Source organism: Balaenoptera acutorostrata, chromosome 2, assembly GCF_949987535.1.
Source record: "Balaenoptera acutorostrata chromosome 2, mBalAcu1.1, whole genome shotgun sequence".
Classification (NCBI taxonomy): Eukaryota; Metazoa; Chordata; class Mammalia; order Artiodactyla; family Balaenopteridae; genus Balaenoptera; species Balaenoptera acutorostrata.
Genome location: NC_080065.1, coordinates 87,760,417 through 87,832,505, shown reverse-complemented (window position 1 = coordinate 87,832,505; position 72,089 = coordinate 87,760,417). Strand labels below are relative to the sequence as shown.

General features: G+C 36.4%; 1 protein-coding gene and 2 pseudogenes across 3 annotated transcripts; 2 read left to right on the top strand and 1 right to left on the bottom strand.

The window, feature by feature from the left end:
* Positions 1-9,370: 9,370 nt before the first annotated feature.
* Positions 9,371-10,588, top strand: LOC103010550 (pygopus homolog 2-like; annotated as a pseudogene).
* Positions 10,589-30,491: 19,903 nt separating this feature from the next.
* On the top strand, positions 30,492-42,804 carry NUDT12 (nudix hydrolase 12). 3 transcript variants are annotated; one of them, XM_007191845.3, is made up of 7 exons: positions 30,492-30,578; positions 33,028-33,239; positions 34,134-34,720; positions 37,922-38,089; positions 39,161-39,274; positions 41,508-41,707; positions 42,674-42,804. In XM_007191845.3, the coding sequence occupies exons 2-7, from the start codon at positions 33,034-33,036 to the stop codon at positions 42,782-42,784; spliced, it is 1,386 nt and encodes a 461-aa protein (XP_007191907.1). In that variant the 5' UTR covers positions 30,492-30,578; positions 33,028-33,033; the 3' UTR covers positions 42,785-42,804. The 3 variants fall into 3 exon arrangements, with proteins under 3 accessions (XP_007191907.1, XP_007191908.1, XP_007191906.1); XM_007191846.3 differs by having other exon boundaries at positions 30,492-30,629; XM_007191844.3 differs by lacking the exon at positions 30,492-30,578 and adding an exon at positions 30,641-30,772.
* A 1,393-nt stretch (positions 42,805-44,197) lies between these two features.
* Positions 44,198-45,714, bottom strand: LOC103013959 (acyl-protein thioesterase 1-like; annotated as a pseudogene).
* Between the last annotated feature and the right edge of the window lie 26,375 nt (positions 45,715-72,089).

Genomic DNA, 72,089 nt, shown 5'->3' with positions numbered 1-72,089 from the left:
ACTAATGGTGGATACATGTCTTTGTACATTGGTAAAAACCAATGAAAGTACAAAACAAAGAGTGAACCCTAATATGAACTATGGATTTTAGTTAACAATAATGTATCAATTATGGCTCATCAATTAAAACAAGTATAGCACAAGAAAGCAGGATGTCAATAATAGGGGAAACTGTTGGGGCCAGCAAACTGTATGGGAACTCTCTGTAATTTCCACTCAATTTTTTTATAAACCTAAAAGTGCTTTAAAAAATAAACCCATCAATTAAAAAAAAAAAAAAGATGCTGCTGACCACTGTGAATAAAATGGAGTAGAGCTAGAGTGGAAGTAGGGATCCAGTTAGGAGAATTCTGCAATCATCAAGTCAAGAGACGGTGGCAGATTGGACTACGGTAGATATGAATTAAAAGGTCAGAATCAATATATATTTAAAAATTGGTATGAGAATTGGTGATGATTTGAATATGTGTAAAAAGGGAGGGGGATTTGCCAATAAATGACTTATAAATTTTGGGCTGTGTAATGGAAAATAGGCAAAATTCCAAAGTACAAATTTTGAGGGATGGATACTTTTTGAAGCTAACAGGATGGGTCCAAAGCAGGGAGAGATTTATTAAACATAGCTAGAAGGTTCAACAGTACATTGCATAAAGAAGGTAATGGACTAATATTTTACATCTTAGAATCATTTTGATATTCCCATCCTGTCTTAGTCAACTCAGGTTGCTATAACAAAATACCATAAATTGGGTGGCTTAAATAACAGACATTTATTTCTTAAAGTTCTGGAGGCTGAGAAGTCAAAAATCAAGTTTCTGACAAATTTGATTCCTGGTGAGAGCTCTCTTTCTGGCTTGTAGAAGGCTGCCTTCTCACTGAGTTCTCACATGGCAAAGACAGAGAAAGAGCTCTGGTCTCTCTTCCTCTTATAGGACACTAATGCCATCATGAGGACCCCACCCTCATGACCTCATCTAAACATAATTACTTCCCAAAGGCCCCACCTCCAAATACAATCATATTCAGAGCTAGGGCATCAACACATGAATTTTGAGGGGACACAACATTTAATCTATAACACACCTCTAGCGTTAAGCCAGAATTGCATTATTTTATAACATAAGATTAACTTAAGTGTACATGTAAGATTTGCACATTTGTACGTTTATAAGATTATACATGCAAAACAATATTTGGGATTTAAAAGCAATCGGTTATTTTAAATAATTTAAATATTTAAGATTTTGAAATAAAACTTCCTTTCTCAAGGGAAGTCCAATATCAATAGATGTTGTTTACAGTATTTTTAAGTTCACCCTGTCCCTTCCTCCACCAAAAAAGATAATTTCCAAAGCAAGGATTCATGCATCTAAAACAAGTTTTATTCTCCAATTCTCATCAATGTAGTCTGAAAACCTTCAGCAAGAATGCCCAGAAGTCTAAATTATTATGTATCACATTAGGGGAGAATAAAGTTACCAAGATCCAAGTAATTTTGGACTTTATAGTCTGTAGTCAACATCTTAAATTTCATCTGGAATTGGACCAGATCACAGAACACTGATGCAATATCCAATGGAAACATTATCACAGCTTGATTATGTAGTAATATGATGCATTTCTCATGCTAGTTTCATTAAAATAGCATCACATCCACAAAACTTTTGAATAGACCATCTCTGGAGAGAACAGTCCAAAATTATCATCTTATTAAAATATAACTTCTGCTTTGGTTACTTCTTCTTGTTTTCTTTAAAGTTCTAAACTATGGTGTGTGGCCAGGGGAACACAGACTATCCCTGAGATCAAACAGAACTGGCCCTTAATGTTACACACAGGGCTAGGAGTATATTTTCTATGCTTCTTCTTCAAAATAGAAACTCTTCACCCACTACCTGTCCATCCTGACACCAGGGCATCAGCTTCCAAGTTAGGGTTGAGATAAACACTTCAGATTTTAGGCCTACCCAGCCTCATTCACTTTGTCAGCTTTTTTTTTTTTTTAATCTTCTCCTGTCTGTCACAGAGTCTCAGAGAGTTCTGCACCCGAATGTCATGACTTGTCATGACCTAAGCTTGTGTTCATTGACAGGAGCTTGTGAGAAAATGAGCTGGGAGAAACAGATGTAACCAGAGGAAAGTCAAAATGAAAGCTATGAATTAAAAAAAAAAAAAGTGGAAGAAGTAGAGAATATTCAGGAGTTTCCCTCAACCTCTCATTTTCCCAAAATTACACACACTGCCTGACAGCTATTCTTGATCTCCTTTCATTCAACATTCACAGGATCAAGATGATTTCAGAACACAGAGCAAAGTTAAGGCTGTGAGAGGTCACTCATCTTCTCCATAAGAAAAGAAATGTGCACTCCCCTCATTCTCAGAGTAACCCACTGTAAATGACGAATTTTATGTCAAACTGGAATTTTCTTCATCCTTTCTTGTACAAATGTACGAATGTTTCTACAAACTAAGATGCATCATCAAGGTAGCATATAGATTTTCCTTCCCTTGAGACCTTTAAAGAAGATAAATATTAAACTGTCTTTGAAGGATGGCATGGAGTCCTTACCTAATGTTGAGGAATGAATTAAAAAACCTTTGCTGTCCCTAGTGCACTATGAGTGAGGAATAAAAACAAAACAAAAAACATTAGCTATACTAATAATATATTGATAAAACAATTCCTTTTAAACACTCTTTATTTCCAATGTGGTAATTTCTCTTTTTTAAACATACCTCTCTGCCACCCTGACATTAAATGTCAAAGTAGCACCAATTCTGTCCAGTTGAGCTACAAAATTAATTGACTACTATGAAGAATAGCAATTTAGCGTAATGAAGCACAGAAGACCCAATATCAACAATAAATTAGAAGACATAACTGCCTTTCATAACTGAGTTATACCCAAGCCTGTAGTGTCCAGAAATTACTGCAAGGTGATTAGAATGTTTATTAAAAGTACTAGGATATCTGATGTCTTCTGAGTAAACAAAGAATCTAAGGGGAAGATATGTTCTCTTTAGAATTCCAGGTACTAAGAACCGATAGGTCTTAAAATAGCAACAAGATAACCAACGCCTGGTACATAGTAACTGGATGTTGAATAAATGCACTACAGCTAAAATCTTGTTTCCTTTATACTTTTGGTCTTTTTGAAATGACTAGTTACTGCCCCTCACAGTATGCTCAGACCTCTCTCTCCTTCAGGTATGAAATCTGGATTAACATATCTTTGTTTTCTTTTTTATTCAAAGTATAATTGCCTGTGTCTATAATCCTCCTGGCTTATTTTATTTATACAGTTGAGGTTTATTTATCTTTTGTTAATTCTTGAGATTGGTATAAATCTTAATAGATCTTCCCAATCACTGTTGAAATGCAGTTTTTAGAGTTCAGCAAGAGTATTAATTTTCTTCTTTTAAATTACCACCTTCCCCATCTCAACTAGAAACTAGAAGGCTGGAGTATGAGCTGGATTATGCCCAGAATCTCAATGATAATTTCTAAACATTCATACATAAATCTATGATATTCAGTGATTGTTACTTTATCACCCCAAGAATTCTTTATAACAGTTTGCCTGTAATAAAAATTTTCAGAGGTATAAACAGAAATATTGCTGCTATTAGATATGTAGGGCTATAATCTAGATACCTACCTAGATGAGCAAATTCCAAGAACCTGATTCCTAAATACACAGCAATGTAAAGAACCATATTACTAGACTTTCCCTTAATTCAGCTCTTGTGGAAGATGGTCACTGAAAAGACAGGAAAAGGGCAAATTTTAGGGGCTTCCTGTGGCTCTAAGGTTCTTATGGTGAAAAAATGAGGAATTCTGCGAGCTTTGGGGCATCTGTTTAGTAAATGACATCCTACATCAAAAAATATTTCCACTGACTCAACATCTCCTCTGAGATTTCATTTCAAAAGTTGATTTTATTTTGAAAAGCTAACATGAAATCACCAAAGAGATTACTTCTAAAGCAGTTCTTTCAGATATAGCCTTAAAACTAAATGTCCAAATCATTTATTTTTATTTCTTCTCACTTACAATTAATAGGGAATACAGTTCTCAATTTCTTCTAAGGCTGTCACAAAATAAAAGATTATTTTGAAAAAATTTTGATCTCATCTAAATGTCCAACTAAGACCATGCAAGGAAACTTTATGAAAACAACTGCTCTGTTAAGAGGCACCTTCCTTGTTCCTCTGTCAATTAATCTATTAATATTTAAAGTTACTTTTAGGTAAGTTGTTTTGTTTCATTGAGTTTATTTCTTAAAATGTGCAAAGGACCAGGGACTTCCCTGGTGGTCCAGTGGTAAAGAATCCACCTTCGAATGTAGGGGACGCAGGTTCGATCCCTGGTCGGGGAACTAAGATCCCACATGCTGCAGGGCAACTAAACCCACATGCCACAACTACTGAGCTCATGCACCTCAACTAAAGGGCCCACGTGCTGCAAACCACAGAGCCCACGTGCTCTGGGGTCTGCACACCACAACCAGAGAAGAGAAAACTCACACGCCACAACTAGAGAGAAGCCCCAATACCGCAACAAAAAGATCCCGCATGGCTCAACAAAGATCCTGCATGCCACAACTAAGACCCGACGCAGTCATAAAAATAAATAAATAAGTAAATAAATAAATACATAATATTAAAAGAAAAAAGTATGCAAAAGACCAAATGATTCATTAGAGTCTGCCTACAGATGTTTCATGAAATTACATCATCTAAAACAAAATAATTCTAAGACCCAAATTAATAAACAGAAACTTTGTGTTTTGTATTTAGAAGACATTTAATGGCATTTTTGTCTTTCTTTCTCAAATTTTTCCAAAGCCTCTTATTCTACCAATTAATTTCCTCTCTCCAATCAGAAGTCCATCTTTACAGATACCTCTCTCCAATCAGAAGTCCATCTTTACAGATAAAGTATAAAACTTAGGATCTAGATTTGTCTAAAATGGTAATTTATGACTTAAAAAACCCTAGATTCAGTTTAAACAGCAGCAACTGTAATTACATCCCACTTTTAACACTGCTTTACTGATTTGATCCTATTTAAGTTTTTCAAGAACCAATATAGTGACAACTTGTTCATTCAGAAGAAATCAAGAAAAGATTATATTCAAATGAACATAAACTCATGTCATGTTCATTGAAATGCTCTCGAAGCTTTGGATGTTTTCTGAAACGTTACATATTTTGTGGTCACAAAGATACACTTCTCTCAGTGGCTTCTCATTCTAGGAACTGGGTTTGTTCATTTCTACAATGCCTTTGCACCCTCTTATGGTCATTTTGGGATTTGCTTTATTGGGAGCAATTTATTCAAGGCTATTCAATGGTTTCTTTATCTTGTAAATTTGAATTTTTATTAGAATAATGACATTTACACACTTTCCACCTTTAAATCTGTAATTTCGTAATCCCAAATATTAATTGAAGCTCACATTTCTTCACACTGTTGAGAAAACAGAAGTATATAGAGTTGAGGTTGCTAGGATAATAATTAGAAACACTCCATACTTTCCAATTATGTCTGACATAGTAGCAAGCTAATAAGAATTTAAGATTCTGCCTCCTAGGCACAAAACAATTCAATAGTAATGCCATCATTAGGTATCACAGTTCTTATTTTCTGATACTGACATGATGAACTCAACTTAGAATCTGTTTGGGCCTGTTTATATAAAGCATGGATTTGACTTCTAACTTAGTACAATATCCTAAAAATAACAGCATAAATGTGGCTGTCCTTCATTAAGGAGTTGCAATAGCAAGATAAACACACGTAACACACACATACACACACACATAAACACACAACACACACACACACGCACGCACATACACTTTATAACTCAATTGGCTCGTGTTGTCTTGGAAACATTAAATTCCTTTAACCTAGAGATCTTTAAAAAATACCTAAGGATCAAATGTTACCATTCTATTATATTTAATTTAATAACCATAATAAAAACAAAGACTTCTTGTTCCTTTCCTGACTTAAAATCTCCTTCTTTCTGTTAGTTATAGTTTCATGTTTAGAAAACATTTAGGAAAAATGTGTAAAGCTTTAATGGCAAGCTTTATTTCTGAATTCATGCTGCTGCCAATGATAAAGATACCTGCTTTATGGTTAAAAAAAAGAAACAACTGTTCAAACTGTACATATGGCAGAGGAACTACTCTTTAAAGTGTTTATGAGAAGAACTGTTGCATTACCATATATTTTTTTCTTTCCAGGGTGACAGCTACACATTTTAAGATACTTTCAACTTGAAGTATAACTTGAGTACTATAGGTTTTAAATTCCTAACTTATAATATATTCATATTTTTGTCAGAAAAATACATCAGAACCTATACATGTATCTATAAATCAATAATTTTGGTTTCAAAATACAACTACTGTCATTAAGGGCACAGAAGAGTACTAACCCAAAGTGCAAGAAATCCCATAACTGAATAACAGTTGAGGGGACAGAAAATACAATTTCACCAAGCTAAAGTCAGATATCATATAGAATGATGCTCCAAATATTTAAAGCTTCTATCAATTCCCAAATTACAAATGAAGTTTAAAAATAAAATTTTGGGTGGTCCATCTGAAAAATGCACTTATCTCTCACAGTAAATAATAGCACTTACAAAGATCACCAGTGCCTGCAAGATATCAATCTGTAGGTTTCCTATGTAATTCAATCACTGTATCAGATGTGCTGACAGCAAATATATACTTCAGAACATTAAAGTTATTGCCAGCTGTAAAAATATTCTTTATCTACAAATATACTTTCAACGAATCTAAAAACCCACATCATCTCTCTGACAATGAAACCATGTATGTTGTCTAAAATATACTGTCCATATTTCATAAACATTGCAAAATATGAAATTGCCAAGTGAACACTACCAACACCTCCTCTTGTATGCACTCTTTCATAATGACAGTCATTGACAATTGGAATCTACTTTACAGGTACGTCTATCTTTTTAAAAAAACAGTATGCTTTGTTGGACTTCCCTGGTGGCACAGTGGTTAAGAATCCGCCTGCCAATGCAGGGGACAGGGGTTTGACCCCTGCTCCGGGAAGATCCCACATACCGCGGAGCAACTAAGCCCGTGTGCCACAACTACTGAGCCTGCGCTCTAGACCCCGAGAGCCACAACTACTGAGCCTGAGTGCCACAACTACTGAAGCCCGCACACCTAGAGCCCGTGCTCCGCAACAAGAGAAGCCACTGCAATGAGAAGCCCACACACCGCAACGAAGAGTAGCCCCTGCTCACCGCAACAAGAGAAAGCCCGTGCGCAGCAATGAAGACCCAATGCAGCCAAATATAAATAAATAGATATTTTTTTAATTTTAAAAAATAAAAAAATTAAAAAACAATATGCTTTGTTAATGGGTATTGCAAATACTTGTGTTCAAATGTATCCTGTCCTACAAAAGTCTGATAATTTAATTGTATATTCAAAGATATAAAACAATTAAATCCACTAGCATCAACAACCATTTAGGAAACCAATAATAAGGGCTGTTTGAAAGCAGAGTAACCCAGATGTCCTAAACTACTTAACATAAAATTCCAGACCCTTCAAAATCAGCCACAGGACACTACTCTTCTTCAGCCTTATACCTTTTCACATTTCAGTGATTACACATTTAGCTCCCTTTATCAGAAATAATTCCCTCTCTTAAAATTCTAATTCGAAAAGATACACACACCCTAATGTTCATAGCAGCAATATTTACAACAGCCAAGACATGAAAGCAACCTAAATGTGCATCACCAGATGAATGAATAAAGAAGATGTGGTACATATATACAATGGAATATATCAGCCTCAAAAAAAGAATGAAACAATGCCACTTACAGCAAAATGGATGGGCCTAGAGATTAGCACACCAAGTGAAGTTAAGTCAGAGAGAGAATGACAAATATCATATGGTATCGCTTATATGTGGAATCTAAAATATGATACTAATGAACTTATTTACAAAACAGAAATAGATGCACAGACATAGAAAACAAACTTATGGTTATCAAACGGCAAAAGGAGGGGAGGGATAAATTAGGAGTTTGGAATTTGCAGATAAAAACTACTATATACAAAATAGATAAACAACAAGGTCCTACTGTATAGCACAGGGAACTATATTCAATATCTTGTAATAGCCTATAATGGAAAAGAATATGAAAAAGAATATACATATGTAACTGAATCACTTTGCTGTACACCTGAAACTAATAACATTGTAAGTCAACTATACTTCAATAAAATAAATAAATAAGAAATAATTCCCTCTCTTACTGTAGAACATCATTATACATTGGGATTTATCATATGGTAATATAAAATATTCGTTTGAATGGCTCTCTCTCTCAACTGACCACCATATGAATTCCTTGAAGGCAGGAACTGACTTGATTCATTTTTTTTCTTTTTTTTTTGGCCACACCTTGCAGCCTGTGGGATCCTAGTTCCCCGACCAGGGACTGGACCCAGGCCCTTGGCAGGGAAAGCACAGAGTCCCAAGTGGACCACCAGGCAATTCCCTTCATTCATTTTTACATCCCCAGTACCTGAAAAATAGTAGGTGCTGAAGCAACATGATGCTTTTGGAGTCCAAAACATCATTATGGAAAACTGTGTTTTAATCCTAGGCTCAATCACTTAACTTTGCAGTTTCCTTTTATGTAAATGAGGGATAAACACCTTGCAGGATTGTTGGGAAACTGAAAGATACCCATAAAGTGACTAACCCAGTGCCTGGCACATAGAAGGCACTATATAATATGTGCTCAGTAAATGTTAGCTGAATTGATCTTTCCCTACAGCTCTTTCCACTTATATATTTACTCAAAATATTTCCAGACTTCTCAAAATTTAAACCACTACCTTGTTCCTTTTTACTCTTTCCTATATACCAGAATTTAAATATAACCATAGCTATAAAAATAAAGGATTTTACTGTGTATTCAGGCAATGAATGCATTTGAGGGCAGTAAGTTCAATTTTTTTTCCAGAAATAAAATATCCTAAGGAATGGAACTGAAGTACAGGGCATTCAGCTTTATTGTTTCTTCTATTTCTCACCAAAAGAGAAAAATAAAAAAGCTTCAATATTTATAAGACTAAGAGGGGATGTGCATAATTTTGCCTTAAAATACATTTCTGCGGGCCGCGAGGCTGGCCGGGCGGCGAGGCTGGGCGAGCGCGCAGTTGGCACCCGGGCTCGCCGCCCCCGCCTCGCCGCACCTCCGGCTTGCTGCCGCGCGGGGGCCTGCGCCGCCCCTGTCTCCCGTTCCGGGCCAGGGTGCAACCCCAGGGCGCGTCCGTCCCCCACTCCATGGCCGCCTCGGCGCCGCCCCCACCGGACAAGCTGGAGGGAGGTGGCGGCCCCGCACTGCCCCCTGAGCCATCCAGCGCCGGGAGGAAGCAGGGCAAGGCCAGCTCGCAAATAAAGAGCCCAGAAAAGAAGCGAAGGAAGGCAAATACTCAGGGCCCTGCATACTCACATCTGACGGTTTTCGGTTTTCGCCACCCCCGACTCCCATGGTGGATCACCTGGTTGCATCCGACCCTTTTGAGGATGACTCCGGAGCTCCTAAGGTGGGGGGCGCAGCCCCTCCATTTCTGGGCAGGCCTGTCCCCTTTGGGGGCTTCCGTGTACCGGGGTGCATGGCAGGCCAGGTACCCCTAGGCTGTGGCGCTGGGGGTGGAGGAGGCCCCCAGCTTCTTCGTCAACAGTGCCCCCTTTCCCTCCCAACCCCATGGGCCCTGCTTTCAACATGCCCCCCCCAGGCAACCCTCCCCCAGGCAACATGAACCTTCCCAGCCAACCCTTCAACCAGCCTCTGGGTCAAAACTTCAGCCCAGCTGGTGGGCAGATGATGCCAGGCCCCGTGGGGGGATTTGGCCCCATGATCTCACCCACCATGGGACAGCTCCCAGAGGGGAGCTGGGCCCCCCTTCTCTCCCCCAACGCTTTGCCCAGCCAGGGGCACCTTTTGGCCCTTCTCCTCTCCAGAGACCTGGTCAGGGGCTCCCCAGCTTGCCCCCCAACACAGGTCCCTTCCCTGGTCCGGACCCTGGCTTTCCTGGCCCTGGTGGTGAGGATGCGGGGAAGCCCTTAAATGCACCTGCTCCCACTGCTTTTCCCCAGGAGCCCCACTCAGGCTCCCCAGCTGCTGCTGTTAATGGAAATCAGCCCAGTTTTCCCCCAAACAGCAGTGGGCGGGGTGGGGGCACCCCGGATGCCAATAGCCTGGCACCCCCTGGCAAGACAAGTGCGGGCTCAGGGCCCCAGCCTCCCCCAGGCCTGGTGTATCCATGTGGTGCCTGTCGGAGTGAGGTGAACGACGACCAAGATGCCGTTCTGTGTGAGGCTTCCTGCCAGAAGTGGTTCCACCGCGAGTGCACGGGCATGACTGAGAGCGCCTATGGGCTGCTGGCCACTGAGGCCTCTGCTGTCTGGGCCTGCGATCTCTGCCTCAAGACCAAGGAGATCCAGCCTCTCTACATGCGCGAGGGCATGGGGCAGCTGGTGGCTGCTAACGATGGGTGATGCTGGCGAGGTGCCCAGGAAGTGCCTACGTTCCTCCCTGCTCTTCCAGGGTGTTTTCCTGTCTGGCTCTTGGTCCTTGTTTCCACTGGCTTCCCATCCCCATGGGGCAGAAACACAATGGCTCCTGGGGGCAGAAAAGGAACTGAGACGGGCGGGCAGAAGAGCCTGGATTGCTCACTTTTCTGGAAACTTACATGCTGAGATCTACAGAGGTCCGGGAAACCAAAGCCCTGCCAAGCAGAGCCATTTTTGGTGGCTGTCTCTGGAGGCCTAGGGGTGTGGCTGCAAGAGAAAAGAGGCTGGAGGAAGATCTGAAGGGCAGGGGTGCCCCTCTACAGATGATGGATGCCCCCAACACCTGTGCCTAACACTCCTATCTAGCCCCCCAGCCCCAGCCTTAGTTTTTGGAGTCCAGTATTAAAGGTTTCTGGCCAGAGGAGTTGGGGGTCTCTTCCCATCTCTGCAGTAGCCCTTTCATGGGTGCTGGGAAACAGCTTTAGGGAATAAATGGAGATTTTCCCCTTTTCTTACCTTCCCCTTGCCTCCTCCAAGACCTACCCAACTCCTCGCCCCTCAGAGAACCAAATAGCTTGAAGAAGCAGGAGAGTGTGTGGCTATGGCCACGTGGCTTGGTGATTTGGGGCTTCAAGACAGTAGGTAAGAGATGCTGTCAGGATATATCTCCCTCATACCAAAGTCACTGGTCCTTTCTCAGACTCTCTTGTGCTTTTTCCCTAATGACAATACTTTTGCTAAAAATTGGGATATGTGGTCTGACAGAGCAGAATATTTGATGTTTGGACTGTCCTGGAAGCCTGGACTCTGGCTGTACACGCCCCCCCATCTGTTGCACATTAGTCGCAGCGCTGGTCTTCAACTTTTGGCGCCCTTACTCCCCTGCTTCCCTGGCTTTATTGAAGGAAAGCTTGAAGAGGCACAGAGCCCTTATACCTCATTTTTTCTCCTGATGAAAGGATCCCTGTCTCAGCCTGTGGGTGGGGAGGCGGCAGGACCCTTATTGCCATGGTACTAAAATGCAATCCAGAGCCTGGATGTTTTTTGTTTCTCTCTTTCCCTGCTATTCTTTATATCTTCTCCGGTCTGGTGATCTAGCTGTTCTCATTCCTCTCAGCCAGGGTCCTGCACTGGGCTTTGTTTCTATTTTATTTTGTAAGCACTGCCTGCCAGATATGGGCCAGCGGCCTGATCAGGAGCCCCTCACAGCTGCTGTCTCTTCCTTACAGCTCGTGCACACATTCCTCAGTGGGGTGGAGAAGGCAGGCTTGGGTTGTGGCCCTGAGAGGAGCTGGTGGTCCCCTACCCCCACTTCTCCTGGGACCCTAGCGTGTGAAGAGAAGACAAAGTATACTGCAGAACTCTTTCGCCTGCCCAGGTGCAGCATGCAGCCTTTGAGGCTGTGAGAAAGAAGGGAGCGGCCTCTGGGCCCCTCTCCTCCAGTGTTCCCTGCCGTGGAACAGCAGAGATGGCAGCCTCCCCCCCGCACCCCGCCTGCTGAGCTTTGTGTTGTGTTTGTGGTTCTGTGTGCCCCTCTCTTATCTGTTGCTATTTCTGTGGTCTCCCCCATCTCTGCATTTGGTAAGATGGCTCTTGCAGGGGGGGCGTGTCTGCTCAGTCCCTCTCTCCCTCTCGCTCCACTGCTTTTTGGAAGGAAGTGGGGGTGGCAGAGATGTGGTGGGGAAAGTTTTGTACGGTTGGATTAATAAAATTACTTGGAAAATCAAAAAAAAAAAAAAACATACATTTCTGCCTTTTAAGCCCAGTTTAAACTTGATGAAAGGCCTAGAACACAGACTATTCATTAAAAAAAAAAAAAAAGATGCTTTAACTGCAGTGCACATTCAGTAGGTAAAATCCAAAGAAAGCAGTCCTGCCTGAAACATTTACAAATCAATTCATTATACTGATTTGGAATGAGATGTGCTGTAATTTAAAACATAGATTACCACAGGCCAAACTTGATAAAGTTCCATTTTTAAGGCACTTTCCCTTGGCTATGTACTTGACCGCAGATTTTACAAGAAACAACAATTTGCCTAACCTTAAAAAAAAGCCATTGCACTATTTACAACAGCCAGGACATGGAAGCAACCTAAGTGTCCATCGACAGATGAATGGATAAAGAAGATGTGGCACATATATACAATGGAATATTACTCAGCCATAAAAAGAAACGAAGTTGAGTTATTTGTAGTGAGGTGGATGGACCTAGAGTCTGTCATACAGAGTGAAGGACGTCAGAAAGAGAAAAGCAAATACCGTATGCTAACACATATATATAGAATCTTAAAAAAAAAAAAAAGGTTCTGATGAACCTAGGGGCAAAACAGGAATATAGACACACACATAGAGAATGGACTTGAGGACACGGGGAGGGGGAAGCGTAAGCTGGGACGAAGTGAGAGAGTGGCATGGACATATATACACTACCAAATGTAAAATAGATAGCTAGTGGGAAGCAGCCGCATAGCACAGGGAGATCAGCTCGGTGCTTTGTGACCACCTAGAGGGGTGGGATAGGGAGGGCGGGAGGGAGACGCAAGAGGGAGGGGATATGGGGATATATGTATACATATAGCTGATTCACTTTGTTATACAGCAGGAATTAACACAAGATTGTAAAGCAATTATACTCCAATAAAGATGTTAAAAAAAGAAAAGCTACTGTATGTAAATACTAGTTTTTAAAGGGGTAATGCTTAAGAATTTAATCATAATGAAATTTCAAAAGTACAAAAAATTATGTTTGAATTAACTAATAACTTCAATAAATCATTAATATTTTATTGAGAACAGGCAATGTGTTTCCATTTCAAAATGATTTATCCCATATATAATGTCTTGAATGTTTCCATCTCATCTCCTAGTTCTAATGTAATGCTGGAAGAAAAATTTTAAGTTTGGTTCTTTTTTTTTTTTTCATAGAAAAAGCTGCTCCTTGGGAAACCAGTGATTATGCTTAAGAGTCTTTTTGTCCTACTCAAATCTCCTGAAGACTTACTCTTTATCTTAATGCAACTTAAATATTTTGGTTTTTTTTTTCTCCTTACCTGTCTTAAAATGCAGTGATAATAACAGTTGTCACTATACAGGGTGTAACTCAAAAAGCACTGAAACTAAGTTTCAGAAAGACTCATCTAATTACACTCGTCTAATTATACATTACACTCATCTAATTACACATCAAGCAAATGGGGGCATGAAGTCGACTATTCAGTTAATTAAGTGGCTAAAATAAGTGCTTCTTGGAGGGAATAGAATATTTGTTAAAATCATTTTCTTCACAATAAAATATAGGACCTAGTGAATCTCTCTCTCTCATACACACACACACACACACACACACACACGCCCCTGCAAAAAAAAAAAAAAAACTACAGGAATCTGGAGGACATATTCCGGAGTCTACCTAAGAAGCAAAAACCAATGTAACAAAGTCTTTGCATACCCTTAAGCCTCCTTCAATGAATCTCTCTTGGGCCTCAGTTTCTTCATCTGAGCAATGATTCCATTCAACCACATGATTTCTCAATTCTATTCTAATTTTAAGTGTTCTAAGTTCTTACTAAGTTAAATTAGATTAACAGAAATCAACGAAATTGCTGTTAGCTAATGTCTAGATGACACACGTACATATAAAGACATGAACGTTTAAATAAGCAACATGTAAGTTATTCAAACACATGTTACAGATCTTTTAAAATCCAAGAAACAGTAAACAGTTTTTGATATATCATCCTCAAAAGTCTTCTTTGTTTCTAGTATTATAACACAAAAACTGTGAAAAACCAAACAGGATACTTCAGTGAAAACAAATTATTTTCTTTTCCAGGTTCCTTTTCTTTAAAATGAAAGAAGAGAAATGAAACAAAATTATGGTCTATGAAAAAAACCACAACTAAAGAGGATATTTTAAATTATTTCCACAGGACTTCCCTGGTGGCGCAGTGGTTAAGAATCTGCCTGCCAAAGGAGGGGACACGGGTTCGAGCTCTGGTCCGGGAAGACCCCACATTCTGCAGAGCAACTAAGCCCGTGCGCCACAACTACTGAGCCTGCGCTCTAGAACCAACAAGCCACAACTACTGAGCCCACATGCCTCAAATACTGAAGCCCGGGCGCCTAGAGCCCATGCTCTGCACCAAGAGAAGCCACTGCAATGAGAAGACTGCACACCACAATGAAGAGTAGCCCACACTCGCCGCAACTAGAGAAAGCCTGAGCACAGCAATGAAGACCCAATGCAGCCAAAAATTAATTAATTAAATAATTAAAAAATAAATAAATTATTTCCACAAATGCCCAAAGCAATTTGGGCCTTCTAAAATTTGTTACCCTGTTGAACCAGAGTACTTTAGCTTTATAAAAAGCTTTCTTGAAGTTTGCCACAAAATTTCAAAATAACTACCTTTTCTTCAACAGAAATAAGTGATGTTGCTGTGACATTTTTCCTGAAAACTTTAACAGGATTCAGACTACCTAATCTTTCTATTGTAAGTATTTTGTTTTGTTTTTTTTTTTCTTGTTTCTATAAGCAAAAAATCAAGGAAAAAATAAGCTAGATTTTCTGACTTATTTGGTCCCACGATTAAAACAAAATGTAGTTTCTAAACCATTCTTTTTAAACATATTCATCTTACAATTTTTAACTGATGCCTAAAATAATTCTTGAAATAAAATTAATTGGCAATAAATTTAAGTCTCTATTTAAAGTTTCCTTACTAACTGTATTACTCATGTAGATTTGAAAGATACATTCCTTTCCAAGCTGATCATATACCAAAAAGTCACAACCTTTGCTAGTACTGCCACCTGCTGTTGACTCTAAATCATTTGCCAACATATATAAATTGAAATAAAAATAAATGGAATAGCATGGACAAATTGGTCTGGAAAACAAGCATCGAAACAGATATTAAGGACAATTTGTGTGCAATCCACCGATAAAGTTTTTTCTGACAATAAAGTTATATCTACACTGTAATAAGCCTCTTACTATGAAAAAGGAACATAGTATATGACTGAAAAGACCCTTGAGCCTTTTTAGTCACATTTGATTGAGGTATATTTTTAAATCTTTTTATTGAAGTATACTTGTCATACAATATAATGTTAGTTTCAGGTGTACAACATAGTAATTCGACATTTATATACACTACAAACTGATCACCATGGTAAGTCTAGTAATCATCTGTCAGACAGAAGTATATTTTTTACAAAAGCATTAATTATGTGACAAAAAAGAGGGGATGCAGTACCAAAAAATGTGAAAGTATTAAAGTTTTTCCAGGAAGAATTAAGTGATTTTTTAATTGAGTAGATATGTCTAATAAATGAAGAAATAAGCATACATGTACAAAGATATAAGCAAAAATTGGTGAATCCAGTTGAAGGATATACGGGATATCATTTTTCTATCCTTTCTACCTTTCTTAGGTTTACAAACTTTCTAAATAAAAAGTTGGAGAAAAAAATATAATGCGTTGATATTCTTAATCTGCCTTACCAGTGCAGCTAAATTTCATGGAATTTAAGAGAACACTGAACTTATATTAGACAAATTTAATACATATTTTAAAGTCTGAGAAAGGCAGATACTTTTTTTTAAAGAATATTGAGGCTTTCTTTTTTTCCCCTCATTCTAGAGAAACATGATTTAGAGCAACCTTGGTCTTGTGGGAGATGGCTAGTCATACAGCTGGAGCAGTGACCTAACACAGCCTCTTGGGTAAAACAGGAACAAAGTGTGTAAAACATAAGTATACCCAATACTTTTTTCTTTCACAATTTAACAGCTTCAAAACTGTTACTTTAAAGCTTTATCAGTGTGCTTCCATTTTCCCTATTAAACATTAAAAAAACCAAAACTGAGAACTTCTTTAAAACATATGCATGAGGATTTTATTATTAAAACTAAAGAAAATTCATTTAAAGCTGCTTATTTTTTACCAAGAAATCTAACATTTGCATAATAGACAGCTTTTGGGTTGTCTGTTGAACTCTCTTTCTCTGAATTTCCCCACTCAATTCCCTCATCCATAGAATTTTTAAATCCATGATCCTAGACGGTCATAGCCTATAGGAGAGTGCTTTTCTCTTCTTGAAGTTCAGAAGTGGGATTCAGAAAGGATAGTTCAGTCTCTGATGTTTTGTAACGTGGCAACATGTAAATTTAACAGCTATGAGGCTGCCATTGAGTACAAAATGCATGGAAAAGCAGAGAGAAATGCCCATGTGCAAAGAGAAAATAAGAAAAGGCAAGTGCAGATTTTTAAAAGGGGGGGGGGGAAGAAAACACAGAAAGAGAGAAAGGGAGTAATGCCTGACAGCTTTCTAGTCCCACATGAGCCCAGCAGTGCTTCCTGCCTATAGGTTCCGTGACCTCTCCTGTACCCATATAACCCCCTTCCCCCACTGAACTCACACTAGTTTGCTATGGGATTCTGTTTCTTGAAGCCAAAAGCCTTGACTCCAACAAGTCGTTAATACAGAAGATTCTTGGATATTTTTGATACAACAACAACAAAAATTAGAACCCAGCCAAAAATTTTAAAAACTGAAAGATGTAGATGCTGCCCATGAAATACAATTTTAGAGGTAAGCACTCTCTATAGCAAACTGTAATATTGATATTTACCTTGAGCAGAGTCCACACATAGGAATTACAATGGTTCCTGTGGTCAATTGTATTATTTATTCAAAATATTCACTCCTCCTTATAAGTTCCCTCTCTTATGACTCTACTTAGGTAAGAAATATAATTCCTGCCACCACAATCTCAGGCTTGGCCATGGAACTTGCTTTGGCCAATCCAAAGTAAGCCCAAGGAACTTATGCCATTGCCAAGCAGAAACTTGAATGCCATCTTGCAGTTTCAAGCTTTCCTTTCTCTCTGACCAAACAGGAAAAAACAACAATGTGAGGCTGTATTACAATAATGTGAGGATGTGCTACATGTCAACCTGCAATAGACATATAACACAAACAAGAAATAAACCTATACTGTTGCTAGTCACTGAAATTTAGGAGTTGATTGGTACCACAGTATAACCTGGCAAAAGCTGCTGGTGCACGTCTCAAACAGATTCTCATTATAAATAAAGCCAATGGGTAAGAAGGTAAATATTTAATTCTGAAGTTCATTTAAATATTGCTAAAAGCTCGTATTTAAAATAAGTCCTTTTAGTTTTCAAGCTATCAAAGTGTTGATGATTTTAAGGCTCTTTATACATAATACTTACCAAAGAATAGATTTATTACTTTATCCATGTTTCTAAGAATTGCCAACAGCTTTATCAAAAAGATATATTTCTTCTTAAAATATATTTCAGAGATATTCTAATTTTAGCATATATACTTTACTAAAAACTGTGAATATCCTAAGACTTTTCAAAACAATGTATCATTTGAGAAAAAGTTTTAACAAAATTTTATATTCTCCTTCTATAATTATGAAACCTTGATTCCCAGGATTCTGATTCTTCCAAAGAGTACAAACCAAAAGCATTGTTAACACCACTCTTATTTTATTGGTCATTTTATAATACCTTAAGTCTTATATGATCCAGGTATTAATTCTGCTTTAAGTATCTTTTTCTGAAAAAAAGTATACCTTATTCAATATAGTTTTGATAACTGGAAATAGTTATCAAATAAATATAAAATTAAATATGAAGCTAATTCTATACATTCTGCCACTAAGATTAGCTGTGTGACCTTAGGGAAATCATTCAACCCCTCTAAGCCAGTAGAAAGGCTTAGAAAAACAAGAATAATCTATGCAAACTGCATAGAGTAGGAACCAAATGATGCTGTAACTCTTTGCTTAAACTAAAAGAAAGGCCACATGGTCACAATAAAAGAAGCAGAATAGTTACATGTAGTTTCCATAAACCTTAGTATGAAGATTAAATTGTTGAAGAATCAAGTAGTGTTGGAGACTCCTTCTACTTCTCCACTAACCCCACCATTTAACCACAATAAGCTGTATTAATGAGAGAGCTTTCTCATACAATTCACTTTTTTATTCTAGGTGATCATTTGATAAACACTCTCCATTCCAAGTACAAAAATACTGTAATGTCTTAACAAAAAAGAGATTAAGGAATAACTCCAATGTGTTTTAAGTTACATATGCCAATATTTCTTAAGCTTTTTCACATTTACTCATTTAATCCTTATAACAATTTTATGAGGAAGTTACTATTAATCAATCCATTATTCAGATCAGGTAACTGAGGCACAGATTAAGCAACTGGCCCAAAGTCACAGCTCAAAGTAAAAGAGTCAGGTTTTGAACCTAGGCAGGTAGTATTAAATTAACCTCCACTTCAACCAAGTATTATCATACTTTTACAAGTGAAGTAAAAAGAATTTGGAAAAGAAATGAACTGTAGTAGTGCCAAGAAAATAATAAACTATTATTTCATTAGTACACATTAGGAATGTCTTTTAAATAATCCCATTCACTTGAATTATTGAAGCTTTGTACTGGCAGAAATCATGTGATTCATCAACTAATATAAATGTGTTCATCTAAATCCATTACTTCCATTGCTACAATTTATTTCTTCCATCGTTACTGATGAATCAACTTGGAAAAATCCACTTTTGTTTCATTAATGGGGCTGAGAAATTTTAACCTGTGAACTAGATTGTGTCCTTGGTAATGGAAAGGTAAACTGGAAAAGTTAAGATCAAGAACAAATAAATGTATGGTAGCTGTAACACTAAAAATAATAGCTATTGCATCTAGAACAGATCTTTGATACAGCACAGTAGTCCACAAGAATACACCCCAAATTGTATATATAGCATACATTTATTGTATCTTTTTGAGAATGAATCTGTAAAGATGACAATGTAAAAGAAAAAGTCCCATGGAATGACCTGTGTAAATGTATAACAACTCTGTAAATACCAGTGAAAGAAACACACCATAGATTGAGATTCGAATGCTAATGACAATTTCTTGCAAGCTATTACTTGTATAAAGGAGATATGCCATTTAAACAGAGAAATTTGAACTTGTGATTTGAGAAATCATTCACTAGCTGCAAGAAACTGTTTTTCCAAATTTTAAATTATATTCGAAACCTTCAAGTAAGAATCATAAGATTCAGTTTAATTTAAATAACTCAGATTTGACATATTCAAATAACTCAGAGCCTTTAAATTTATAGAATTTAAAAACATAACCCTGTCCCCAATATCAGAGAAAGGTGACAAAAATCCATTACTTTCAGGAGAAAAGAGTCAACCATTTCCAAGGAGACTATTTGACTCTTTAGAAGAACTAATTTGCCTAAAATGAGACAGAATTTTTATGATTGGTCCATTATGAAAAAGATCTTATGCATTTTATTCCAATTTTTCAAATGAGAAAATTCAGACAGATTAAATATAAAAGAAGAACCCCTATATTTTTACATCTAAATTTGCTCAAAGACAAGTTATCAACAGAATAGAAATTTGGTTTTATCAATGTGTCACAGAAAAATGATTACTCAAAACAACTTTCCTTGGTACTGTAAACTTCATAAAACATACACCAACTGGGAAATTACTACATTTTAGCTTTCAAGAAGGCTGCTCAGGATCATATACCTTCTTTTTCCAGAATATATCTGTTGCTTTTCTAACAATATCAATAAGCCCAAGAGGGCATCTACACACATTTCCAAGTTTCAATAATAGTCAAAGTATTAAATAACTAATCCAGTATAACGCACTATCCCAAATAGTCTTTGGCCAATATACCTCTTCAAAGAGATATCGTAATTGCTTCACTCTGCTTTCAATGAACGATCTATAATGAAAGTTGCTTTTTAGGCTTAACCTAGAGCTGTGCCCTGTAGGAAATGATGGGTCTTTGTAAAATGTGTTACAGTTTACTAATAAGGATGCTGAAGAAGCACAACTGATGAACCAGCAAATCTGCTCTGACTTATTTGGTCTTTGCTGAATGAATTTGAATATCATCAAAATACATTATCCTTATCCATAACCTGTTTCCTATGATCCGCTCTATCCCCACACTCATTTCAAAAGGAGCTTTAAGCACTTCAATATTTTACATACCTGTGCTAGTCCTATGGCATTATATAAAACAGGACTTTTTTTTAAAGGATAAAAACGAACCTTTCAGTAGAAAAAAGTTACCAGGTGACTATTTCGGACCTAGAGAAAAGTGAGAGCATTTACATAGCAATATTTAAATATAATAAACAGAATTTCTCACCTTAAGTAATGCAAAATTACCTTCCCTAAATATTTACCAATGACCATCAGGAAACAATGAAGAAATCGGTTAAAATTCTCCTCTTACCAGTAACAGATTGCTTTATCTTGAACACACCTGTTAATTCTTCCCTCCCTCCCTCCTGCCCTCTCTCTCTCTCTCTCTCTCTCTGTCTCTTCGTTCCTTTCTTCTTTCCTTCCTTCCTAGTTCATTCATGAATTCATTTAACTTCGTGCCAGGCATTACGGGTATAACACGTGCCAGACATTACGGTTGCCTCTAAGGATGAAAAGATGGACAAGACAGTTGTTCCCCAAAGGAGCCCCTAATCTTTTGAATGTTAGAAAAAAAGAAATGCCTATACTATAAAATATTATGAAAAAGGTTTATTCAGAGTGCTCTGGAACCAGACAAGGGGATATAATTTGGTTGCCATGAGATAGTGACACATGAACTTAGTTCTGAAAATCAAGTAGTAACTGCTCAAGAACAGGCTGTATGAGTGAGGAGGTAGAGTGAGGCAGGTGTTTCTAACAGAAGAAATAGAAGGAGGTGACATGCCACAGCTCCTGTAATTATTTACTTATGGATCTAGGGTAGGTAGAAAGTAAGGGAGTAGTGGAGTTCTCCAAAGTTGGGTACACAAGACAAATACAAGAGTACAAGAAGAAAAAATGAGAACTTCTTTTACAATTATTCTTATCACCTCCTTTTTCCAAAATTCTGTTTCTGTACATATTATATACTGTATACAATATTTTAGAATGTTAAACCTTGTACATGTGTATAATTTATAAACATATTCTAGATATATGTCCTCCAAAAAATATAATTGATGGTATTGCAATTAAATAAAAAGAAAGAACCTCATAATCTATATTGTCCTGAAGGTGATGCATAGTAATAAAGTACTTTAAGCAAATGAACAACTGCATTTAAAAGATCACTCTTTTCGCTGTATTCTAGGAGATAAATTAGAAGAAGAGATATGAGACAAGAAAAGCAGTTGTGAAGCCTCTGTAGTAATCCCAGTGAGAAGATCTTAAACAACGATGGTGGCACAGTGGGAATGCCAAGGAGGAGGCAGAGGCTGCTTACAAGAAAAAAGATTGTAAAGTATAAATCAGATTGACTTACATCATTCATTACATTTTGGTGCTACACAATTCCATAAAGACAATTTATACATTCTTCTAAAAGTAGGCTTACAAATCAAGGTATAATGTACTATTATCCTATTCGAGGTCATTAAAACTCAAAGATGAAATTATATTCTGATTTCAGGACTAGGACCAATATTTGAAAAGCAATATAATCACTGTCCTAGTTATTTCACTACAGTTTTTTCTCATGTATGCTAAATTAAAATCTTGATCACAGAAGATGGGAGAGAGGGGAGGAAGGAGGGGGTGGCAAAGGTGAGGGTGAAAGATACTGCCCTATATTAAACTAAGATGTTAAGATCAGTATCTGATTATCCCATGCCATCCTATAGTGATGGAACAAAGATAGTATTGTGTTTCTGTTTTCCCTTTCAGCTTTACCAGATTCCATAGGCCAGGGACTTTTAAATAAATCTGCATCCAAATATATCACAGATTTCGTTTGCTAAGAAAACCAGAAACCATGCAAAAGAGAATGAATGATGAGATATAACTTAAATAAGTTAAGCTTTATCCATTGGGGGTTTAAAGTTGGATTTAACAAAATTAGCTACATTTTGCATAATTGATCTTCATTAAGTACTATTCTCCATCAACATTTTAAGAACTCCTTATTTTTGAACGAATGAATTTATGTTCAAATTTTATTTCAGATCAAAGTGCCTGGTCTTACCTAAGATGTATCTCATTGATGGTCCTGTCACCAGTAAAGTTCCCTGTGATTAAATTGGAGATATTTTCACCCATAGCAGATAACTTTTTAACTAGGACAAAAATGGGATATTATAAGAGCTATCCCTAGTGGCATTTTGTAATAGTTTCTTATCCTGCTTTCTAAGTATTTCACATGGACTTCAGTGGCATAGCTTCTCTCTTAAATTACTGTAGCTTTCCCACAATTCTGTTGGTCATATTTATATTGGAACTGGCTAGACTGTATAGTGGCAATAAGTGGATTCTCAAGGATTTTTCACAAGAACTTAAAATACAGAGTGTATTTTTTTTTTTTTTTTTTTTTTTTTTTTGGCTGTGTTGGGTCCTCGCCTCTGTGCGAAGGCTTCCTCCAGCTGCGGCAAGCGGGGGCCACTCTTCATCGCGGTGCGCGGGCCTCTCACTATCGTGGCCTCTCTTGTTGCGGAGCACAGGCTCCAGACGCACAGGCTCAGTAGTTGTGGCTCACGGGCCTAGTTGCTCTGCGGCATGTGGGATCTTCCCAGATCAGGGATCGAACCCGCGTCCCCTGCATTAGCAGGCAGACTCTCAACCACTGCGCCACCAGGGAAGTCCCAGAATGTATTTTTAACATTAATGTGTTAAGCATTAATGTTAAAATTACCAATATTGAAAATCAGTTTTCTATCCTAAAAATGTATAAACTCTGGAAATTTACTGGATTAAGGCTGACAGTTCAGTTCAGAGAATAAAAACAAAATGCCATCCCACAGATTCAAAAAGTATTTATTAATCATTTTAAATTTCATTCCTCTTTTTAACGTATTCTGAGAATATTGAAGCAATCAGCATTGTATTATTGTTGTAATGATAGCTTAGGAGGCAACAGAAATCCTCTTTGAGAGACTGAAATCAGACACGGAGACAGCGGACAGAGCACTGCTGGGGCACTTTGTTTAGAAATAACGGGATAGGTGCCCTCTAATCATAGTAAAATTATCCCAGTTTTTCATTCCAAAACTCCAGATTTACTTCTGAACTAACCCTATATGGGGCTCAAAAAAAACGAATATATTCACCTCCAGCAATAAATTAACTGACATGTGAGCACATAACATGTGGCTTTAAATATAGCACTAAATTACCTATCTTCCATAAAGATAGAATGGACTCTGATTCATAGAGCAGGTAACAAGCCTAAGGCTCTCAATCATGGCTGAAGGAATTTACGTGCACTGCAGACATTCACTCTCTGTAGAAGGTCATCATTTCACAGCCTGGGAAATAATCCCTGCCAGCCGATTTGCAAAGTGCCTGAGGCATCGCTCCTGAGAGGCATAACTCCTCTTCTTTCAAGGCTAGAGGTCAGAGCCATGATCACAACTCAGTCAAATTTAAAGGAAAAAGTATCTGGGGTCAAAAATATCCTAAGGAAAAATAGAAGACTAAAACGAAAAAAATATATTGTGTTCCTCTGGGCTTTAGTATGATGATGGAAAAAATCTGTTGCAGAATATTAAATTTAGATTTATTTTCATCTGATAGCTTCAAAATAGCTAAACTAAAACTGAATACAGAATCTGATGAATGTCATGCTGCAATCAGTTTTGAGGACATTTTTAAATGCTACAAATCCATTTAAATCCTCATCAGCCTAGACATTCTAAAAAAATAAAATAAAATCAAGTGTAAGTAACTTAAACATGAAATGTGAGCAGCGGCTCAATGATTAAATTACTGTATCAATTAACGTGAGTACACAGAAAGAAGGCTGCTCTTTCAAGTAATGTTAATTCTGCCTCTGATCAGACAAGACTCTTTCTCACATCATGGTTGTTGCTTCATAAAACACAACTCATACAGCAAAAAGGGAGAGACCATTTGTAAATAAGAACAAACTGCTGTTTGAGAATTCTTTATAAAATACATAAACTAAATTGATGTTTGTGTAAAAAATAGTCATTTCCATATACTTCTAACAGTGAAAAACTCTGAAAATTGTTTTTGAAAATCATAAGACAGATGAAATTACCATTAAACTCAACAAGAGTGACTTGGTACCCATAAAAATCATAAATGAGCACATTTAAAGATTAAAAGCATTTCTTTGCTATGTACACATTACAAAGGGTAAAGTGTTTTATTTTGGTCATCTCTGTCAACTGCTATTACATGCTGTCATTCTCAGTAAGAAGAAATGCATTTGCAAAAGCAGAGTGAACACAACAGGCCTTAAATCGGACAACTTGGGGACTGCTGACAGGGCGCGGTCCACAATCTGCCTACCAAGGCCTTAGAATATCAGGATTTTATGGTGTGTTTTTCTGACATATCTGACACTTAGTGGACTCTAATACTTCCTTAAAATCTGGACTACTAACATACTTTTATCTCTAAGTTTGCTCCTACTCTTTTAAGAGTTCAGCTTCTACCCAGGCAAGGAGGAAAGGAAGAATCCCTGACAAACAGATTCTGTTCTTTCATTTCCTGGCCCTTCAAAACTCAGTTCAGAGGTTACCTCCTCACTGTTTTCTGTATTACTCAGAATAGACTTGTTATGGCCAGGTAGCAACTTAACCCTGAAATTTCAGAGGCTCACACCACAAAAATTTATTTCTTACTTATGCAAAGTTCACTGCAAGTCTGGTAGCTCTCCAAAGTAGCTCCCTCCCTAGGGTAAATGCCAGTCCTATCTCCTTGTGACTTGGTCATCTTAACATGCCACACCCAGATTACCATAATAGGGTAAAAAAGATCTGGAGCACAATGTACCGTTTTGTAACTACTTTGGCCCAGAAGAGCACCACTTCTATCCACGGTGCATTGGCTATAACTAATCACAAGGCCATGACTAGCTTTAAGGAACATGGGCCATGTCCTCTTCCCAGAAGATCTGGAAGAAGAGAAGAATAAGACATGAGTAAGAACTTTAGGTCTCCAGTGTACCTTTTCTAACCCTGCCATGTAAGTGTAGATTGGGTACCCATAATGTGCTCTCTACTTTGTCTTCACTCTATCATAGAATATGTAATAGTTTATCATCTGTTTTACTTCATTAGGCAATGAGCTCCTTGAAAGGAACAACCAGATATTATTTTCCTGACTAAATTCCATAAACACACAAACATAACCACAGAAAGTCAGATGCATGCCATTTGAGCAGTTCTAATTTCCAAGGTATGGTAGCAACATCAAAAATACATTTGACTTAATAAGAGAGCAACCATTTACTTAACATCAACAAATATTAACTGAATGTTTCCTATATGCCAATCAAAATTACAGGTCCTGGGAAAACAGAAGTAAATGAGATAAATGAGGACCTTCTCATGTAGTAGTTTACATTCTTAGAGAGACAAACAATAAATAAAGAACAGAAACAAGAAATATCAAAAACAAGAATACCAGAAACAAGAAAATATCACTGGGAGAGCTACTGTAAACTAGGTCATCAGGGAAGCCCTCTACAAAGGTGACATTTGAACAACCCATGAATAGCAAAAAGGAGCCTACAATTAGAAAATCTAAGAGAGGAGTATTTTTAAAAGAGGGACCAGCTATCCCAAAGTCCAGAGCAAACTTGGTGTATTCAAGAATGTAGAATATGTGTATGATGTATGTAAATTAGATCCCTATCTGTAATTACATGTGACATTATTTTATATCAAAGACCTTATGTAGAGTTCAAGGTACCTTCACTTTTTTTGAATTCACCTCTAAATTGTGTAGAGTTAAAAGCACAGTTCCCAGCATATCTCATTATCAACCACCAACTTTTATTAAGTGGCCTTATACGTGAAAGAAAAGCAGCTATCACTGTAGAAAATATTTTAAAAATCAGACTCTTTTCACTTAAAAAATAAAATCTATTAGAGAAAAAGGCAAAAATATATGAAGTATTAATACAAAAATTTAAAAGCAATATGTGGCAAGAATGAGACATATCTCCAGGTAATGTAAGATTAATCACCAAGTAAAATTACCTACATAAACATTTATTTATATGTTGTCCATAATATAGAGTTTCTATCTAGTTGAAGGAAAATTGACTAGACAGATTTTCACTAAATTTGCAGGAAACGGCTGGCATATTTCTGTCTTAAGAAATAGTCTATGTATTACACACAACATTCACTAGCAGGGTACCAAAACTAAACTAAAAAGTTTAAGCAGCTAAAAGCAGCTAAAACTAAAAAGTGCAACAAAGGGTCCATGAGGTCTTAGAGGTCTGGTAATAGGGAGGGATAAACCATTTTGGAAATTGATGCAATGGATGAGCAGAGAGAAAACAGTGATTTCAAATTTGAACTCCAAACTATTTGACTCAAAGGCAATCAATCCAAATTCCATGCATTGATTTGCAATAACACTGACTCTAATATACAAAACAAAAAAGAATGTGTTCCAGGATGAGTGGTAATAGCGATTTGTTTATTTAATGATGGTTAATCATTCTCTCAAGTTATGCAGAGGAAGCTAACTACTATATAATAGAGGTTATGAATTCAAAGAAGGAAAAATCCTTGTCTTAGTTTAGTTTTGCCCAGAATCAAATCCTGAGACAAGGATTCACATGCAATTGGTTAACTAGGAGGAAACGATAGTAAGGGAGGGAGGAAGTGAGACAGGGAAGGGAAAGCGAGCAATAAAGGGTTGGTTATTAATCAAGTGTCCACTGTAGATAAAAAGAACCTAATCCCACTGGGGGAATCTGGTAGCCAGTCTAGAACCAATAAAGGGTTGGTTATTAATCAAGTGTCCACTGTAGATAAAAAGAACCTAATCCCACTGGGGGAATCTGGTAGCCAGTCTAGAACAGCGTAGCCAGTGCAGTGAAAGAGTGAGAAAGGCTGAGGAATTTATATACTCACTCACGTCAGTCATCAGCTTAGGGCTGCTCCCAGGCAGTATTACTTATCTGGCATTGCTGATCTACTGAGCAGGAAGACAAAGTGGGCTTTGGTGACAAGAAAAGGCCCTCAGGCCAAAAAATAATAATAATACCGTTGCTGGCAGCTGGAAGAAAGGCTAGCATACACTGAAGTGGCAAGAGAAAGGGAATGCTGGTAGTAAACTGATAATCATATGGCCAGGAATGATCTAGAAGAACAAAGAGGGACTTGAGATGGGCTTTGAGAAATGGGTTGGATTTAGTTAAGGGAAAACATTTAAGTTAGGAAAAGTGGCCTGAGCAAAAGTATTGAGGAAAGGAAGAATAAGATGTATCCTAGGTCAGTTATAAGCCAGTTTGGCAGTATCAGAGAGACAATTTATACAGAATATTCTCGGGAAAATATAGCTAAAAATATATACTGGGTCCATATTAAGGAAGGTACCTAGTGCTAAGCTAAAGAATTTCAACTTTTTATCCTAGGTACTGAGGAACCTTTAAGTTTCTAAATGGGAAAGTAATAAAATGAAAACATTATGGCATTAATATCTATGTTGGTAGCATTACTGCCCCTGGAATATAAACTCCTACTGGATAGGATCTGTATCTATTCAACTTCCCTAAAAGAGGATTACACGCAGAGAAGTATTTAGTACCCCATTAGCAATGAGCACCCCAAGTACAAAGGCTGTGGTATCTAAATACCATTTCTTACTAAAAGGAATCAATGCTCCTTGAAGAAAGGGCTGAATCCAGGGATGTGCAGAGTATTTACAAAATCAGTCTAAAGCATTTTGTTATGCCAGAAAGGAAGTAAACTATCAAACACTACAGTGGCCTGGTCAAAAGAATTCAGGAGCCCACTTGAGGGAGTTCCCACTGGCCAAAGAAGAAACAATTTGAGCATTAAAGTAATAAATATTATAGAAATATATTAAAATTTTTAACATCCATGAGTTCATAAATATACTTAAAAACCTGAAGATGACAAGGGAACTAACTCATGCTGAAAACTAGGAAATAAAGGAGAAAAATCACACATTTATCTTACTCTTCCTATAAAAACTGTACAAATACTTAAAAATGTAAAGTTCTTTATTATAAAAGAATTTCTGTTAGTAAAGGTAGAATTAATGATCAAATAAGAATATTGCCATTTTGCACCTCCTAATGAAATCATGGACATAGCAATCATCAATGGCTGCTAAAACTATTAGCTAAAAAGGCGAAGGAGAATTTATGCTGTTTGTCATAAAACTTTATCAGGTTGACAACATCTGAACCCAATAACCAACCATAACATGACAGAAAGATAACCAGATAGCATATGTCTCTTAAAGTAATGCAATAAGAAGTAAACAGTAACACCTATGCAGTCTTTTCAGGGGAAAAACAAAAAACCCTCAATCTGAATAATCCTGTAGATTTAACTACCAGTTTAAAAAAAGACAGGAAAAAGGACATCATAGGTATCCATACAATTTGCAAAATTCAGAATGGGCAAAATTCTACAGGATCATTATTTTTTAACAAATAGATTGCAATAAAAAAATTAAACGGGAACCTATAGATTGAAATACATCAAAAGTAATGTGGAGACTTTGTTAGGTCTTGATTTCAGTAAATCAGTCGTAAAATATGGAATAAAATTGAAGACAATTAAATTTGACATTGAATGTCTCTTTTATGATATTACAGTACTGTTAAAATTTTAAGTGTACTAATCATATTGCAGTTATGTTCTTTTTAAAAGCCCTTTTATATTTTAGATATATATTCATAATCCAGAAAGCTTAATCTTATATACTTATCAATAAAATAATATGATGTCTGGAATTTACTTCAGAAGAATCCAAAGGACTGGGAAGAGGGCTATATATTAATCATTGTTTAGCTGATTTATATAGGTGCGTTCGTCAACCAACTTATTTAAGATATGTTTGAATACAGAGATTGGGTATTTCAAGTGAGTTAACTGTAAGTATTTCTGACCTCCTGCCTCATCACTGAAATCATTAAAGACTGAAGCCAACTACTCACAGAAAGAAACATAGAACAAAGTTAGAAAAAAGTAGTTATGGAAGTACAATGTCGGCGGGCATGTAAAAACTTCACTGAGAAAAGAAAGAACTTCCAATGCCTAAAATCGGGGTAGGAAGCAATGGTCAACCTTGAGACTCCTTAACTGTTACTGAATGCCAAGGGGGCAATTTAGTAAAGGAAAAATACCTGATCTGGGAGTTAGACGACTAACAACGCCGAGCTTTGTAATTTCGAACTCACTTAACTTGTGTAGGTTTTGCGAGTACGAAAACACGGGAAATTAAATAAAAAATAACAGTAACAATAATAATTGCGTTGTGTGTACATATGTTATTCTATTTAAACTTCACAACAACCCAAGGAGGTGTTGTGGACGATTGACATAAACTTTTTAGAGGACTACTTAATGAGGTAGGCATCAACACATGGTCCCATTTCTCATATGAGGTGATTGAGGTTCGAGGCCAATAACCTGTTTAAGGTCATATACTGGAACGACTTGGTCCAACCAATATTCCAGGTTTATCTAACAAGAAAGAATGCTTTGAACACTCCAACGCACTGAACTATATCCGAGAGAAGCTTGTGGGGGCTAGATGTGAAATTCTGGAGAACTTAAAACCTTTTCCACAGACCTACAATTTTTCATCTCTCTACACATCTCGGTCTCACCGGGAAAAAAACAAAACCAAACCAAACAGCCCTTCACTCACCGTTAGGAAGCCGGTCCTCTCAGCTGGGACCTCCTGCCCCAGCTCCCCAAAGCCTCTACACGCCAAGCCCCGGGCCTTCTCGAATCTCTCAGTCCGTGACCTTCAAACTACATCTCCCATAAAGCCGTGCGAGAACACCGGCCCTTCGCCGGAAGTTTGAGAGGCTCCATCCGGCGCCGGGAAGCGCGAGCGTGGGGATTTCCTGGTTCTTCGACTACAACCTGCTTTCTTCTATCCTGGTCACCTGTGGGTTAGTAGCAGCAGCGGCGAGTTAGTCGGCCCAGTGCCGCTTCTGGAGCTGGTAACCAGTTCTCTGTGCTCTCGGGTCTGCGCGCTGTCGGGCCCTGCCCTGCTGGGTGGTGTGGCGCAGCCTCGCGCTTGGACTTGCAGCCCGGGCGCCGGGGACGGGGCTGGGGACTCAGCCGATCCAGCGCAGTCTTTGAGGTGGGGAAAAAGAAGTGCTGCTTCATGTGTGCTTTCACGTTTTTAAATAAAAGTAACCTCACAGTACTGCCAAGGGAATAAACTCTCAAGGTATTTGACTGTTTGGAGACACTGGAGAGACCGTGCAGTGGGTGGCGCTTGGTCGGTTAGATGGCCCTCTTGAACGCCCAAGAAATAATGGTCAGTGACTTAAGTGACAAAGCTGTATTTGAGGTCTGCCCTGTCTCTTGAGCCATGTGACCTTGGACCAGTCAGGGGCACCGGGGTACACATCCGTAAAAGTGGATGTTGGTTTGGCTAAATCTAAGACTCTTTAAACTCAAGATTCTTTAAAATGACTTCTCAGGATAGTCCGTGTTCTTGGACAGCAAGGGCAGCATTTAGCTAACGAATCACCTCATCCTGCCTTCAAATCCTTACCTTCAGGAGAACCTGACAATGAGAAATGAAAAAGTAAATCAAACAGTAGAGGTGGACTTTAGACTTTGTGTGCTCTTCTGGAATGAGTAATGGTTCTATTTCTAGATGACTTTTCTGCTGAGAAAGCTAAGGGAGAAAGTGTGCATTTTCCACTTCTTTTCACCTGAGAATACTGTATGCATAAGCATTCGCTGGGGGTAGTGAATGGTACTATATTTTTGGAGGCCAGTTTTGCAGTCAGCCTGCAGTGAGTGGGCTGTGGAGAAGGTAAGGAAGTGCCCATGACTTAAATATTGCCTGAAGTAAACCTAACTGAAGAACCTGTATGATATGATTTTAAGGAAAAGGCAACTTTGAAGGGAGACCATACATGAGTCAGTATACAGCAGTGCAAAATAAAGTCCTGAAAAGTTGTAGCTTTTGTTATTCATAATATTTTAAAAGCATTTAGGAATCTTAATGTGAAGAGAATGGTGAAGTAAATTCTAGAGTAAATCAAAAGAAATAAAAAATTGTTTTCTAATCTAGAAGTCACTCCTACTTTAAGTTGTATACAGAATTTCAATATTTTGTTTCTATTCCTGTGAGTAGTTTTGACCTATTTATAGGTAGCAGAAAGATATAAACAGGTAAGGTGAATAGTCACAAAGCCCACTTTTTTCTTTTAATATTGTCATGCTATTCCTACTACACAACTGATCAACAAAATTGCAGTGTCAGAACCCTAGAGACAACTGCTGTCAAAAATTATGGATTATAACCTTTATTTCTCTTCAGCCTCAATATCTTATGCTCAGAATGGTAGAAACCTAGTTAGAATCCCAAATCTTTTCTTAATAGAATTTCATAGAAAAAAAAATCATACCTTAAAAAAAGTACTTTGAGACGTTTATAGACAACTGAAATATGAACCATTTCCACACACACACACACACACACAAAAGCTCAGTTTGTGCCCTACCACATTCAGTCCACGATTAGGCAACATTTATTAAAAGGTATGGAACAATTATTTTCTTTCTTACTGAAATAACAGAGTAACAAAGCAGACAAAGTTAATAGTTTTAAAAGCTTCTGTGATTCAAGGATAGACAAAGTGACCAATAGAACAGTGTCCAATAATAGATCCAAAATATATGGTCGTCTCATTTGTGACAAGGATAATACTGCAATGTAATGGGACAAAGATAGTGAATTCAAGAATGATGCTGAGTCAAATGGATTATCTATTGGGATAAAATGTATCATGACCCCTACCTCACACCATGAGCAAAAATCCTTCCCTGATGGATTAGCAGAATTAACTATGCAAGGTAAAGCAATCAATTTTTTTCATGTGAAACGTAGCTTTTTGAATAGGATCATAATTTCCCTGAGAGGACAGATCTGTTTCTAGTACCACAGAATCTAAGAATACTACTTGGCATCTGCTGAAAACATCTGTCTTTATTTCTGTCTGCTTGCTTTAACTCCCCTCATGCCCTGATCCATATTGAAGTCCCTCTGGTTTGCCTGAAATACACTTTCCTCTTTGTAATGTCTGTTACCTTATTCCCCCTCCCAATGATGTCACCCCCTTCAACTGTATTCCACCAAAGTTCTTTATACATTATTTTATACATCCCCCATGCTGAATTATATTTAAAATTCTCAACTGATAACAGTTTTGAAATGTATGCTGTGATGACAGTTGATTACCAGTTACCTTTTTAAGAGTATATTGTTTTAGAAACCGTAACTACTATTATAATTATATCAGCACCCTGATAATGTTCAATCATTGATACAAGAAAGCAATTGCAAATGAGTTTTTTTTCCTATTTTCCTATTTTAAGGAAGAAATGTCTTCTGTAAAAAGAAGTCCAAACCAAGAAATTATATCCCAATTTCACTATTCAGCTGCAGAAGGAGATATTGCCAGGTTAACAGTAATGCTCAGTCATTCTCCATCTCTTCTCAATGAAACTTCTGAAAATGGCTGGACTGCTTTAATGTATGCTGCAAGGAATGGGCACCCAGATGTTGTCCAGTTTCTACTTGAGAAAGGGTAAACATTTTAGGCTGTACCACCTGAAGGAGTGTCTGGTTTCATTTCTGGATTACGCATTTTCTTTTAAATTTTTCTTATAACCATATTTATAACATTGGGCTTGTAAATAACTCATTGAACAGTCTTGTTATATAATAGCATAATTTCTAATTAAAAACTTTTAACTTTTTTTAATTGGGAAATTAACTCTTCATACTTAACAGCAAAGAAATTGAGTTAAATTAATTTTTTTCTCCCAAATAGAATGTGTAAATCTACCCACTATGACTACAGAAAACTCCTTGTAAAAATTTAATATCTAATTATAGCACATAAAACGTATGCTTTTTTTTAAAAATTTATTTATTTTATTTTTGGCTGCATTGGGTCTTCATTGCTGCGTGCAGGCTTTCTTTAGTTGCAGCGAGCGGGGGCTGCTCTTTGTTGCGGTACGCGGGCTTCTAACTGCGGTGGCTTCTCTTGTTGCGGAGTACGGGCTCTAGGCATGCGGGCTTCAGTAGTTGTGGCTCACGGACTCTAGAGCGCAGGCTCAGTAGTCGTGGCGCACAGGCTTAGCTGCTCCACGGCATGTGGGATCTTCCCGGACCAGGGCTAGAACCCGTGTCACCTGCCTTGGTAGACGGATTCTTAACCACTGCGCCACCAGGGAAGCCCTGCTTTTTTTATTTTATAAATAATCTTCCAGAAATTTTAAATATCTGCTGTCTCTAACTTTTAATCATTTATGATTATTTCTTTTACCTTTCCATTAGTATATTATGTGCTAAAACAAAAAGAAATATATGCAATTATTAAATAGAGGGACTATCACGTACATCTGGAAATATTTTATTGTAATAAATACTGAAGAAAATGTTTCTTTACTATTTTATTTTTTGCTTCCATCCATAGGTGCGACAGATCCATTATCAATAAATCAAGGCAGACTGCACTGGATATTGCTGAATTTTGGGGTTATAAGCATATAGCTAACTTACTAGCTAATGCTAAAGGTGGGAAGAAGCCTTGGTTCCTAACCAGTGAAATAGAAGAATGTGAAAATTATTTTAGCAAGACACTACTGGACCGGAAAAGTGAAAAAAGAAATAATTCTGACTGGCTGTTAGCAAAAGAAAGCCATCCAGCCACGGTTTATATCCTTTTCTCAGATTTAAATCCCTTGGTTACTCTAGGTGGCAATAAAGAAAGTTTCCAACAGCCGGAAGTCAGGCTTTGTCAGCTGAACTACACAGATATAAAGGATTATTTGGCTCAGCCTGAGAAGATCACCTTGATTTTCCTTGGAGTAGAACTTGAAATGAAAAAAGAGTTATTTAATTATGCTGGGGAAGTCTCACAAGAAAAAGATGCGTTGGTTGCCTGGTTTGCTTTAGGTATAGATCCTGTTGCTGCTGAAGAATTTAAGCAAAGACATGAAAATTGCTATTTTCTTCATCCTCCAATGCCAGCTCTTCTGCAATTGAAAGAAAAAGAAGCTGGTAAGAAGTGAACACTGTTTACTTGTATTGGTAATAATCTGATTTTTGGTACTGGATTGAAATTGCATGTATCCACAATTTCTAGGAAGCACACTCTTTCCAGGAAGCAATGAAATTAGGCTGTCTTCATTAGAAACTTCCTAAAGTTCTCACCATAGAGGACTACTCTCCTGGGTGGTTACAGCAGTTTAATCCGCCAAGCTTAGTTTCCCCAGAATTAACCCTAATGCATACTGGTTTCACTTGATTTTTTAGTGAATGATTATTGAGTGCCTGCTGTACAGTGAGCATAATGGCAAAGACCTTGACTGTTTTGCTTTGCTGTCTGTTGCTTGCTGTGCCAGTTCATGTGGGGTCATATATATCATGGTAAGAATGAGGGATTTTATTCTAAATTCCATTTAAATGTTATAACCTGGCCTAGGTTTAAAAAAAAAAAAAACCCTCACTCTGGCTGCTTTGTAGATCATGAACTGTAGATAATTAAGTGTGGAAGTCAGGAGTCCTATTAAGAGGGGACTGGAGATTACAGTAGCCCAGGTAAGAGATTGCAGTTGCTTGGATTAGTGGAGTAGAGAGAAAAGGGGAGTTCGCGATATTCAGGAGGTAGAACTGATAGGGCTTGAACAGTAGGTTGAGACTTATAAGTGAGAAGGAGATGCTGGTAACCTAGACTACGTCTGAGTTGTTAAGATGATAATAGGGGAGATGGTGGAATAGTGGTACATTCAAGATATATTTTGGAGAGCAAATCAGCGGTACTTGCTAATGGAGTGAGTATGGGGTATATAATAATGAAAGAAAAGATCAAGAATGACTGCTAAGTTTGAGACTTTAGTAATTTGATAGATAGTAATACTCTTTCTTGATAAAATAATATGGAATGATGGGTAGAGGGAGGGAAGCAGGACAGACTTGAAGTAAATCAAGATTTTCGCTTTGGGCATGTTAACTTTCAGAGAAGGGAAATAGAATCTGGAACTAAGGAGAGGAACTGGAATATACCTGTATGGCAGTCATCAACACAAAGGTGGTATTTAAATCCCAGGAAATTTCTGAGATTACTTAGAGAGTCGAGAGCAAGCAAAAAAAAGAACCTGAATCCCCCTAAATTTAGAGGTCAGATAGAAGGAGAGGAGCCATCAAAGATGATGTTGACAGTGCGGACGTAAGGTAAGAAGAAAACAGGAGAATGTGCTCATGGAAACCAAGAGAGCAAAGTATTTCTTGGCGTTAGTAGTCAAATATATTGAATGCTGCTGAGAATTTGAGTAAGATGACGAAGATTTTTTTTTAAAGAATCTTTGATTTGATAATATGAAGCTGTTGATGAATTTGACGAGAGGAGTGTCAGTGGAATAGAAGGTATATTACAGTAGACTGAAGAGTTAATGGGAGGTGAGGAAGGGGTCACTTCTCAATGTCCACATTCTCTTAGGCGATCTGGTAGGCTCTTCCAGAGACTTCTTAGCACTCATCCCAAAATCTGGGGTGGTATGTTTTATTCCCCACATCTGTGGAAAAAACACAACACTTTTAAAAAGAAAATATCCTTTCTTTGAAGCTGTATATATAATTTTAAGATCAAAAGGATCTTTAAAAAAAAAAACTAGCAAGGAAACTGAGGCTGTTTTACTCAGCTGCTGTGTAACCTTACATAGATACTTAACCTCTGTCTGCCTCAGTTTCCTCCTCCCAAAAATGAGGATAATAATAGTACCTACATTATAGTGTTGCTCTAAACATTAAATAAGATAATGTATGTAAAGATCTTTGCCAGGTGCTTGACACATAGTAAGTACTCAATAAATGTTAGCTTTTTGTATTGTGATGATACTGAAATAATGGCGATACCTTGAGGTAAATTACATAATACACAGTAACAGAGCAGGCAGGTATTTAATGTTGTCTATGGTTCACTGAATTTCAGTGTTACATTTGTTTTTATTTATGGTTTATTAGTTTCATTTTTCCTAGTTTAAAATGTTGTTATTGCTGTTTCTGATTATTTTGTTTTTTCCAAAATCCTTAGACCGAATAATCTATTTTAGGAGAGAGAGGTTTTGTCAGGCATTTGGAATGTAGCATTTCTACTCTTATTGCCCCAATTCTAGTATTTTTGGTCAGGCCACATTATTTCTTTTTTGAAGTATCAGGGTAAAGGCTGTAGACAAAGTGTACATATTCTAAGATTTATCCTATTAGGCATTTTTGTCATAAACAAAGTTAATCACAAAAGTTGTAAACACGATATTTTTAAAAATTATTCTATGTAGTTTCTAGTTGTAAACAGAATATGTTCCACAGTGACGCAGACCAGTATTGTCTTAGTCCCAAGGAAAGTAGAGATGGGTTCCTACAGTTTCCTAGTAATATTGTCTTTATGGCCCAAATCTAAGTTAAGAACTGTCTTTGTAGTGTATTTTTATAAAAGTCACTATTGTAAAGTCACTATTTGTAAAGTCACTATACGCTATAGAGTCATGCATATCCAAAATTTACAAATCACCTATAGTAAATGCCGAAACTAATACAGTGTATACAGATGTTAGTACATCTATCTTTTTTTTAAAATAAATTTATTTATTTTATTTACTTATTTTTGGCTGCATTGGGTCTTCGTTGCAGCGCTCGGGCTTTCTCTAGTTGCGGCAAGTGGGGGCTACTGTTCATTGCGGTGCACGTGATTCTTACTGCAGTGGCTTTTCTTGTTGCAGAGCATGGGCTCTAGGTGCGCGAGTTGCAGTAGTTGTGGCATGCGGGCTCAGTAGTTGTGGCTTGTGGGCTCTAGAGCGCAGGCTTAGTAGTTGTGGCGCACAGGCTTAGTTGCTCTGCGGCATGTAGGATCTTCCTGGACCAGGGATCGAACCCATGTCCCCTGCATTGGCAGGCGGATTCTTAACAACTGAGCCACCAGGAAAGTCCCAGTATATCTATTTTATATGAGAGTTATATGAGAGACAATATTTTATTAGTCCAAATTAAAGGTAAATCTAATTTTCATTTGTCATCTGTAGAATTAAATCTTTTACTTTAAAAGAAAGATACAGATCATAAAAATAGGAATAATAAAACCCTTGATCACACAGCTATTCAGAAAATACAGTGTACATCTTTATTATGACCTAAGAACATTTTACTTCTATATTAATTTGTTTACAGTTTGTCACAGAAGTAAAACTTCTTTTGCTTCTCTCATAGGGGTTGTAGCTCAAGCAAGATCTGTCCTCGCCTGGCACAGTCGATATAAGTTCTGCCCAACCTGTGGAAGTGCAACTAAAATTGAAGAAGGTGGCTATAAAAGAGTATGCTTAAAAGAAGACTGTCCTAGCCTCCATGGTGTTCACAATACATCATACCCAAGAGTTGGTAAGCCTTTTCTTTTACAGTGAAACCTCAGCCATCTGGAAATCTTAGGGAATAAGGCATTCTGGAAAGACAAGATTTTGAGTTGCTGAGGGGCTTACCTTTTTATTAAAAGCATGTTTAGTTTAACTATTAAGACTATAAGTATTAAAGTATTACGTACTTTGATGATTTTTACTACCCTTCTTAACCCTGGGTTAATCAGCATGAATTTGATGTGTTGAGATACATGATTTCAAAAACCCACCATCTGGGTCCACTTAGTGGAGAGGAAAAAAAAGCCCTAATAGTCAAGTACCTGCTTATGGCATCACCAAAGCGGTAGAGCCTGGAGCTAGCTTCTCATTACTGCTGGTGTCTGCCTGTACTTTCTCTCCTAATTGGTGCTTTGAGTTGGCTGTGGATTTAGAAATCTGATAACCCAGCGCTTTAAAGTTGTGTGAAAAAAGGATAGACTCAGCAACACCTGAGGAGGTCTCCTGGGAGTAAAGTGCATGGCTTAGTGACATATGTGTTTGCTGCTCAGGAGCCTTTTACATTTGATTACCGGTTCTCAGTTGTGATCTAGTGAGGCGAATTTACTGAATTAGTGACTTCTGGAGAGATGAACTATTATTTAAAATAATTTTTTTTAATGGATTAAACTCAATCATAGAGCCACATTAGCTTTTAAAAACATTTTGTTAAGGACCGCAATGGAAAGAATAGGGAAATTCACTACATTTGCTATGGTAAAATTTGAATTTTCTTCATGCCATGTATTACCTACTCAAACTTCTTTCTAATTAAAAAATAAAAATAAGCCTAGCATACCATAAATACACAATGAATGTTGCTATTAAGATGAGAAAGAAGACAAAAATGATCTTTCTTTAGCTTACTGACAATATTCTATGCAATTTTCCTGAAATACTCTGTCTCCCGGCAGAAAGAAATAGTCTCTTGTAACTAGACAAAAGTCCTGTTCTTACAGGAGATACATGTTTTTATTATCCTACTAGACAGTGACTTTACACAATGAGGCTAAATTATTTTTTCCTGTCATTCATACATCTGATTTTTTTTTTTAAACAGATCCAGTAGTAATCATGCAAGTTATTCATCCAGATGGGACCAAATGTCTTTTAGGCAGGCAGAAAAGATTTCCTCCAGGCATGTTTACCTGCCTTGCTGGATTTATTGAACCTGGTAAGCCTTTCTTAATAATTTTTATAGTAATTTTCATTTAACTTATAATTTCTAAATAAAAAGTTTGGACGGCATTTGAGAAATAATCTCTGATAAATTATCATGTTATAAAACTGGGATATTTAAAAATATTTTCTGTGTATTTTAGATAATATAATTTTTATTTTTACCAGTGGAATAGTTTTGTGTTTTAAAAATTCATTATTTGCTCTTTCATATATCTTTCATATATTGCCCTTACCCAAGGTATCTGCATGATTTACACCTCACTTCCTTCTGTACTAGGCTCAATTGTCACCGTTTCAGAGAGGCCTTCCCTGATAGCCCTAAATACATTAGTTAGCCCTATACACTGCATTTACAATCCCTGTCATCCAGTCTGGTTTTTCCCTACAGCACTCATCAGCACCTAACATGGTATATATGTATGTATTTATCTATTTATCTACCTATTTATTTGTTTATTATTTGCTAGTACCAGAATGTAAGTTCCATAAAGGCAAGGACTTTGGTTTATTTATTGCTCTATCCTAAATCCTTAGAGCATATGCCTGATATGTTGTAGGAGTTCAGTAAATATTTATGGAATAAATGAATTAATATATCTAATTAACACGTTTAATCTCAACTTCCAATATTAATCTACATTGATAGATAATAATAGTACTAAACATATGTAGTACCACACTTTCCCGAAGGCTTTGTTTGTATTAAATCATGTGATCCTCATACAAGCTTATAAAGTAGGTGGTATTTCAGCAGTTTTACAGATGGGGCACTAAGGCACAGGGGCTGAATAACTTGCCCAAGATCAAACAGCTAGTAAGTGATAGGGCAGGGATTCAAACCTGGGCAGTTTGGCTCTGAGTCCATGCTGTTAATTTCTGTGCTGCCTCAAAGTAGCTCTAGGTCATTTTTTTTTTAACTGCTGTGTAGCCTTCCATTTATGAATATTCTGCAATTCATTTATCCATTCTGCTATTGGACATTTAGTTTATTTCAAAGCTTTTACAAACAACACTGCAGTGAATATTCTTGAACTACTCCTTGTACACATTTGTAAGGAGTGGTACAAGCCTCCATAGGGTGTATATCTGAGAGTAGAATTGCTAGCTCATAGAATATGAGCATCTTAATCTTTTCCACATATTGCCAAGTTGTTTTCTGAAGTGTTCCTACCAACTTACACTCTCTCTGGAAGTACATGAAATGTCTATTATTCCTCATCTTCACCAACTTAGGAATATCAAGATTTTTATTTGCCATTCTGATGGTTATGAAATGGTGTGTCATTGTCGTTTTAATTTTTATTTCCCTGCTGATGGAGCATCTTTTTCAGATATGTATTAGGCATCCAGTTTCTTTTTCCCTGAATTTTACATTTTTATATTCTTTGCCTATTTTTGTTTTGGTTGTTGATCTTTTTTTCTTATTGATTTTAGGGATTTTTAAATATGTATTGTATGCTAATCTTTATTTAGTTTGGTCTTACAAATATCTTATGCTAGTCTATGAGTTATCTTTTCACTATTTTTATGAATATAAATTAATTTTAATATAGGAAATTTACCAATCTATTTGAAATAGAAAGCTGTATTTAAATAGCAAAATATTTATAAATTTTCAGATAAATTTAACTTAGAAACTATTCCCTTTATTCTAATTCTCAGTTTCAACAAATCAGAAATATAAATTACATTTATAGGCATTACTTTATTATAGCTGGGTCAACAATTATATAGAGAAAAATAATCATTTGGTAAGAGAAAAATAATGAGTTTCATTGTATGCTGTTTTTAAAATTTTAGTTTTTAACTCTTTGGAAAAGAGTTATCTCCAATAATTGTTTGACAACATAAGAAAAAAATGTTTCAAGATTTTAGTGAGGAAGAGGTTAGATACATAAACAAGATAATATATAAAGTGTTTGCATAGTGTTTAGCCAACAGTAAGTAGGTGCTGGATAGTCGTAGATGTTATAATTTTTAAAATATAACAAATTTAGACCTTTAAGAAATGAAAAGTTTTTTGGCATTTTGATTCTGTAGGTAGTCATATACTTTAAGAAATAATGTTTCTTGAATTTCAATCTCATTTTAGGCTTCTGCTTTCTGATTCTTTGAATTCTTTGGACTTTCTGTCCAAAGTGTTTTCCAAATGTTTGAACCATTTGGAGCACAAAATGTCCAGGGTATGTTAATCAGCTACTTGTTCTTTTGCCCCATTTGATTAGGGGAGACAATAGAAGATGCTGTTCGGAGAGAAGTAGAAGAAGAGAGTGGAGTCAGAGTTGGCCATGTTCAGTATGTCTCTTGTCAACCATGGCCTATGCCCTCCTCCTTAATGATTGGTTGCTTAGCTGTGGCAGTGTCTACAGAAATTAAAGTTGACAAGAATGAAATAGAGGATGCCCGCTGGTTCACTAGAGAACAGGTGAAGTTCAATTTAATTTCCTTCTATTGATTCTCTGACTGTATTGGTTTGGGCATGTAGCAAGGATACATGTTTTCAACAAGTTGAATGAATGGCTATGGCCCCCTCATCATTCATGGATTACAATGTAATTGATGTGTCCACTGTTAACTCATTCTGTGAGATTCTTCTAGTAATGATGATTCTGTGCCATTTTCTCATTTCACATGCCGTTCCTTGAGAGTAATGATACCTTTCAGTGGCCTTAAAATGGGTGAACATTATTTCAGAGATGAGAAGCAGGAATATTATTATTAAACATATTTTAGTTTGTAGCATTAAAGCAAGTAACTCAAAAAAATATCAGTAAAAATGCATATAAGTTTTGAAAAGTTCTTGTTCATTTTAAATGTACTTGACAAGACTGACGAAACTGTATAACAAAGATACACTCACAGAACTTTTTAAAACTCATCCTTAAGTAATACAATGAAAGATAAATTACTTGTCTGTGTTTTGTATAACCCAATGTCTTTGTATAGAAAACAGATGGATACTCTACAGTAGTGAAGACCTGAAATCCTTGGTGACTTCGCTTACACAAAATTAATTCTATTTTATGCTCAACCTCAAAAAAAGTAGAAATTAGATTTTTTTTTCAGAATTTTATAAAAGCATAAAAGGGAATTTTTTCCAAAAGTTGATTTTCACTTTGAAAATAAATGTGTAGCATATACTTTTTCATAACCTTACTTTCATCAGGAAAAATGTCTTTCTGGAATGTTTTAAAAATTGAATCACTGACTCAATGAAGCAACTAAAAATAGTGTACTAAATTTTGCATGTTGAATATGGATGTTATTACTTTCTCCTGTTGTTATTCACTGTAAAAGTCATTACATTTTAGTTGAATTGTATAAGCATAGAAATAGTATTTAAGTATGACAGTTTTAAAATCCTAATACATTTTATTGTGGTGTATTTTAGGTTGTGGATGTTCTGACCAAAGGGAAGCAGCAGGCATTCTTTGTGCCACCAAGCCGAGCTATTGCACATCAACTAATCAAACACTGGATTGGAATGAACCCCAATCTCTAAATCAAATAACTAAACTTTGACTATGTCTAATTGATTTCTTTTTTTTTTTTTAAGTCAGAATTAAATTTTATTTCACACTGATAGAAACCGTGAAAAAGATTTACATTTTCCCACATTACAGCACAACATTTCAACGGAATATTTCTTGCCATAAATTAGATCTTGCTGATATGTGTGAAACAACAGTTTATATTCTTCAAGATAAAAGCAAAATGACTTAGTAAATGATTGTTTAAAAACTGTAAATCCAGACATAAACATATGGCTTCATTATTAACATCCTATACTGTCCATACGAAATTGTTTCCATCATCAAGTAGCACCCATTTATAAAGCATTCCTAACGGTGTTCTAGTCAGTTGGGATACAGCAGAAAAATTAACAATGGTTCAGAAATATCAAGCGTACATTTTTGCTACATATTAACCTGGTTGGTGACTACACCATAAAAATCTATTTAAAATCAAATAATTGCTACTTTTATGTTTGCACAAAAACTAACTTAAAAAGATCCTCTCTGACTACAGTGAAAATTTCAAGTAAGTCCATTGGCAGATAAAAGTAAAGCAGATTCTTTGAATGGATTGTTCATTTCCTACAGCAGTCGGTTTCAAACCTATGTGCAAAATAAGTAAACTCTATGCTACGAGGAGAATCATCTTAGAGCAAATCATCTTAGAAATTACAGTTTGTAAGATCAGTCTTAAATATTTCAGAACATACTAGAATATGACCTAATTATTCTTCCAGATAATTACAGAAAAATACAACCACAGAATTATTCTCGTTACCTGGACTGAAGATTCTAGTAACTCTGCAAGCCTAAACTGCAGACAAAGGTCCAGTTTAAGTAGTAGTGCAGAAACTTTGAAGGGATGTCTGGTTTCTTTCTACAAGTATAAATACATTTTCAATGCCATCATGTCTGTGGTTCAGAATGTCAAATTACAGCATGTATTGACAGCAGATGTTTATGGCAAGTAGGCAATATTTGGTCTGTTATGAAGGATAAAGAAGAAAGAACGTATTTCATTTCTAGAGAGGAAAAAGAATATTAAATAGAAATTATATTCAGGAAAGAAAAACCTGGTCCCCAAAATAAAAGGGCCATTAATTGAAGACAGCAATATTACTCTTTACTGACACTTAGAAGCGTTATCCCTATAATTAGGAATAATGTAATAACACATTCTTACTTTGTATTATAATCATTAGGCACATATGAACACATATATAAAAATGCAGATACTGCATGGTGACTAATTTGGGAATAAGTCCAGAGTCTAAGTCACAGCATGCATTAAGCATGCTGAGTCTAATAAGCAGAGTCTTAACTGCTCATTTATACCTGAACAAGTTTTCATTAAGCATACTAATAATTTTCAAGTGATGTAATAAAAAATCTGGTTGCAGTATTTTATTATTTTGCTGAATTACATTTGGGAGAAAGAAGCTAGCTGCTTCACCTATTTTAATACTAGTATATTCTGGATCATATTATACATAGAAACTTAACAGATCATAAATTTCCCATGAGGAGATTCATTTAGTCTGTGTCATTGGTGTGTATCTGCAAAACATTTTAACACTGCGAACATCAGGTTTCAAGAGCGGGCACAGGAAAAAGTTTATACTCTACGACGATGATGCTGGTGTGCACTTCTCCACAAGGCCTCTTAGTGACGTCAATCAATGGGAGGTAGGAGTTTATCAATGAACTGCTTGATATCCATCGTTTCCTGTTGACATGAACTGTGCATCATGCCTCCAGAGGTTCTGAAGGTTACATTGGCTGGATTTACCAAGGTTTTCAGCCTTTCAGCAGTGGAGAACCAAACAGTAGGGGAACTAAAGGATCCAAATCTCCATGGCACTGAAGAACTGAAATGTCTCTATTCACGCCACTGATAGGACCCTGTGGAAAGGAAGCTCGCAGCGGCAGCCAGCAGCTGAGAGCGGTGACGCAGGCCAGCTTCTGCTGTGTGGTCAGTGCCCTGTACAGAGATAAAGCTCCTCCTCGAGAAAATCCTCCCAAAATAATTATGTTAGGAGGAATGCCATTCTTCACCTCTTGCTCTATCTATTTACGCTTTCTGCTGCTTAATTCCAGTTTCATCTTCTTGTGAATCTGGTGAAAGCCCAATAATGTCAAACCATGTAGGCATGGCCACGTTCATATTTAATGTTACAGGCATAACCGGTCCTGTCTCTCCCAATCCATGAAGGAAAATCACCGCAGCGGTGGCCTTCCGGACGGCGGGCACGATGGCGGGCAGCGGGGCCGACGTGTTATTGCCGCACGTACACCGGCTGGACCCACCGTGCGTCCGAAGCGGAAGGCGGTGCGAGCGCCGAGTCGCGCCCGCGCACGGGCACGAGCTCAGGCGCGTGCGCGCCCACGCGGCGCCGCGCCGCCCTCCGACCCCGCCCTAATTGATTTCTAATCCCATTTATTCCTGAAGTGAGATTAGAAATGTTTAATGCGCTTTAGAACGTCACAACACAAATATCATACTGGGTTTTCGAAATATTTTCGAAATGTACCTTCCATCTTAACGATAAAATTCATATTTTTAAAAATTGTAACATTGCCTCAGATTTTGTTAAGAGTCAGCGTTCTCTGAACTTTCTCGGGGTTGGGGGTGGGGGGGAGTTGTGCTCCACAGTTTTATCTCACAAAACCGTATTTCTAATAAGAGAAATGTTGTAAAGAAGTATGTTCTGAAAATGTAAATAACCCTAAATTTCAGCACCTCTTGTAAGCATTAGACCATTCACTGAAGTTCTTTTTTGAGAAATGAGACAAAATATTTTTAATGAATTTTGAGCTTGATTTTTAATACTTTCGTTATCATGAAGGTCCTTTTGGTTGTCAGTAGCTGATTTTTGCTCATCTTCCCATTATAGTCCACTTTTTCTCCTGGTTCCATTGTTCTAACAGTGGCACTGTTACAGTGTTACTACTAGTTTGTTTTGATCAGTGTTAAGAATTTTCTATTTTAACAACTCTATTAGTGAGCACTATACCACGCCCTCAGGGAAGGAGAACTTAAGTGAGAGAATACCATTGTGTCTGGGACCCCCTTCTTAAACATAAACTTAATTAACATATCTATTTGTTAGCTCTACTCAAAGCTGTTCTTAAGACAAATCAGGAGTCTCTGCTTTTTCAGGGAAATCAAACATATCTGCAAGGAATTCTTTTCAAGGTCAAATATTAAATAAAATCCCAGATAGATTTACATATTTAATAAAAACACTGGCTTATGTCATTTTGTGATAAGGGAATGTATCTTCATTAGGGGAAAATTATATAATCATTACTAATAATGTTTATTAAACTCAAATACATCTTGGTTTTGGCCTTATTTCAACACAGTCTAAGAAACGTTTATTTAATAAGCATAGCTTAGAACTGAATCAGTAAGATTTTAGAGAAAGTAAACTAGCATTTCACAATTTTGCAACATAAAACTCATATTTTATAAGGATGTTTTGAAATTGTTTTAAAAGGTACTTTATAAATGTATAAATTTATATAATTTGGCTCTTTACTATTCTATGTTGGAACTGGAAGAGAACTTAAAGACAATATTTGTAGTTCACTGCCCTTTTTTTATAGGTAAGGAAAAGGAAATCCTGAAAGGTGAATTTAATTAATTTATCCATTAAAGGTGAATCGATTAATTAATTAATTGGTGAAAGTCACACAATTACAACCACTTACAATTGTTAATACAATTAATTATCATTATAATTAACTTAATTACAACAGTCTGTACTGTATAACCCAGTGCAGGATTCTCCCTCTAATAGGAAGTAAAAACTATTACTCAAAGCATATGTGGGGTGATATGAATACATTTAATTTACCAAATCCTGTTAATTAAAATTTAGGTATTAAAATTCATTTAAATAATACCTTTCTTGAACAAAACTTTATTTTACTAATGAACAATGATTTTCTTAGTAATTGATGAAAATATTGATATCAGGACTTTAGACAAAATTAAGACTTACATAAGACATTTAGATACATAATAAAATTTGACTGCGGAGTAACTAAGCCTGTGCGCCACAACTGCTGAGCCTGCACTCTAGAGCCCGCGAGCCACAACTGTTGAGCCCACATGCCACAACTACTGAAGCCCACGTGCCTAGAGCCCATGCTCTGCAACAAGAGAAGCCACCACAATGAGAAGCCTGCGCAGCGCAACAGAGTAGCCCCCGCTCGCCACAACTAGAGAAAGCCCATGCACAACAATGAAGACCCAACGCAGCCAAAAATTAAAAAAAAAAAAAAAAAGATCTGAATGGACAAAAGGCCTTAAGGAGGAAAACAGAAAGGCTTCTGGGAGAAACTATGACTGAAGTTCAGATCATTAGGTATGTAAACCAGAAAAACGTACATATCAGACAGTAAATAGGATTGCTGCAAATAGAAGAATGTTTGGCATTCCAATTTAGATCTAGAATTTCGCCATATTCACCTTTTGGTTGTATTATTTAAATATCTTTTGAGTGCACTTTTGAGACTAAAGTATTGAAATGCCAGAAAATATTTAGCATGAAGAATATAAAGCCTTAGTTTTAATTCAGGAAGCATTATCCCAGATATAGGTAATCTGAAAGTTCCTTACATTGAAATTTTAGGGAAGAGTTAATACACATTTCTTGGATATATGGAACCATTAACGGAAAGGAAATAGTCTAATGCCCTTCAAAGGTTTCTGAACTACAACTGCTGGTTATACTGAACGAGGTCTGATCTTTTATAGCTCAAAGACAGCCTGTGATAGGAACAATCTTAGACATATGGTATATTAACATGTGATAGCTAAATTTCTTTGCACCTGAATTTTCTATGTAATTTGTACTTTGACACAGGGACCTACTGCATAGCACAGGGAACTCTGCTCAATATCATGTAACAACCTAAATGGGAAAAGAATTTGAAAAATAGATACATGTATATGTATAACTGAATCACTTTGCTGTACACCTGAAACTATACAACATTGTTAATCAACTATACTCCTATATAAAAAAAGTTAAAAAAATAAAGTAATTATTCAACAGTTAAAAAAAAAAATTGAACTACATAAGTATACAGAAAATGATGTGTCTTGATTATTACAAAGTATAATGACTCGAGGTTCAGTTTTACACCAAATGTACTTTTAATACTTACAGATTCTAAGATTACATCATAAAATCCCAGGTTTTCATAGTGTTAGGATAGCCAAGTAAAACATAAAGTATCAACAGAATGTGATTATAAATTTAGTTTTGGATATTTAATTCTGTACTCAGGGAAAATCAGCATCTAAGTAAATTATTGTTTTAATAATTATTAAATTGCTAACCTCTGAGAGGTGGATAACCACTCGCAGATAGAAGGAATAGCCAAGAAATGTTAGAGGTTCAAGTGCAATGATTGTATTCTAGTGAAAATGAAGGTAACAATACATTAAAATATTTATTTGTTTATTTTCTGCTTTGTGTTTTATGTGTGGTTTTTTAATACGTTTTGATAAACGTTTTCTGAAAAATGGAAAAAGCCAAATTTCAGTCATCCCCCTGTTTAGAATTAAGGATGTGTAAACAAAAAATACAAAAACATATTTAAAAGTTGCCATATTTGGAAGCCTTAAATTTTTTATTTAAATCTTTTTAATCTTTCTAATCTTATAGTTTGGGGTCACATATATTTGTGTACATACATACACACACATATATGTTTTATATATATACACACACACAGACTTAATATATACACAAACATATATAATATAGTTCAATAATTTTTTATCTTCAGATTTAAAGTTATATATCTAGCCTAACATCTATTTTTATTACTTATCTAATATTACCAGTCTTTGCATTTTTAATTTTTCATTTTGTTGGAAAAATGATTAAGTAACTTTTTCAAAGATAAGGTTAGGGACATAGATGAAGACAGAAAAGAATGGAGCAACAGAGGGTGAGACCATGAGATAGAAGGAGAAAAGATGTTTGTTAATAAGCCAAATAAACTTGATTAAATCTCATAAACAACAGTAGACATCTAGTCCTAGAACTGTGTTACTAATGTGAATATAGCAAAATACTAGGTGAGACTGTTCTATAAAACAAATCTATTAATTATTTACAATAAAGTGTCTACAATGCAAATTTTATTAGGGGTGAGAACCAGTTACTAGGTTCTGAGTGTGTGTGTGTGTGCACGCACGTGTGAGCTCGTGAACTGGGAGTGATGGGTGATGAGTAAAATTTATGTGCTGCACTTAAAAGGGCCAATTTTCTCTTAGCAGAAAAATGTCTAGGACAAAGTAATCCAAAGTGCAAAATTAGGAATGTCTGTCTACAAATGTAAAAGATCTGGGTCTTGAGGCAAACCAGAAGCACTTGCAAAGGGGTTAGAAAGGGAAGGCAGAAGATGTTGACTTCAGTGCAGATGAGAGGGGTGCTTGAGAAGGGGGCCAAATGCTTGGGAGCTCTGACACCACAGGGACGGAGGAGAGGCACAGAGACGTGGTGTATTTTGAGGAGACAGGAATAATACTGTTGCCAAGAGCCTGCATCTTCAAAAAGAATCTCATCGGTCAGGAGAGAACTGGAAAGGACTTGCTTGTGAAAATAAACTTAGTACTGAAAATGACTTTTTTTCCTATGCTATACCTTGTCCTTTTTCTCCCCAGGACACTTAGTTAGAATTCAAAACAGCTTCTGTAAGTGGGTGTGCAGTTTATCATTATATACAACAGATTTTTCAAATAATTCCATTCATTTGCCCAAAGTAGAAATGGTCAAAAGGAAAGTTATTTGAGTAATAAGATGGCATGAGAAAAATGGGTAATCAGCAGCCTGAATTCTTTTATATGGGAAAATCTTTTCAACTGTAAAATAAACACTTGGTAATGTTGATTGGGCTAACAGGCAATACTATTTTCACTGAAGGATATCCACATATAATTGTACTAATTGGTGGAAGTAGCACTTTTAACTTACCTTTATTCCTTCAAGGATACATTTCTTTTATTGCTAAGCAGACAGCATCATACACTGGACAACAGATAATTTCTCCTTTTCACAATTCCCATCATAATGATGCTCTACAGAATAGTGGGGTGGCTTTGGAATTTTAAAACACACCTTAAGTTTTTCCTAATGGATACATTTTTCTTCCTAACTAGAAGTCTGAAAAGAGACAAACTGCAGTATAAAGAATGAAAAAATATCCTGGCTTTCCATTCCTGGGCTCATGGGAACTATACCAGGCCAACTCCTTGTCTCACCCCTGATGGATTAAGAACATTCTTCTAACCACTTAACTTGTGAGATAGTTTCATTTTTAGTAATGTGGAAGTTTCACCCAGCAGTAGAAATTGAAAATGGTACTCATATCTATTTTAGAACAGAGTAAGTGGACAAGTGATCTAGTCTGAAGTTTATTTTTGTTTACTTTTTATCCTGCCCATTTTACTCTAGCCCGAAATTGTACTCTGTTTGGAGGAGTGTGATATTTTGAACACCTCAGTACAAGTACCTTATAAATATTTATTACTGCTTTCAGACAGCAGTGAGCTGAAGTCATCTCCATCAGTGGGGGTAAAAATGTTTTAAAATGCCGTTTATCCAACAGCTTTGCTGCTAAGAGTTACTTTGCTTTTTTGCTGGGTTTACTTGTGTTTATGAAACAAGTTTGAATACTCTAGTGCCAAATAGTTTGGAGGATTTGGAACTCCAAAGAAAAGATGCCCCAGCAATGTGTGCAAATTCAAATCTCCGGGGCTGTGTTGGTGCTGACCATCATCTGCTCTGCATTGTCATAGTGAGGGCTTCAGTGGGAATCTAGCCATGAGTGGGAAGCCAGTAGGAACTCCATGTGTTCTGGGATGACAGGAGAAAATACAGACATATCTGTGTGAATCTCATGGCCGTAGAGCTATCTAATAATGATTATTTTTGGAAAATACTCATATTATACAAATTACTGTTTGTCATACTGACCTTTTTCTTTATTTCCCAGCCATTTTACACATCTTCATGAGTAATAAGCATATTTTTTCATTCTATTATGATGATATATTTATCACATAAATGCTTTGTTTTGTTTTACACCATGAAAAGGGCACATAATTCTCCTTGTTCAGTATATCTAACACCAATACTAATAAATTATAAATTCACTTTAAATTAAGTTTTCTGGACTTTGTAAAAGTTATTTTTTGCCTGTTCTTTCCAATGTATTTCTAATAACTATGGATCCCTATTTACAACAAGTTCCTAAGAAAACAACTCTAGTTAGCTTATTCTCATAATACTAATAATGTTTACACAGGACTTTATATATAGAATATTAGCAATTATTATTTCATTTTATCCTTAACCCTATGAAATGCATATTAATATCATTATCCCCATTTTACAGTTGGCTAAAAGGGATTAAATTTCTCAAAGTCACATTGTGAATAATTAGAGGAGCCCAAGTAGAAGAGCCCAAGTTTGAATCCAAGTATTTCACTCCAAACCTTTCATTTTTCCACTTACCAGAGCTATCTTACAGAATTTTCTTAATAATGCTGCATTGACAAAAGCACATCTAGTCTTAATTTCCTCCTTCAATCCTTTAAAATTCGGTCAAATTCAGGTTGGGTCTTCTACTCTTGTTACTCTGCACATTTCTGCAGGATCTTCACTACTTACTTGGTTCCCAAATTGTATCTCCAACTGTCTATCAGACATGCCTACTTGGATATCTCAGAGCCTCCCAAATACTACATGTATAAAATTATCTTTTCTTCCAAGCATATCCCTGCTTCTGTATCCCTATTTTAATAGTCTTGCAATTACTCAGCATGGAACTTTGGGTATTGTTATCCTTAATTTGTCTAATTTATCTCTCACCCTACCCTACCCCACAGCCAAACAATCTCCAAACCCTATCCCTTTTTCTTCTCTTCCTCCTTCAGATTTTTTCCCCAATCTATTCTTCACACTATAGCCAAAGGAAATCTTAAGGGGCAATCTTTTCTAGTCTTTCCCTCACTTAAAATTCTTGAAAAAAGACTCCTTTTTGGACAAAGGATAAAGTCTTATTTTCTTAGCAGAGCAATTTACCTCTGCAGTTTCAACTCGCATCACTTCCCTTTCTTCCAGCCCCTTATGTACCATAATTGATGTTCTTGCAAAAAGCCACAAGACAAACATTCTAAATTTTTATTAGGCATTAATAACATTCCTTAAGGATCACCTGAATAATTATGATCAATATCATGTGCTACTAGTTTAAATAGAAATGTTTCATTTATTTAAAGATTCTAAACTATGTTTTCATTGATATATTCATAGGACTTCAAAAATTCTAAATCAGGGCCTGTATTATTTATCCCAGTTTTACAAAAGAGTATGGTTTTACAAATGAGTCTAGGAGAAGTTAGATGACTTCCCCAAGGTCAACATAGGATATGAAAATGGGACTCACATTTAAATTTTCTTAATCAAAATCTACAACCTCTACCATACCGTACACCATACTGCTTCTGCCTCTGAATCTACCATACAAAGATAAATGAATGACTTTATAATTAATCCCATCCATGTAAAGAGCCCAACTAGAGCATTTAAGTTTTCATTTTTGTCTGGGTTTCTTCCACTTCATTTGCACCACGTGAACATCATAGCTGTGTTTCTTGTATGCCCCATCCAAGCACTTAAGCCACAAAAGCACACAGTGCAGCACTGTTCACTAAAAGTGTATCTGAAAATAAGCAGACTGTTAGGAACGGTTAAGACAGATAATAATAGAATGATTAAAGGATGGTAGCTCATTCCTGACACTGCATAAGATTAAGTATGCTAATCAGATTATGGATTTAGAAAACCCGATAAATCCCAAGTAGAACAGGACAAGGTACTCAAACCTTTACTTCATTTGCTTGCCTTTCAAAATACATATTTGCATTTTATCCATGTCTTCTTTAGAGCTGAAGAACTTATGAAGGCTTTACCCAGGTGAGCTGATTATATGTTCCTTGTACTTTTTACTTTTTTTTTTTTTGCCATTTTGAATGAAATATTCCCTGTGTTAATTCTTGCTATCCTAAATTAGTTGCTTAGCAAAGGATAAAAGCAAAGGGAAAATTATTTGAATGTTATATATGAAGATAATTTGACAACATATTTCTTTCCAGTCATAAAAAGTCTAACAGCTGTTTGTAACTTGCTTTGTTACCAAATAGGATGGATACACCCGCCCCCCCAAAAAAACCTCTAAATAGTCAGTATGCTTAGGCCTCTTTGATTTATGCTAAGAAAGACATCATATGCACATTTGAATAGCCACCATCCATATCCTAATTTGGTTATTTGAGATAAATTGTACATTTGGAAAGCAAGGAAAATGTAATTGAGAAGCTAGGCTGCTAAACATAATTGAAATTCATTCTGAATTCACTGAGGGTCAGTTTCACTTCAGAGTAGCAGTCCTTGTTTTGAATTCCTATATTCTGCTTTGTTTCATCTACAGCATTAAATTTACTAACCACCAAAATGATTTTCTCTTCTGGTTTGGTTAGAAGAATTTTTCTTAATTTTATACTTAAATTTTCTATTGTATAAATGTTTATATTTAATAGTTTTAAAATATATTAATTACCCAAAACATTGTGATCTGATCTCAAGAAAGGAGACATTAAGGATTAAAATTTGTCCTGTAACAACAACTGCATCTACTCTTAGATTTTGACCAATTTCATAGGCAAAATATTCTGGCTGATATCTTTTGTGTAAATAATCCCAAATCAAACTTTGCAAAATAATGTATTTGCAACTTCACTGTAAGTTGATCTTTAAATAATATGTTCCAAGATTTTGATGGCAATGTATATTTACAATCAAAGATTCCTCTGTGGATCAAGAAGTCAGCCAGTCCTTCTTACCTTCCTTACTCTCACTCAGAATTTAAGTATTAGTTTTTCATCTCTTTTTCTTCTCCCAGAATTTAAACATTAGTTCTTTCATTCTAGTGTCAGATTACCATAATGTTGACTAAGTATCCTAAAACTATTTATTTGGAAAGTAAACTAAAAAATAAATCTCTGTTGTCTACTTTTTAAAAAAAGATACTGGATTCCCTGAGTTGCTAGCAATTCATGTTTTTTCTTAAATGTTATGTGAAGTCATTTAACTTTTCAAAGAAATCTGTAGTAACCATGTGATAAAATTACAGTCAGGATGTTCATAGAATAGTCTTGGTGTCTTCTCTTCAGGGGGAAAATCCTCCAATAACCAAGTTTTCAAATAAGTCATTAAAATGACACACCAGGAATTTTAACTGTGATGGGTCAAATTCTCAACTGTCTCATCACCTATGATGCCTCTTTCATAGACTGTTCCTGATTATTTTTGCAAAAAGCAGAATAAAAATTCTGAATGTGACCGGACTTGTGAAGATAAAAACTTACTACACAAAATGCACTGATATGTTACTCTTACCTCATGAGACTGCCCAGACCTCAGTAAATTTGAGAGATGGGATGGAATGTTAGCACTGATTATCTGCCCAATATGAACCCAATCATAAAGTGATTAAATTAACTTGGCAGGTTAATTCTAAACATAATTTCTCATTCCTTCATCATTGGCCAGACTGCAATTTAAACACATTTTAATGACAGCGGACAAAACTACAGCTTAGTCAGTAGATCAAACTATGTAAAAGGAAGGTCAGCAAAAAAATATCAAGCATAGAACATTTTAAATAAATGCCTTGGGACTTCCCTGGTGGCGCAGTGGTTGAGAAGCCGCCTGCCAATACAGGGGACACGGGTTAGAGCCCTGGTCCGGGAAGGAGCAACTAAGCCCGTGCGCCACAACTACCGAGCCTGCACTCTAGAGGCCACGAGCCACAACTACTGAAGCTCGCGGGACCAGAGCCTGTGCTCTGCAACAAGAGAAGCCACCGCAATGAGAAGCCCGCGCACCGCAACGAAGAGTAGCTCCCGCTCGCCACAACTAGAGAAAGTCCGCACACAGCAACGAAGACCCAATGTAGCCAAAAATAAATTAATTAATTTAAAAAAATAGGGACTTCCCTGGTGGCGCAGTGGTTAAGAATCCGCCTGCCAGTGCAGGGGACACGGGTTCAAGCCCTGGTCAGGGAAGATCCCACATGCCACGGAGCAGCAAGGCCCAGGCGCCACAACTACTGAGCCTGCATGCATGCCACAACTACTGAAGCCCGCGCGCCTAGAGCCTGTGCTCCGCAACAAGAGAAGCCCGCGCACCACAATGAAGAGTAGCCCCCACTCGCCACAACTAGAGAAAGCCCGCGCACAGCAACAAAGACCCAATGCAGACAAAATAAGTAAATAATATAAATAAATTTTAAAAAATAAATAAATAAAAAATAAAATAAAACAAAATAAATGCTTTTTTACTGCTTTCAAAAACTTGCACTAGTTTGGATTAAGCTACAGAAATGTATTTACTTTAGTGAATAAATAAAGTGAGCATAGAAAATATTTTTAAATGTTGATTCTAAAGTTATTGGAGAAGGTATATCCTCTATATATTTTGAATAAAACCTCTTTGAAGTCCTTATATCTTATTTAGAGTGATATTCTTATCAAATTATTTTTTTAGAGGTAACACAAGTAATTCCAAGGTAATTCAAGTTATCTTGAATTATAAATTCTAAACCGATAATGAAGTTTACCATCGCCCAAAGTACCCTAAATATTGCTAAAAATAAAAAGTTGGCTCTTCATAAGTAGCTGATAATAACATTTCCAATGAAACATTTGAAGAACATTGTTCATTACTTTCTTCTGAGTGACTTGAAGTAGAATTAACCTGCAGCCATTTTTAATTTAAATATTTACTTGAAATTATTCTTACTCTTTAGAATTTAACAGTGTGGTTATATATGGGTTTTCCTTGGTTCTAGGCTGGAAAGGAATGAAGATGTTACACATTTTCTACTTTGAGCAATCAAAAACTCCAGTGTCACAGACTTGATGAGATTTACCCCTGAGGAGTAAGACACAACCCTCATTGAAAGAATCACAGGGATTTCATGTTTGGGAGGAACTACATACTGAGGTTTCTGTATGGAGACCAAGACACAGTATATTCAAACGCTACTTCAAACAGAGTTTTAAGGATGAATGCTTCAAAATTAAGAGGGTGTCACTTAAACCCATCAAGAGTTGGTAATTCAGCAATTATTAAGTCTTCAGAGAAGCATAGCTCTTTTGGAACATAGTTATTGAAGTAGTGTAGCTCCACTTCAATAAGTGAAAAAGGAGACAGCATTCCTCTTTAGAAAACTCAGAGGCATTCTTCATTAAATTAATAGGTGTGGGAAAGTCTTCAGCAGAAAAAAAGTAGTCCCTGAGATTTATTCAATTAGCCTTTGGTGCCTATTCTTTTGCTGACTATTACCAAGTATCTAATGACATATTTAAGTGCACATATGTGCTTTATTTTTCCTCTTTCTTCATCTTAATGGAAACACACCTGTTTAGTAAACTTTTTATTGTTTGAAATATGTAAGTGTTGAAATGAAATTGTCACCTCTGGTCTCGTTGCAGACAGTATAATTAGCCAAAAAGGAATAATGTGAAGTGTCACATAGGACTGAGTACATGGAAATGGATAGATTCTTAAGATAGATTCTGAAAAGTCCCTGTGCTGGTCAAGGTCAGAGTAGGAGAAAACCATAATTACAGATTTCCCAGATCTAGCAATTGAAAAAAAATTTAGAGTAGGTAGGGTTCTAATTGTAGTTGAATAGGATGATTCCTCTTTGTGCAGTGGTATTTAATTCATGCATCACTCTGCATGTGGGATTAGCTAAACTTGCACTCTAATAGTCATTCCAAAGCCAAAGAGGAAATGAAGCAAAGCAAAATAACTTCCAGGGATTTCTAGTTTAATATTGTCATGATAACAGCACACAGAGTATGACTACACCGTCTAAAGTGAGAGACACATACCATTGCTGATATGCAAAATGGCTTCAGGTGGTACAAGATGAAAATATTTTCTTTTTATTAGTTATTTGTTTTTGTTTTAATATGTATTAGCTACAACCCAGAATTTCACATATATTGTTGTCTTACATGAAGCTAAAATGAAAAATTTGGTGAATCAAAAATTATTAAGCAAATAACAGCACAAATGTCATGGCAATAGTAAAAATCATAAAGGTAATACACAAATTACTGAAGTTGGGAAACAGTAGAGCAAGTTGTACTCATTCATTCATCCAACAAGATTTACTAACTATGATGTTCTTCCACACATATGGAATAGGAGCACATTAAAGTATAAGATGGATAAGATCACTGCTCTTGTGGAGCCTACATTTTGGCCCACATCTCTAGTGATTCCTCAGGAGACTGGGGTAATCTAAGGCTGTCTACACTGGGGTGTTTTATCTACCTTTGCTGGGCCCAAAAGTAAATGTCCTCTGAAGCTCTGTTGGCTCAAGTCAGGTTAAATATGGAGCAGCCAGGGGTCTGGTTCTGTCCTAGGAAGATATTCTCACTAGTGGTGCTTCATGAAGAACCATGCCCTACAAATACTGAGCTCTGAGAAAGATGAACTTCTGGGTGCACCATCATAAATAGGAAGATCAAGGTCTAGGTGCCTCATTCACCTTGCCAAGTATCCTCCTTCTGAATACTTCCACTTTACCATAATCCCCATGTACTTGCCAACCACTTCAGTTCTTACAAGCAAAGTCAAACCCAAAATATGGAAACCTCTGACTCTGAGAAACCAAATGTGAACACAGGGGAGACAAGTAAGTAAAAGCACAACATGGTATCTTCTTACACTGGTAGCCCTGGCCTGCTAAGCTGACTTGCTAGATTTTTATCACAAGTCATGGTTAGCACAAGATGAAAGAAGGATATTGGGGAGTTAACACCTAGGATTGATCTAGGGCACAATTTGGGCAGAGACTCTTTACACTGGGCTGAGAAAAATTAAAAAGTGATCTCTCAAGGAGTGTTCTTCCTAGAAGCTTGCTGATATAGAAAGAAAGAAAAAGAACGTGCGCTTAAACCAAAACAAAAGAAATTAAAAATTAAGTCTTAGTGTGTACCAATTGGGAAAGGAGGAAAATGAGGTGAAATGAAATGAAACTGAATTCATTGCAAGCTTCCTCAGGACTGCCCTAGTTTAAAATCTTAAGGTTGTTAAAGATTTTCTGAATTAGGTTCCATTCTACCTATCCAGTTGTATCTGCTTCAGTGGGGTTTCTGAATCAGAATCACTTGGTGTGTTTGTGAGGGGGTAGGAGGTTTGGTGAGTGCTTATTAAAATGCATATTCCCAGGCCCCACCTCAGAATCCAAATCTCTAAAGAGGCCCCAAATCAATATTTTTAGCAAGTTGCTCAGTGATTCTTCAGCACTGTTAAGTTTGAGAATTCTTGTGCTAAACTATAAACTCCTTGAAGTTTACATTATATTTACATTTTTACATTAAGTCCAGCTCAGAACCTTGAGCTCATAGCACAGAGTGCCAAATTCTTCAGTCTACCTCTGTGGGAAGTACACTAAGTTTTCCCACTTGTAATCCATCTCCTTTTGCCAGAATCATTCTGTAAGGAAGTGAGAGAGGGAGGAGAGAGTTCCTGAAGCATGTCAAGAAGAGCCTCTGCATTTAACATAGTACAGCAATAAAAATCTTTCAAAAATCTCAAGTAAAAAAAAATCTTCACTTTCAGAGTCTTGCCCTGGTGAAAAAGAAGAGAAGCAGCATCTCAACACTATGTTTCCTTGGGCAATTCACTGCATCTCTCCATTTCCTCTAGGGAGAAACGAGGAAGTTGAGAAGATGATCTCACACCTATTTAACCTCAGTCAAAGGGTAGACACTTTTGAAAGTGTAAGGGATTTTCATTTTTAGTTCATCCTTCCCTTCCTTTACTGGCATTACTTAATGTAGCAAGGTTTATTAAATAATGAGCTCAATTTCCTTTTGGTTCACTAATATAAATTTTTCTTTACCCAGTTTTTAAAACATTAATAATAATAATAACAATAACAATAATAAATTACACACTTGACAATGAATGCTCTTTTCTATCTGTAGTTCATTTCTGCAGAGATTCTGATTTAACTTGTATAGAGTGAGCTTCTCGTTCTCCAAGGATTACCCTCATCCACTAAGTTATGTTTGATCAATTATGGGTCAAATAGGGTGATGGCATTCCAACAAACTTATGTTGAAAGATAATCATTTTAATATTGAGGTTTTCTAATATCTATTCTTCTGAACTCAAGACCTTAACAGCTTTATGCTCCAATGATCACCAAGAGTCTCTTTTGCAGATAGAGCTTCAACAACCTACTCAATGTATGGTGCTTGGGGAAAGGAAAAGTCAGTTTCATTGGATGTGAGATTTGGATGTTTCTATTTAAAAAATTTAACCTAATAGGTTCTAATATTTTATCCATATTAATATATATAAATATAGATATGAATACATTTACTCATCAATGCTTTTGGCAGTGAGAAGGAAGTAAATGTGTGAAGAGCAACTATTACTCAGTAATAGCACTGAGACACACCCTTAAATGATTTTAACTGAAGCTGTTTAGTTTCAGGATACTAGGAAACTTACATTATTTATTAAGAATAACTGCCCAGAAACCAAGTTTGTAAAGTTTCATTCTTACAGACCCATAGAAGTTGAGGGCAAGTCTGAATTGATATATGGGCATTACTGAAACAGCTGCTTTCCAGTATAACTCTTCTTATGCTCATACATAATTTTTAAAAATTTAAGGACAAAAGAATATAGTTTAAAATTCAGGCTATTCAAAATCAGAAATGACAGTAGAAGACAAGTTTGCGTACTTTCAACATACTTTCAAACGTAAATGGAAATTTAAAAACTTTTTTTCTTTAAATATTTTAACTTGAACTTTTCATAATTTGTTTTCCATATATAAATTTCCTTTAAACATTTCGTACAGAGAACATAGGCTTTGTGTTAAAACCAAGAAAATGAAGTTATAAGAAATACACTAAGATTTCTTTCAAATTCTACAGGAAACGGGAGCCAATGGGCATTAAAAAGAGGACTTGATAGTATGCTACACTGGAAGTTAAGCATTTAACCTTCTGAATTTATTTCATAGTCTCCTTCTAGAATTTTAATAGCTATAATTATATACCTTTTTATGAATCGTTCTCTTATTATTGGCAATAGAACATTCCTTTTGAATGTTACAAGGAAAACGTTTCAGCTTTAGCAACACAATAGAGAATTTTTAAGTAATTTGTCCAAAAAGTGGCACCAGTAAAACTTTCTAACAATACCTTTAAAAAAAATCTTTACCATCTAGCAATATTCTGAGAATAATGGTGTTACTTTGTAATTCTGCAGTAGAAAGATATTGTTTGTATTTCCTGTTTACATTTTTCCTCATTCTTCTGTGAATTATAGTAATGAGTCAAAGCTCAGTTTAAAAAAAAATCTATAAAACCCAATATAAAGGCCTCAGATATGATAGGGTTTGGCTGATATATAAAAGCAATCATGGTAACTTTCCTGAGCTTTATTGCCAATTTTGCACAGAAGAAATAAACATTTATGAAAAATATAAATCCAGGAAATCTGTAGTGGAGTGGATACCTTAATGTAAATATCAAGGTCTAGTGGTGATATATTTTACTTGTGGATAAAATTATACTTCATGCATAAGTGTAAAAAAAACTAAAGTACTTAGAATTTTTTCAAAGTCCAATAAGAGGCCATTAGAGTGTATTAAACAGGGGAGATGACATGATTTAACTCATGTATTTTAAAATCTGGCTACTATGTAAATTCAAAGAACATAAATACAGAAGTAAGAAAATCAGTTAGAAAGCTATTGCAATTGTCCAGATTTTTAAAATATATATTTTATATATATTCATAATATATATTATAAACACTTTAAATCTGGACTATATACACACACACACATATATATATAATAGAATATATAGATAATAGAAACCTTATTAACTATCAATAAATTAATACAGAGTAAAAGGAAAGAATACATTTAGAAATAAAGGAGGGTACATTATTAAAAACATAATTAGATACAGATTGGGGCTGTCCATCTAATTCATTTCTTCTTGCATATTTATTAGGTACCCATTATGTGTCAGGTACTGTGCTAGATAGTAGGCACATATCCAACAGTTTTTTCACTTTCCTTAAACAAAGTTGTATTATTTCGGAGCTAAAATGCAAACTGATTATAAAATGTGCTCTACATATATATACAATGGAATATTACAATGGAATATTACAAAGAAACGAAATTGAGTTATTTGTAGTGAGGTGGATGGACCTGGAGCCTGTCATACAGAGTGAAGTAAGTCAGAAAAAGAAAACAAATACCGTATGCTAACACATATATATATGGAATCTAAAAAAAAAAGGTTCTGAAGAACCTGGGGCAAGACAGGAATAAAGACGCAGACGTAAAGAATGGACTTGAGGACACAGGGAAGGGGAAGGGTAAGCTGGGATGAAGTGAGAGAGTGGCATGGACATATATACACTACTAAATGTAAAATGGATAGCTAGTGGGAAGCAGCCGCATAGCAGAGGGAGATCAGTTCCGTGCTGTGTGACCACCTAGAGGGGTGGGATAGGGAGGGTGGGAGGGAGATGCAAGAGGGAGGAGATATAGGGATATATGTATATGTATAGCTGATTCACTTTGTTATAAAGCAGAAACTAACACACCATTGTAAAGCAATTATACTCTAATAAAGATGCTTTTTAAAAATAAATAAATAAAATATGCTCTATAGATCAGAAATAATTTCAGGGCATCTATACTGTGTGTTGCTCAAAGAGTTGCCAAATTCCCAACAGCCTGGGTTCTAGTCCTGAATTTGCCACTATTATTGCAATGCAGGAAGCAAGGACTCTCTGGGTATGTTTTCTCCTATAAAATTAGAACTTAGTAAGATAATCTTGAAAACTTCTAGATCTTCTAGCTCTAAAAGAGTTTATGGTTTGATCAGCTTTGTCTAAGCACTCACTTACAGCTCTGGTGTGATGGATCGTCTCCCAATGTCAGGCACTGTTCAACTCTAATTACGTGTGTATCCTAATAGTTGTGTATTTATATTCGAATACAAGGTTAAGAATAATAGATGCCATTTACTGGAAACATTTATAACATATTTTCAGTTGTGTTTCTTCAAAACAACTCTGCAAGGTGAAATTTGTTTTCATTTTCAACTTAGGGGTGAAGGAAACTCGGCCTCACGGAGATTACATGACCTGCTGAGTAAGCGGCAGAGTCGGACCACAGCCCAGATCTTCCACTAAACAGAATGCAGCAGACTACATTTTGCTGTTCAAACTAATGGGATCCTAGAGAAATAATCAATAACCTAGTCAATGCTTTTGAAGCATTTTTTTAAATTAGAAAATCCAATATGTGTAAGACAGGGGTTAAAAAAAGATTTTAATTATGTGTTTGTAATCCTCTCCCCAACCCCACCCCATATTGGCCTTCTAAGAAGAAAGGATTATTGCTTGCTTAGTCAGCCATAGGAACTTAATTGTGTCTATTGGGGAGAGAATAGAAAGGATAATTGGAAGACACCAAATGAGTGTTCATTGCTCTATATAAGAAAGGCAGCCTAAGGAAAAACAATTTTCATAAAGTTATGAAACTTTGAGATTTTATGGAAGAAAAAGGATTTGAAATCAACACATACTATGACGTAAGGGATTTTGAGGAGAGAAATTAGTTAAGAAGAATTTAAATAAATTCTTGCCAGAACTAGCCACAAAACAGCCCCATTTAATTTGAGTTGCAGGTAAAACAAATAAAAGATAAGCTTCTCAGCTGAGATGTCCAAAGGCACAGCCCTCCCAAATACACTCATAACAAACTGCTTCAGTGGGAAGCTATTTCTCTTTGCATCTTTTCAGACAGTTTAATCCTCTAAAAGTAAAGCAATTGAAATGGGTTTAGCTCTAAGCACAGGCAGGTATTTACCTGGTTAGTTAGCAGGCTGCCTTCCCCCAGATATCTCCCCAATACTTTCTATTATTTAAGATATCAACAGGGAAAATAATCCTTTATTTCACAATAAAGGTAAAGAATTAATTTGATCTTCTACAAAGAATATATAGTATATACTAAATCTTATAATATTTACATAGAGTGTATGTGATGATAATGTAATGAAGGCAAACCACCTCTCTACCCCACTTAATTTAGCACGGCTAGAAATTTGATGATATTCAATTAAGGCCAACTTCACAAAAAAAATTAGATATTTCTATTAGGCTAAGAAAATTGGAATATAAAAATGATCAATTAAACAGAATATGACTTTATAACTTGCATCCTAAATGTCTACACATATGAAAAGAATATATGTTAGAGTGTTCACATAGTATATAGTAATGTACTAAATAGTTGGGGTGGAATTAAACAGGAAAGGAGAATATAATTATGATAATAAAATGATTCAAAGAATGATATTATGCTATCCAGTTGGCAAATGAGTTGAGTTAGTAATTTTACTAAACCTATATTCTGAGTGGAAAATAATTTCAAATTTGATGCTTTCAAAGGACAGTGAAAGCTGAAGACCCTCAGCTCCCCAACATGAGGAAGAAAAGAAGAAAAGCCTATAAAAAATGGAAAATCTTGAATCCCACAGTATGTAAGTCCAATTCATTGGTTTTATAAGTACATATAAAATGAACTACCTGGCTTATGTATTTTGTTCTTTGTCACAGGAATATCTATAAAAGTAGGAAGATAAATGCATATAGATATTATAAAATGATTTAGAAATCTGGTCAATTGTCATTATGTATATACTTCTGTATTAATAATTATATGAATTACAAGTGATAAAAACTTAAATATAAATATTTACATATTCAAACAAAGGCTATTAAAACCCCTATTCTTAGAATCTGTTATCAGTGTATTATTATGTAACTGTCTCAAATCTATCTTCCTACTTGTAGAAATTGTAGTATATAGTCCATTGAAGGAGGCTATAAGCTGTAAAATTATAAAATTGAAAGTGGCTCTAAACTGAACTGTTCTTGGCAAGAGGGTGTTATCTTAAGAATAAATTGTAATCTACAATTCTGGAAGGCAGGCTATCAGTCTATAAACCACTGTAAATGGGCTTTAGAGAGCCATGTCTCCATGTCTTTTCTCCCACAACTTCCACATGACAGTTCTCAGACTGTCACCAGGCCCACTGGAAACCGTTTCAGGACTTGTAAGAAAAGCCATTCCCTCAGACTAGAAGAGAGACAAATGGGAGTGGTTAGACTCTCCAAGGCACTTCAGTATGCTTGAGAACCTATAGGTCAAATCAGAAGTTTGCATATCTCTCCTCAATTGGAAAGTAATAATTCCTAAACGTATGATTCTTTATTTGGTTCTGAAACAGCAATTATTTTTCTGCACCCCTTACTTCCATGACACCTCTAGCTAAATTTTGATAGGATGTTTTCCTTTTTCTGATTGAAGAGAATTTATTTATTTACTGTTTATATAAGTATTTATGTAAGTATTTTTATTAAAAATATGTTATATAAAAATCATATTTAAATTAAGGATATTTTAAATAATTGTAAGTAATACTTTTCCAATTTTTAGCTTAATCAACTTATTAAAAGTATCCTTGTGGACCCCTGGTTGATAGATTTCCATGACATCATTATTTATTTGTTGCTCATTCTTCTTTCTTTTCCTTTCAAAATACTCTCTTTCAGATGTTGTTTAAAACATAATTTGAAATCTTCGTATTTTGTCCACTGTTTTTTACACAAGATCTAGTACCTCATGGTCAGGTTCACAAATTTCTCAAGCAAAATATTCTAACATTATAAAGCAGAGGAGTAAAAGTCACAAGGTGGCAGTTCTTGGGTCAAATACCTGACCATGGCAACTTGCTCTTTATCAAGAAGTCTCTTAAAATTTATTTGCATAAATTTGCTCTGAAATTTTTATTTCACCTGTTTCGGAAGTCTCTGTTTTAGAGTAAAACTTAATTAGATTCTTACTTCCTAAAACAATGAAGTGATATTCTTCATTCTAAGATTATTGATTTAAAATGAGATATTAGAAATGAATTTTTATAGCAAATACCTTGACATACTAGAAATGAATGAAAAATGTTACTCAAAAAACTTACAAAGGGTATGCATTGAATTTCATCCTAGAATTTGGAACATCTGCTCTCTAAATGGACACAGAAAACTTTTTCTTTTCTTTTTTTTTTTTTTTGCTTCTTCTTTAGGTGAACCTCAGCCTGCTAATCAAGCATGCCAAAAAAATATAAAAGATCTTGAAAAGGAAGTCAAAGGAGACACCTCGGAAGCTTTGCTTCATCAGACTGGGACATTAGGGAAATCTAAGGAAAATGGAGATGTGCATATATCCGCTTCTATGAATAGAAAGCAGAAGTCCCCTTTTCTCCCTAAAGATAAGAAACAACCTCCATCTGACAGCAGAATAATTAGAGAGAAGGAAAATGATGATCCTCCTTCATGCATTTCTTATCAACTAGAGAAAGTCTTACCAGTGGTCATGTTTAATGACTGTGAAGAATCATTATCAGGAAAAATTACACTGCAGAATTTCCCAAACACATTAGAAGCCTTTAAACCAGCAAAAGGCAAAATTATTACAGAAATGAAATGTGGGGCTATCAATGTACAAGTAGAAATCAAGAATAGATTTTTCTGTAAAACAGGAATACGGTTTCCAACAAAAAAGAGACGTTTGAAATGTCACCAGCATTATTCTGTCAGATACTTTCAGAGATGCTACACTTCTAGAAGCTGCTGTTCTAAATTCAAGAATATATCAATAGAACTAAAACCTGAGGCACCATCTAAATCTGAAGGAAAAATTGCCAGAACTGAGAGCCCCTCACTGAAAGTAAGCATTGTAGGAAAAGGAATTAAAGTTAAATACATGAGTAAGAAACAGAATATATTAATAAATATAACTCATCCTAAAAGAAGTAGAAAAATAGCTAAATACAGAAACATTTCCTCCAGTCACACAACTAAAGAATGTTCCAAGTCTCCTGCACAGTCCAATATTAGGCACCCTGAAAAGTGGCAGCTTGAAAACAAGCATCAGAGTTCAGATTGTTTTCATGTCTCTCCTCCTGTTGTGTTTGCTGTCCAGAAGGAGGAGAATTTTGGTACAGTTGTGGTTTCTCTGTGCTCAAGCCCTGAGAAGAAGAAGAATAAGCCTGACACACCATCTTCAGTCTTAGATGACTGTGAGGTAGAATCTGCCATCCTTCAGCAGAAGAACTTTATAATTAGTAAGAATACCCCCCAAAAGAAACATTTTTCCGAGGCTGAGACTCTTCTCAAAAACATTCTTCCTACTTCACATGATACCCTAAAGACCACAAGTTTAAGTAATACAGGCTTAAGTGAAATGCATTTTGAGGACCCCAAAGATGTGAATAGAGAGAGAAAAATCATCTTTGATAAACCAGAAAATATCACATCAGACTCATATATACAGTGCAGCACAGAAGGAATAAATTATTTGCCAAGTACCATTACTGACATCTTTCCAGTTCAAGATGGCAAAGACTCTGACTTTTGTTCTTCATCTTCTCTGAGTGTGCAGCTTGTAGGAGAAAAGGCATCCAACATTTATTGCAAAGGCAGCAAAATTCCACCTGCAGATTGCTATGAGAACTCAAATTCTTTATCTTTCCCTTCTATTCAAAATGCTCTGAAGTCTTCCACTTCTTTCAGGCCATCACACTGGGACACTGGACACTCAGAACCTAAAGAAACCCCTGGGGATACATTTTCCTTTAATCACTGTGCTGAATTTTTGAAAGACTATGAGGAAGGGCTTACTGATATAACTGACAGAGACTTTAACAAAACCACTTTACATAGTGACTCTCATACAAAAGTACAGCAACTACTGGAAACGAAGAGTACACAGTGTGCAACTCTCAGCCCTTCATTCTCTGGAAGCCTCTCTGCTGGCAGCCCACTCAACAGTAATAGCCACAGCACTGCAGAATGGGGTCAGACAGAGTCCCAGGCAAGTCATCCAGACACAGAAGTCCTCAGCAAAACAAAAGCACCAGTTATGACCTTAATAACTGATGAGTTAGACCAGAGGTTAATTATTCAAAGTGATAAGGAAGACACGGTTTATTCTAATTATCCCATGGGAATGAAAAAGCCTAAAGAGTCACCCAGCTCTCTGGAAAACGTTGAAAAAGACAAATTCCAGATAATTATGCCTGTGGTAAAGAATGCATGCTACAGAGATTTTGAAGACCTATCAAACAAGACTCATGATGAAGTTTGTTTTCAAAAGAATTTTCCAGACAGTGCTGAGTTCAACTGTGCAGTGTGTGCTACAGATAATCTGTTTCTTATTGAGAAAAAACTGACCAGTGATGCAGACCAATATGGTAACCAAGATGAAAAAAGCCTTGAACTAACCAGTTTTAAACAGGAGCCAGCAGAGGGCCAAAGGATTGCATCGACAAAGCCAAATTCTGAAGAAAATAAAAATGACCCAAAGGAAACTTACTATCACCAAATAGACATGTTGTTCTCCCCTCAGAAGCAGAAAGCTTTGCAAGGTACAATGGACTATATAGAATCTTTAACTTTCATTATTTTTACATGTTTGAGCTTTGGGAAGTCTTTTTTATTGCTTGGGGTTTTTTCTTTATTGCTGAAGATATATTGAGTATTTTAGAGTTAGATGAATACGGGCAAGCATATATCAGCCTGCTTCTTTCCATTATCACCTACCCAACCCATAAATAGTGCATAACAAAATCACCAAGGCTGCAGTGTAATATAAAGTAAAAAAAAAAAAATCAATTTCTCTTTAAAAGGTTGATGTATTGCCAAACCAATTTTGTAGGAAACGTTAGCCTTTTGCCACTCTTAAATAATCTGCCATTTCTTTCCTTCTTGCAAGCTAAGCATGTTCAGAAGAATAGGAAGAATATGTCTGTGATAAAATGTGTTTTTAAACCTTGCTGTGTTGTTGCAGGAGCACGGCATACATGTTTCAGGAGGCCATGTGGAATAGTAATTAAAGCAAAGGACAAAAAACAGAAACAGCCATGGCTAATCCTGATTGATCCGTCCATGGGGACTCCGACATCAAGCAGACCTCTGACCTCCCTTGTGGACTGGTTGGCCCTTCTCAAACCATTGATAGAACCCAGAAGCTCTCCAGACCTGCAGAGGGCTAGGATAGAAGCTCCTTCCTAAGTACATAATACTGCCTGTCTGCTTTCAATCTAGGATCCACATTATATCATTTGGGGCATTTCATAGAAGGCCCTTCTTGTTTTTCTTCAATAAGCCCCAAATATTTTATATTTAAGGTTAGCATTATTCTACATTGTATATTAAAATACACCTTGAACAAGTAAAAACTTCCTTCCAAACTGCCAGTAACATTCCTAATGGGTCCACAGATGATATTTGGAATGATGAAATTTAGTCAAGAAGCTACCTTTTCTTTGTTGTCATTCTATCCCTAATTTTTTAATAGAATAAAATTTAGAAGTAGAAATAAAACACAGAAGCACAGAAGTATTGGCATGAAATATGAAATTTACTTCATAGAGAATTAAATACCCTAAAACAACACAAGAGCTATGCAGTCACCTGCTTAATATGAACATCCTAAGGCAAAGATCCATCAGGCATAGTGACTGCTTCCCAGTGCCAACGTACCCCTAGATACCAGGATCAATGGCATGAATCCTTACGTTTGCTTCAGTCCGTAACTATTTAAGTCTGCAAGAGGCAGACCTGCAATAAGAGCGCTGTGTCTTCTGGAGCAGATGCGTGCTCTCCTGGATGAATATCCCTCCCAGGCTGACTCTTGCCCCGGGGATATGCTCCTCCCTGAACTGCCTCTCCCAGCAGGGCATATTTCCTTAAGAAAATCAATAATTCAAGTCAGAATCTTCCCAAAGCTGATACTGTACTTCATTCGACTTTGAAACTGTCCCATTTGGTGAACAGTTCCAGTGACCGATTCCCTGTGTTACTGTGTTTCATCAAAAGGCTGTTCCTTCAACTCTCCCCCTTGCCCCTTCAGTCCTCTTCCCCCAGATCACTCTGTTGCTACCACATTGACTTCCTTGAGTTGCTGGAACCTGCCAAGCAAGTGCCCACATCAGTCCTTTGCTTGAGCTACTCCCACTACCTGGACTGCTCTTCCCACAAATGTCCACATGGTTCACATTCCTCCTTCAAATTTTTGCTCGTGTGGTACCATCTCAGTGAGGCCTTCTCAGGCCACTCAATTTAAAATTGCAAACTGAGCTCTGTCCATTCCAGCCTAGGCATACTATATTCCTTTTCCATGAATTACTGTTATACATAACATCTTCACCTGCTAATGTGCTGTATATTTTACTAGTTTATTTATTCTGTCTTCTCCCACTAGAATGTAGTCGTGAGGGCATGTATTTTTTCTGTTTTGATCATTGCTGTATCCAGAGCACCTGAACAGTGCCTGCCTGTAGAGTAGGCACTCAATGAATATTTGTTGAATGAAAGAATGAGTTCAGGGAAGTTATATCAGGTTTCTTTGTGGAAAACTCTATGTTCACAAACAAAAACAAAAAAACAGGAAAACAGTTCAGAAATCAAAATGTTTATATTAGAAGATATTTGAATCTATAAATGTTTGCATGGATTTTACTCTCCTAGAGCTATGAGTTTTTTTATACTTTATTCAATACCATTGTTTTTATACTATTGATACCTCAGGCCAGGATTTTGTCATTTTTCAGGGTACAGATTGCTTTGAAGGGCTTGGGCATCTTTGTACTGTTTCTCCAGAAAATTTTATATTTAATATAGGCACAAAAGTATGCCTCTATTTGCAGAGGGATCCTCCAAATTCTCAAAGTCTGTCCATGTACCTCAGATTAAGAATCCCTGACATGAGTGCTGTACTTATGTAGTTCCTTCCACTTAAGAATTAACTAGATTAGAGGTCACAATCTCGAGGGGCCGGGCCAGGCAGGTAATATAAATGAGTAAAGCAGGCTGCATGTGAGAAATAATGGAGTGTTGGTGGGCTAGAGGGAACGCTGTCCTGAGGGAATGAGAATTCAGGCCCTGCCTATATAGACTGGCCTTCTAGTTTTTCAAGCGAGCTGAAGGTGTGGCGGTTTTATCTGTATGAATCTCTAGATTACATGACATTTAAAGACACAGTACAGGCTAAACAATCGACCACCTCTGAACTAGATAAACCAGAGGTGGTAGGGATTGGCATATGACAAGAGTTAAAGAGCCAGTGGTATAAAGGAAAGCATACCAGTCTGAACCTCTTAAGACTAAATTCTGGGTTCTGGTCTGCGCATTCTTAGGTAAAGAGGTTTATCAGGGCCTCAGTTCTTCCGCTGTAAATTGCCTGAAATGTATCTTTAAGATCTCTGCCAAAGGACCGGAAATTCTCTGTCGTAAAACATTTTAATGAGGAAATCAAACCTAGGCTACTCTGAGAGAATGACAGATAATGAGAAGGATTAAATGATACTTTACATGGCATAGAAATATTTATAATTAAACAGCCCTATATATGTAACATGGTACAAAACTTACATGTAACGTGTGAGATATTTTATTTCCCTGTGCCCCTAAGGAAGGAGTGATTCTGAAAGCCCGCACCAAGGCAAAAGGTGTATAGGATTGTAGCTCTGACAGAGTTTGTATTCCTAAGATCTACACCAAGCACTAGGGATAAAAAGATACATAAAACAGTTATTCTTTTTCTTATAGAAGAATACAACTCTTGGGATAATTTCCAACAAGCTGACTTCTTATGAAATTGGGCACTTTCCACACTTACAGCCATTTCAGTGTTTCTCAGTAGATGAGCAAGTCCAGGGTCCAGGGTCCAGCTGCAGTGCCCAGCTTTCTTCCAGCAGGGCTCCACCCAGATCTGCATCTTCCTCTCCTTGGTCTATAACTCATTTCCCAGGCATCCTTCTGGCTTTCATGGTGGTAGCTTTCTACTTTCATACTCATGTTTGATAAAACATTAGTGTGTTTTTTGATGTATTAACATACTGTCCCTACAAAGGGACAGTATGTATTTTAACAGAGTCCTTCAAGATCCTTGAGTGTCTTCATTTCAGCACCAAGCAAATTGTCTGATTCCTAGAAAGGCTCAATAAACCTCTATTGGGTAGTCATGGAATGAGGGAGAGGCTTACATGTGAACAAAGATTACCGAGACATAGGTTAAATTCACCATGTAAAAATCAGCTTGAAGTATTCAAGGATTATGCTGATTCAGGTAGTAAATTTGAGTCTGGGAAGTTTGAGCTTAGATTGAATGACTCCTTGGTAGAAATCCTGTAGAATTGCTTTAAGCATATAGAGGGTGGTTGGACAAAATTACCTTGTATATTTTTGCAAATCTGAGATTCTACAAATACCAAGCAGGACAATGGGAGTGATGCTTTGCTCTCAGTGCACATTACAGTGGTTCTCAAATCACACTTCAAAACATACTGTAGGGCACATATTCTCCTCATTTCAGTATTTAAGATTCTAAAGGAAAACTTTTCTCACAATGTCACAGAGTCATATTTCCATTACACACACTTTCCTAGATTCATAAGACTTCTTTTTTTTCCGAGCAATTTCAGAAAAGAATTGCTTTAAATGTAAAATATTTGACATTAGAAAATTCTCCTTCTTGTGGATGCCTTCAGAGTCAGCCTGGACTCCCAATTTCAACAAATAGTGGAACTAGAGTGAACATTGAAGAAAATGGTTAGAGGCCAGCTCTGTAGCATTTTTAAAAGTTTCACCACTCTGTAAAATTCCAGAGGGCAAAAAAGTCATCTTGTTCATAGCTGTAGTCCTAGTAACCAGCACAGTAGAAATTAGTTTTTATATATATACATATACACACACACATACATACCTATATATTAGTATAGAAAGGAACAGTAAATATTATAGAATGAATGTCATTTTTCTGTCACCCTCTTAAGCCCTAGGGAGGAGGTAGGAGTCAACAGCAGAATTATGGAAAATAAGAGGAGTTGAATAATGACTCCTCCCTTCCCATGTCTTTTGCCCTGCCAAGTGAAGTTTAAATTGTTATGTAAATGGATTAGTAATAACTATCTATAAAAATAAAGAAGATAATTTATTCATGGATATACCCCATTTATTATTTAAATAGTTCTGAGAACAAATTTTGACACTGATAAATTTGTTT

Coding starts and splice junctions, on each gene's coding strand:
- NUDT12 (XM_007191845.3), top strand. CDS start 33,034: ATGTCTTCTGTAAAAAGAAGTCCAAACCAAGAAATTATATCCCAATTT. Junction 34,721..37,921: donor ATTGAAAGAAAAAGAAGCTG/GTAAGAAGTGAA, acceptor CTTCTCTCATAG/GGGTTGTAGCTCAAGCAAGA. Junction 39,275..41,507: donor TGCTGGATTTATTGAACCTG/GTAAGCCTTTCT, acceptor CCATTTGATTAG/GGGAGACAATAGAAGATGCT.